The sequence below is a fragment of the Erythranthe guttata genome, chromosome 10 (genome assembly GCF_056151865.1).
Source record: "Erythranthe guttata isolate IM_541 chromosome 10, IM_541, whole genome shotgun sequence".
NCBI classification, from domain to species: Eukaryota; Viridiplantae; Streptophyta; class Magnoliopsida; order Lamiales; family Phrymaceae; genus Erythranthe; species Erythranthe guttata.
The window spans coordinates 17,452,964-17,523,388 of NC_142542.1; the positions used below are offsets into that span (position 1 = coordinate 17,452,964).

Sequence of the window (70,425 nt, forward strand, 5' to 3'; positions counted from 1 at the left end):
AAGTCAAAATTTGATTTTTGTGGTCAAAATTGGATTTTTGTGGACAAAATTGATTAAATTAGGGTTACAATTAAGAATTGGGTATAAAGGGTTGGGGGTAATATTGGCATATACATGAATATTTCCTTTATTTATAATAAATATTAAAGAGATGAGTTTATTGGTGAAAGAGATATAGCCCCTAAACCTAGAATAATAAAAATACTTGGTTGGGGACTTATACACAAAAACCCCGAAAAAATACCCATAAACAGTATGATAAAGCATACAATATAATATTTTTGAATCCACCCAAAAAATTAGGGATTTGCTTTTTACCGTTTGAAAAAGGCTATTTACCGTTCAAAAAAACTCTCTCTCTCTCTCTCTAAAAAAAATTGCTCTCAAGACAATTTCTTCACAAATCATTCTTATTGGTGTGATATACGAACATAAATGAATTTATCGAATGAAGATCGGGATAGCGAACACAGCGAGGTAAAAATTCCGTCTTTTCGATCGAAAAAACTGGGCTAAACATTCAAAAGCCCAACTTGGGCGCCCGACAGTGCAGTGCACGCCCATGTTGGGCGTGCAGTTGGCTGTTACACGCCCATTTTGGGCGTTTGTAGGCCAACTGCACGCCCAACATGGGCGTGCACTGCACTGCCGGGCGCCCGACTTGGGCTTTTGAATTTTAAACCTTTTTTTTTTTTTTTTTTTTTTAAATCAATTTTTTTATGTTTTTTTCAGGACGATACGACTACATTTGAAGTTGATCATACCGATTATTTTACCACTACTCAGTTGTTTGACTCAAAGGATGAGGTAGTGGTTTGGGTGAGGTTCGTTGCAAGAGGTCTTTTTGTGAAAATAGTAAAAAGAAGCAGTCCTAAAAAAAAGATTTTTTTGACTTGTGACCTATTCGGGGAAAAACGAGAATGTCCATCAACTAATCCAGAAGCGCGCCCGAGAAGGACCGGTAGCAAAAAGATAGGCTGTGGTTTTTATATTGTCGGAGAGCTACGATGGGATGATAAATGGGAGGTCAGAGTAATATACGGGAAGCATAATCATGTTCCGATATACAAGTCCGGGCATGGGATGAGTGCATTGTCTCAGGAGGAGGCGAAGATCATTAGTGATCTGTCACAAAGTCATGTGCCGCCCAAGAAGATTTTGGCTAACTTGAGACAAAATGGTTTGGGCCTCGATGCTTATTCAAAACAAATATACAATCAGAAGGCGAAATTGAAAAGACTATCTAGGGGTGACCGTACAGTGATGCAACATTTGATTGGGTTGCTTGAGGAGCATAACTATTACAAGTGGTTCCGCACTGATGAAACTACACATGCAGTTACTGATTTGATGTGGGCTCACCCTCAATCTGTGGAATTGTTAAGTAAGTTTCCGTACGTATTACTACTTGACAGTACTTACAAAACAAATCAGTACAAATTGCCTTTGTTGGAGATTGTTGGTGTTACTCCTGTCGGGAAAAATTTTACTGTTGCAGTCGCATTTTTGCGCCATGAAAATGAAGACCATTACACATGGGTGTTGCAAAAGCTGAAGAGACTTTTCCCCCCTCAGACTCTACCTAGTGCCATCGTGACGGATCGAGAGTTAGGGCTCATAAAGGCGCTAGAGAATGTATTTCCGACCGTACCTCATCTCTTATGTCTTTGGCACATTAACATGAATGTGGGGCGTCGTGCTTCAAGATGTCTCGGCAATAGTAGGCGTCGCGGCACGGCTTTTGTAGTTGGCGTGTGGCAAACTTTGGTAAAATCAGTGTCTGAAGAAGATTTCGCCAGGAATTACACAGCTTTGACGGACGAGTACGCGAATTATCCAGATTTGATTGAGTATCTCCAATACACTTGGCTCGTATACAAAGAGAAATTTGTAAAAGCATGGACGGATCTAATTTTCCATTTGGGTAATACATCGACAAGCAGGTATTTATTTATAAGTGGTTAAATACATATACTTAACTTACTGTCATGTAGTTTATTGAAACATAGCATATTCTCAATCTGCGCCGCCTCAGCTCGCGTAGCCATGCCCAACTGTCGGTACAGATAGGCCAATGTAGCCGAACCCCAAGAATACTCGCGAATCAGATTGATTTCCTCTAACAGTGGGAAAAAATCTGCTCTGACCCTCGATCCACTCTTATCCACGAACAACAACTTTCCGAGCAAGTATGCAATATATGCTCGTACTCGATACGCGGAAGGAAAGGTAGAATTGTCGCCATATTTCACCTCCAAATCATCTAACCGGGGTCCGCCACCATACCACCAATGCTCCATAAGTGCGGGGTCGACTCCGAAAGCTCTCGCACCAAGCTGGATCGCGTCGGCCTTATCCATCCAGACGTTAGGGCGAGTTCCACTAACTCGCAAACCCATGATGAAATGCACGTCGTGCAGGGTAATTGTCATCTCACCGAATGGCATGTGAAAACTGTTGGTGTCCGGCTGCCACCTCTCAATAAAAGCCTCTATTAATGGGTTATTGTGCTGAGGCAGCGAACAATCACGCAAGTGATACAAGCCGGTACTCTCAAGTAGTGAGACACAATCATCGTCGTCGGGGCCCGGCCAAGTACACTTCGCGTGCGACCGTAATTTAACCATATGTCGTCCCTGTTCAAGATATATTCATATATAAGTATACCACAAACAAGTGTAAATATTATAAACAAAATTTATTAATATTAATAAGTATTACCTTTCCCTCCCAAATGTCGTAGGCAATATGTGCTCCAAAACTTGGAATCAAGTGAGCGTATTTAGGTCCACCGGGTGTCTCACCGGTCAACATCCAAGGTCGAGAAGGAAGTTTTTTTCTCGGAGCGGTGCGGGACCTCGAGGCAGGATTAGAACCACCGAAAGTACCACCCATCGGGACAGGAGGCGGAGTCGGAGTCGGAACATCCTCGTAATCGTCATCGGATGGAAAATCCGGCACCGGAAACTGATACTTCTGCTGAAAGCGTAGTTGTGGATCGTACTCGTACTCCTGCGGCTGCATATATGCATCCATGGGTGCATCCATCTCCTGCTCGGCCTCTGTCTCTGTCTCCTCCTGAATCATCGTACGTGGGGGTACAAAAGCACCAGTGCGTTCCCCACGACGTTTAGAACTAGTCACATTTCTATTATGTGTCCTTCCCTCCCGTTCCGCAGTAGTCTCCACCACCGGATCTGCAGGTGGACGAATCAGGGGTCCTTTCCCTTTTCCGAGTCCGAATTTTTTCGCCCAATTAGACATCCTGTAAACATAAAATTATATTAAATTTACTAACTTATTTTAATTCAGAAAAAAAATATTTCTTTTAAATCAAAAAAAAAAAAAAAAAAAAAAAAAAAAAAAAAAATTTAAATCGAACGCCCGGTTTGGGCGTTTCCCGGCCGAACCGACGCCTGGACCGGGCGCCGGTTCGCCCGGGAAACGCCCAAACCGGGCGTTGAAACACTCATTTCACGCCCAAACCGGGCGCTGGCAGCATGAACGGACGCCCACTTTGGGCGTCGGTTCATGCAGCCAGCGCCCGGTTTGGGCGTTTGGCTCTAACATCCGAAAAATTCAAAAGCCCTACAAATCGATTTGTAGGGCTTTTAAACATGAAATTGGTTGCAAAATCGAGTTACCCATTGCATATAACACATGTAGGTGTTGAAATTACCTGAAAAAATCGAAGCCCAAGCTCGATTTTGGTTGATTTCGAAATTTTTCGAAAAAAATAAAATTTTCTGAAATTTTTGGAATGGGGGGTAATTGGAGAGAATTTCGAATTTTAGGGGTTTTAGAGAGATAAACTGTTTTTTACTTTGAACGGTAAATAGCACTTATTAGCCCGTAAAGAGCATTTTCTAAAAATTATTATGTTTACCTAATATCAAACAAAATTAAATTACTCAATTAATCAAGGTTAATCTTTCCAATCAGTCTACATAGATGAGATATCTGACTGAATCAAGGTTAATCTTCCCAATCAGTCTACATAGATTAGATGTCTAACTGAGTTTCATGGAGCACGAAACAAACTACTATAGAAATAACTGCACTCATTAACCAAATTTATAATGTTAAGTAATCACTTTTCAATTTAATTAAATCAACTTTTGTACTTGAGTCAACTCACTACTTTTCAATCCGCTTGCAGAATTAGTCGACACTTAACAAAATATATTGAAACTGACATTTCATTAGTTTAATTTATCACATTTTCGTGAGCTGTCTCCTCTTTTGTTTTTAGTGAAATTGTTTTTTTTTTCTTCTTACTTTTGAAGTTAAAAAAAGTCTAAACTTTTGTTTGATTAATTTAAATTAAATTGGGAATATTTCGGTACACGGCCGCATATGATTGGAACACGCATCTCCCCTAATATTTATTAAATACTTTCTTTGATCCTATTTAATTAATTTTAAGATAAACTTTTTTTTTTTTCATACACTTGGCAAACAGTGAATCAACCGGATGTATTTTTAATGAATTATTATAATATTTTTAATCAATTTAATTTTGCCATTAGTGGAAAGTGCTTTCTGATCTCATCTTAAGATATTACTCTTTGGGTTTCAGAGCCAACGACTAATTTAAAATTAAAATATTACTTACTACAAATCTCCAAATATATTAACTATATGGTTATTAATTTTTCTATCATTCTGAAACTAGGTGTTATAAGCTAGGTGAATAGGGTTTTGTAAATCATACAGCCGTGACGTACACTGAGAAATCTGGACCATTGATCTAGACATAATAACACGTATAGTCATGTGTATTTATGCTTAGTAGATAGTTATTCGTATAAATTTATGGTGCAAAATCACCTGGTGCTTTTGATCACCAGTTATTGCATCGTATTGAAGATATTAATAATAAATGATACATTTCATTCACCCCTTCAAATTTATGCCATTCAACATGTATAAGATTCGACAAAATGAAAGGGGTCATGAGTTTGATCCCACCGCCACCTACTAAAATAGTTCAAATACAAGGCTTCAAATGTAATTCGTCTACATTTAAGAGTATGTATTGAAGATATTGATATTAATATTAAATGATACATTTCAACAACATAAACTTTTGGTTGAAGTAATCATTTAACAGATAAAAGGAAGTTTTGAAACCTCATAAATTTTACATGATGATGTTTTCTTCAAAAGAAATCATTCATTTTTTTCAGTTTGTTTTTTTTTTCTTTGCAATATAAAGTTACGAGTTCGATGGGTGAAAAAAAAAAATCAGAATCTCTGAAATTGGTACGTGTTTTAATTTTCCAAAATCTACGATAACAATTTTTGCAAAAGAAATAAGTTTTATGAAATAACACTTTTCAATACGATCCGTCCGATTTCCAATGAGTTGCCAATTTATTTGTTATTATACTTTAAAAAATGAAATTAATCAAATCAATCTCAATTCTTGAGCATTTACCAAAATAGAATCATCTTGAGGGAAGTAGTATGCAGGGTGTATACGTCATGCCATGCGTGAGCAAGAGCGTAGTGAATGACGATTATACCCTTGACTCGGGAATGTGATGAAAGTCAGAAATCAGGGCATGTTAGTTACAGGTGTGGGCGCGTGGGGGCGGGCGCACTAATTCCCGCGTTGACAGATCCATTTCCAAACAAGAGACTAGAGTCTTCTGTCTGGTGGGAAGGATATTTTGGGTAATGTGGAGGAAATTATGGGTCCCACACTGCATCATGATATACGGCAAACGGATTATTATATCACGTGCTTCGATAGATATATATCCATTTCCTTTTCTCTTTTATTTTTTTTTTCTTTTTCTAATAATTATTTAGGGCTATTTGAGGAGATCCCCTCGTTACTTTTTTTTATGGATAGAGGTCCAAAAAATTTCAGTCTATTTGAGAAAAGCCCATACCCATTTTGAGCCATTATGTTTTCCATTTTTTTCCCCGCCCGCCACATCATCACAGCTGGCTCACGCGTTCAGCGAATTTTTTTTTTTTTTTTTTTCGTTTTTTCCCCTTATTTTTTGTATCAGTTTCCTTAATCGACTATGAAGCATAGTCAATTAGCCTCATAGTCGATTAAGGAAAATCTTTAATTTTTAAATTTTTTTTTTGTTTTTAAATTTTTTTTTCTATATCAGGTATATTAACCGACTATGATGAAGCATAGTCGATTAAGAATCTGCTACTAAACATAACAAATCACAATTGAGAAAAAATACAAAATCAACTATATTTTACAAAAAAACAAAAAAAAATACAAACATTATAATTGATTTATACACTTGGAATCAATAAACAAAAAATCCAAAAAAAAATAAAAAAAAATGGAGTCGATCAACCTTAATCGACTGCCATAACATAGTCGATTAGCTTAATCGACTATTGAACATGTACATAGTCGATTAAGGTTTCAACATGCGCGAAATTCTCTACACGCGCCGTCCTCCGTCCGATCCACAAAAAAACTCAAAATCAGCCTCCCCCATCGTCACCACACCGGCCACCGCCGGACTTGGTGGGAGTTTTCTTTTCCCCTTGGCTGAAAATTTAAATGCGATAATTACAGTAAGGAAGAGAGAAGGGAGAGCATATATCCAGATTTGTTTATGAATTACTTGTTCTTAGTGAAGAACTCCTTGGCGGCGGCGGCGGAGCAGACCACCACCCGCAGGCCACCACCGACGACTTCAAGCACACCAGCTGCGAGAACGTCTCCAGTCCCCGTATAGTTCCCCATGGGATTTCTACGGTCAGAACGGCGGCGACGACGGTGGAGGGAATGTCGAGCGTGTACGACTTGTTGGCGTCATGTGCAGGCGCGGCGGTGTTGTCCGCGACTGTGATTGTGACAGTTTTGAGCGGCGAAGACGAAGTGAGGTTGAGTGGTTGAACGACGAGGGGACGATGGTGGTCGGTGAGGATTTGGCGGCGATAGCGGTGGACGGCGGGGGAGAGGCAGTGGCGGTGGTGAAAGGCAGAGATGGTGAATTTGGGAAAGAGAAATTAGGGTTTCAAAATAGTATATTGAAAATTAAGGGTAGATTTGGAATTATAAAAATAATATTTGGTGGAATACTAACCAATGGGGTTTTCTCTAATTATTTTTGGAATGGGGGTTTTGCTTAACTACATTTCCTAGATGAGGGGGGTCTTGCTAATAATCCCAATTATTTAATTAATTGATATTTACTCTTGAACACATGTGGCAAGTATCAGTAGTTTTGTTCGATAGATAATTTTTATTTGGATAAATTACGACCAATCTCTGCACGTGAATTTAATTTACGAAAAAAAAATTCATGTTTCCATAATTACAGTTACTATTCAATTATGAATTTTTTCATCGTTCATTTTTTATAGTATCAAATTCAATAAAATCTTCTGGAATGTAAAATGTTCTCTAGTTTGTACTTGTTTTCTGCAAAAATGTTGTTTCTGATGCACCATAATATGATATATTTGCAAGTATATTCAATTTACTTCGAGTAACAAGTATAAACCAAATGCCGACAAGCTGTTTATAGATTATTATAAAAATGTATTGTGAATCATTATAATTTTATTTAAACCCCGTACAAATTATTTATTTTGAATTTTACTTTTTGCACGACGTTACAACCGTCATAACAGAACTCAGAAATCGACATTCTTTCTCTTCGAATAATTTTTTTAAATAATTTTTATTACAAATTAATCAAGCTTAGAGTATCCTTTCCTTCACTCACCAATGACAAAACAGTAGCTGCAATATGGTTAGGGCTAAGACCAGCTTCTTCAATCTGCCCATTTTGATCTCCATGCTCAATATACCTATCTGGTAGCACCATTGCCCTCCACTACAACATATATAAAAAAAATTAAAAAATTAAAAAAAAAATTAAAGTTAGAAAATTAGGTGGTGTTTGAATTTAAAATAAAAATAAAAATTAAGGTTGTCTAAGAAAAAAAACACAAGTACAAATGTTTTTGTTTACCTTAAGATTTCCGTCGAGCAATCCATTCAAGCACAAGAAATGTGAAACATGTGCGCTAAATCCACCAATGGAACCTTCTTCGACGGTTATAAGAACCTCATGCTCATTCACCAACTGCTTAATCAAGTCACCATCAAGAGGCTTGCAGAATCTCGCATCGGCCACACTTACGAATATTCCGCATACCTCTTGTAGAATATCCGCTGCTGCCAAACAGTTCTGCACTATCGTTCCGAACCCTAAAATCGCCACTCGATTTCCCTTCCTTAAGATCCTTCCTTTACCAATCTATGCGCAAAATATGTTTTTAGCAAGGATGAAAACATAAATTTTCGATATGAAAAAATCAACTAAGGAGTTTATTGCATTCAGCACCCCTGTGTTCACTCTTTATTATGAAGAACGTCCTTTTGTTATAAATATTAGCAAATTAAGATCCATGCAACGCATTTATTCAAAGCAAACCACCCCTTAAAATATCATAATTTAGGAGGATGTGTGCTAAAAAAATGCATTCTAGAGAGATGTTTGCTAATATGAATAATACAAGGTTTTTTTTTTTTTGCAATTCGATATAATACAGGGCAGGGTACTAAATGTAATAAATTGGGAGAAGTGGCATTTTTGTAATTTTAGAGCTTAGATCAAGCAGCGTTAAAGTCAAATGTCTGACAACTAGCATGGAGGGTCACATTGAGACAATTTTTCAAGTAGGAGGGGGCAACTCGATACAATCGAGAGTAGAAGGGGTAAAGTGATACCGAGTTAAAGTCCAAGGGGGCAAAGTGAAATTTACCCTAAACTTTATTTATATGTGTACCTCCAAAGGAGTTCCTTTGTTGTTTAATGGAAGAGTGACACCCGCGCCGTTCCCTCTAGGGTAACGGAGGCAACTGGGGCGGTCGTCGATGGCTACAGAAGTGGCGATCATGTGCATAAGCTCCGCCTCATCGGATGGAGCCATGACAATCATATTCGGCAAACAAGCCATGAATGTTGTGTCGAAGGCCCCACAATGGGTCGGCCCGTCTGCACCCACGAGCCCGGCCCGGTCCATCATGAACCTCACCGGTAGTTTTTGGAGATCCACATCATGAACCACCTGCGTAATTTTGTACCATCACCAATTAGATTTTCACAAAAAATTCCAGTCAGTACTATACAATCAGGCCTTGTTTGGTTGGTAAGATTATACAGATTAATTAACTAATTAAATTGGACCTTAAGGCTATGTTTGGATAAAGGTAAATACTAAGTAAAAATATATAAAATGACTATAAAAAAATTAGGCTGTGGGAAAAATAAGTTATAATCTTGATTTATTGGAGGAATGTCTATTTTACCCTCCCATACGACCATGTTTATCTTATCATGGCAACTAAACGAGACCTTAATTAATCCAAAATACTTTCAAAATAATTAAAATTAAATACCTGATCATAACCTCTCTGCAGAAAAGAAGAGTAAATAGCACAAAATGGCTTGAGCCCCTCAGTTGCCAAACCAGCAGCAAAGGTAACCGCATGTTGCTCCGCTATCCCAACATCGAAACATCTATTCGGAAAATGTTTCTGAAATACGTTAAGCCCCGTGCCTCCACCCATAGCCGCATGTATAGCCACAATCTTCTCGTCTTTTTCCGCTTCAGCTATTAAAGAATCCGCAAAGTATTGAGTGTACGAAAGCGTCTTCGGTTTCGACTTGCTCTGCTTTCCAGTTTTCGGGTCAAACTTCACCACCCCTTTTAATAAACCGAAAAAAGCCCGTCGTAAAAAACGGTTGTCAAATTGTATAGAAATAATTATAAAATATATATATATATATATATATATATATATATACCGTGCATTTTATCTGTAGCGGCTTCGGCTGGAGGGTATCCTTTGCCCTTTTCGGTAATAATGTGGATCAAAACAGGGCCCGGTGCTGGCATTTCCTTGACTTTCTTGAAAATGTGGACAAGATCTTCTATGTTGTGGCCGTCGACCGGGCCAATGTAATAGATTCCGAGTTCCTCGAAGAGAGAAGAACCGGGTTTTCCGGACATCCCTCTTACGTAAGTGTCTACTTTAGCTGCTATTTCATGGGTTTTGTTTCCCATTTGCTTTGTTATGCCCTGTTTTATGGAAATGAAAAAGACCATTTTTTCGTTACATCATACCCGTTTTCGATTAGAGAGTTGTAAAGTCTGCAGTAAGAGTGGAAATCGGAGGGATCGTATCAGAATTAGTACTTTCGGAAAAATTCTGATTTTTTTCGGAAGTGTTTAAACTCATTCCAATTTTGTTCCAAAAACATCGGGAAAAACGGAAATTGGAATTTTGAAGATAGTAATAAAATAAAAACTTGTTCCAGAATCGAAAATTTTCGGATGGGAATCGGCGGAATTTGAAATTTTCCAAATTTTAGGTCTTCTAAAATATAAATTACATAATAATATTGATACTATAAGTGTAATTTCCGGGATAAAAATCTTGACATTCGAAAATTAAAATCAGAATATCTTATATACTCCAATTTCGATTATTTAAAAAAACAAATCGGAATCTGAATCTAAATTCAGAATGAAAAGCATTGTTTCAAAATCGAAAAGTTCGGATTAGAACAGACGAAAATCGGAAATTCCATTCAAATTTCCACCCCTAGTCAGCAGTAAATTACACGCATTCTTGATTCAAAAAAAGGTTTATGTCTTCGTTCACAAGAGGGTTTATGCTAAAATAAGTTATACAGATGCGTATATTGTCGAAAAATTGGAATTATAAATTGGGACGACAAATGCAAATATAGTCCTACGAAAATGTAAAATAAAAATGATGAGAATAAATAAATAAAAATGGTTTAATTTAATTTACCTTAGCTGCTTCACGGAGTATGCGAAATTTGGTGCTGGCTTGTAACCTAGTAAGGGTTTTGCTTAAAGCTCCGACGGGTGGTGCCGGGCCGTCGACGGTGGCAGTGGGCAAAGATACTTGTTTATTATCGTTCAAAACAATTATGAGATTCGAATCAAGAAAGCCCGCATTGTTCATTGCTTCGTATGCTTGTCCAGCTGTCATCGCTCCGTCTCCTATCACCGATATCACGTGGTTTTTCTTCCCTAACAAGTCTCTCGCTACAGCCATTCCTAATATTCATTGAATAAAAAAAAAGAGGGTCAATATTTTACAAGTAGAATTACAAGATCGAATATCGTAAAATTGCTCGTGTTATTAATATTAGTATAAATATTCATATCGATGCTAGTAAAAATATTACGATTTTATTTTCACAATTAAAGTAAACACAACGGTTATCGGACGATACGATAAACTCGGAGTATACCTAGAGCGGCTGAAATACTTGTAGAACTGTGACCAACTCCGAAAGCATCGTGGGCACTTTCTTCCCTTTTGGGGAAACCGGCTAGCCCGAAAGTCTTTCGTATAGTATGCATTCTTGACCGTCTCCCTGTCAGAATCTTGTGCGGATATGCCTGCAGTTTCGTGTTAGTTTTTTCAGTTATGCCATTTAAGTTTAATTACAAATTAACCCCAGGAATTTGACCTATTTATACAATTTAGTCATCCGTTAACACATCTTGATAGCTTATAAGCTCTTAAACATCTTATAAGATGTTTTTAAGAACTTATAAATTAACCAAACATGCCTTTATTTGTTCTTTGTTCAGATTGGAAAATAAAATTAATAGAGAAAAATAAATTAATTAAGGGAAGTGTAGAAAAAAAAAAAAGGAATTGGTTAAATTTAATATAAATTAATTACCTGGTGACCGACATCCCAAATAATCTTATCATGGGGTGTGCTGAACACGTGATGAAGTGCAACAGTTAGCTCCGACACACCCAAACTTGAACTCAAATGCCCTCCCGTTTGAGACACTGTATACACTATTTCTTCCCTTATTTCATCACTCAATTTTTCTAGTTCCTGCATTAAATTAAACCATTTTTTAATGTTAATTTTTGGAGAATTCAAAAGTAGTTCTTTACAATTAAAATCCATTCTTCAATAGTTTATTTTTTGAATGTTGATTATTTTTTATTTTTTTTTTTAAATTGCCGAACACTTTTGAAATGCTTATAGTAAACATCTTATAATTTTTTTAACTTATAGTGTAGAATACTATTGTGTTTTATTTTACTGAAATGTTAAATACCATCTTAGTTTTACTAATACGGTTTTGATTTCGAACATAGTTCAACAAATATCTAGTCTGATTTTGATAAAATTCAAAACACAAAAATTGTATTCTTTTGAATTAGTTTTCTATTCCAACTTGAATCAGATTGACTATATGTTGTACGATAAAATTATGCATGAAAGAATTAAGGAGCTTTTAGCACCAACCACCCATGTTAATCTCTAATTGCCAAAAAAAAAAAAAAAAAAAAAACGTTATGTTAAAAAAAATTAGCAATAACTCTCCTACGTTGTGTTTTGCAAGTCACACCACCCCTTACTTCAAAATTGTCTTTTGACTTTCGTGAAATGACAAAACTATATATCCTAATAAATATAAACAATATTTCAATCCTAAATAAAAAAATGAAGAAAGAAAAAAATTAATTATTAAAGGAAAGAAAAGAAAAAAATATCATCTCCAGCCCCATGCACTCTCCCCGACCACCAAACATCCAAATCAAATTCTTACCCACCCTCAGCCGCACCACCACCACCACCACCACCACCACCACCACATCTGTCTTCAACCTGCTCTCAATTTGGTGTGATGAAAAAGCTCGAATATGTAGGTGGAAAAGGGTGCGGGGAAGCTCTAAACCGAACTGAATTTCGTCGGAGAAAATGTTGGAGCGGTGGGCGGAAGGGGGATATGGTTGAACTGGAGGCTGAGGGTATGGAGGGAGATGATGCCGGAGAGGTTGTTCGCCGGAAGGAGAGCGGGGACTCAGCTATGGTCAATATTTCTTGAAAATTTCAAATCAGTCCCCGACTTAAGGAAGAAGTGGACATTTCTGAAAATAAAAGGGACTGAATTGAAAATACTGAAAACTTCATTTTGGGGCTTATTTATAAAAAAATTAACTTAAAGGGTTTCCAGTATTTTCAAATCAAAAAACCAACCCCAGTCTCATTTGTGGCGTGTATCGCACGACCAACTAACATGGACCTTGTTGGCTTTGACTATTTTTATAGGGGGGGTCATCGCTAATTTTTTTTAATAAGGGACTTTTGTGAATTAGAGATTACACGGGTGGTTAGTGCTAAAAGCTCAAGAATTAAGTACTGGATTTTAGATATCTCAAAACATTAAAGTTGTGACCATTGGTCATTTGTTCATTTATATATTTCTCATCCAACATTAATCAATTTTGATTATTCAAGTTGCATAAGAAAGCTAACTTAAAGAACTACAGATCCGTGTGTTTTAAATTTTGTCAAATTCAGCCTTCAAAATGGTAAAAACTCATGTTTGAAGTCGAAACAGTTATTCCTCAAACAGAAACGACATTTATCACATCCTTTCTTATTTTTTTTTTATGTTACATAAAATTCCCTATTTAGATAAATTTTTAGCACCATTTTTTTGGTAACACTACGAGTTTTAGTGCATGTTTTCTACATATAAGGCGGTTTATGCAAAAATGATTTATTTCTAAATTTAGCTTATTATATAAAAAAATTCCTTATAAAGTGAATTAGAAAGAATTTTAATACCACAAATGACAATTTGATAACCATGTTGACTTGACTGCGTCAAAGGGCTGACTAGCTATGTGTACATCAGAGAAATTATATGCTACACCCGATTATTGACATCAGGTGACCGTAAATTTACACATAATTACACACGCCTATGTGTATGTGGTTTAGTGGATGGTTATTTAATCCCATCTACAGTTAACAAATATCGGGTGTAAATAACCCGATGTAGCATATAACTTTCATGTACACAATATACATTCATGAAAAAAAGAAAAAAAGAAAAAAGAATTTACCTTGAGAGAGAGATTTTTCATGTGAATGGGATAGTTAATAGTATCCAATATTGGGGTGGACGGCTTTTCTCCAGTAAATTGAAGAGTACGTGGCGGCGTCTTCACAACGGCGTCGTTTGTCTCTTTCGTGTGACTTTCCCCTTGAGCAGCTGATATCCCACAATACTGGAAACAGAGGAAAATTGGCAAAACAAATTATTAAAAAAAGGAAGGATTTATTATTGCATTTGGCTCCCTGTATTTTCTCTATTTCTTAAAAAACTCCCCATCCTATTTTATTAGCAGAGACGATCTAAGGTTTGTTTGATGCTATGTGATTCAATTTTTTTGACCAAACTACCCCCTCAAAACTTACTTTTTAGGGGGTCGTGTGCTAAAACAAATGCATTATAAGGGGGTTTTTTGCAATTATGTATAACACGGGGAGTTTTATAGAAATTCGATGCAATACAGGGGTACTAAATGCAATGAATTCCAAAAAAAAAAATGAATCAATCTGTCTCTGCTGTTCATAAGAATACATGACGAAGATCATTTAATAGAAATTCCACCACCACCACCACCACCACCACATCTGTCTTCAACCTGCTCTCAATTTGGTGTGATGAAAAAGCTCGAATATGTAGGTGGAAAAGGGTGCGGGGAAGCTCTAAACCGAACTGAATTTCGTCGGAGAAAATGTTGGAGCGGTGGGCGGAAGGGGGATATGGTTGAACTGGAGGCTGAGGGTATGGAGGGAGATGATGCCGGAGAGGTTGTTCGCCGGAAGGAGAGCGGGGACTCAGCTATGGTCAATATTTCTTGAAAATTTCAAATCAGTCCCCGACTTAAGGAAGAAGTGGACATTTCTGAAAATAAAAGGGACTGAATTGAAAATACTGAAAACTTCATTTTGGGGCTTATTTATAAAAAAATTAACTTAAAGGGTTTCCAGTATTTTCAAATCAAAAAACCAACCCCAGTCTCATTTGTGGCGTGTATCGCACGACCAACTAACATGGACCTTGTTGGCTTTGACTATTTTTATAGGGGGGGTCATCGCTAATTTTTTTTAATAAGGGACTTTTGTGAATTAGAGATTACACGGGTGGTTAGTGCTAAAAGCTCAAGAATTAAGTACTGGATTTTAGATATCTCAAAACATTAAAGTTGTGACCATTGGTCATTTGTTCATTTATATATTTCTCATCCAACATTAATCAATTTTGATTATTCAAGTTGCATAAGAAAGCTAACTTAAAGAACTACAGATCCGTGTGTTTTAAATTTTGTCAAATTCAGCCTTCAAAATGGTAAAAACTCATGTTTGAAGTCGAAACAGTTATTCCTCAAACAGAAACGACATTTATCACATCCTTTCTTATTTTTTTTTTATGTTACATAAAATTCCCTATTTAGATAAATTTTTAGCACCATTTTTTTGGTAACACTACGAGTTTTAGTGCATGTTTTCTACATATAAGGCGGTTTATGCAAAAATGATTTATTTCTAAATTTAGCTTATTATATAAAAAAATTCCTTATAAAGTGAATTAGAAAGAATTTTAATACCACAAATGACAATTTGATAACCATGTTGACTTGACTGCGTCAAAGGGCTGACTAGCTATGTGTACATCAGAGAAATTATATGCTACACCCGATTATTGACATCAGGTGACCGTAAATTTACACATAATTACACACGCCTATGTGTATGTGGTTTAGTGGATGGTTATTTAATCCCATCTACAGTTAACAAATATCGGGTGTAAATAACCCGATGTAGCATATAACTTTCATGTACACAATATACATTCATGAAAAAAAGAAAAAAAGAAAAAAGAATTTACCTTGAGAGAGAGATTTTTCATGTGAATGGGATAGTTAATAGTATCCAATATTGGGGTGGACGGCTTTTCTCCAGTAAATTGAAGAGTACGTGGCGGCGTCTTCACAACGGCGTCGTTTGTCTCTTTCGTGTGACTTTCCCCTTGAGCAGCTGATATCCCACAATACTGGAAACAGAGGAAAATTGGCAAAACAAATTATTAAAAAAAGGAAGGATTTATTATTGCATTTGGCTCCCTGTATTTTCTCTATTTCTTAAAAAACTCCCCATCCTATTTTATTAGCAGAGACGATCTAAGGTTTGTTTGATGCTATGTGATTCAATTTTTTTGACCAAACTACCCCCTCAAAACTTACTTTTTAGGGGGTCGTGTGCTAAAACAAATGCATTATAAGGGGGTTTTTTGCAATTATGTATAACACGGGGAGTTTTATAGAAATTCGATGCAATACAGGGGTACTAAATGCAATGAATTCCAAAAAAAAAAATGAATCAATCTGTCTCTGCTGTTCATAAGAATACATGACGAAGATCATTTAATAGAAATTCCACCACCACCACCACCACCACCACATCTGTCTTCAACCTGCTCTCAATTTGGTGTGATGAAAAAGCTCGAATATGTAGGTGGAAAAGGGTGCGGGGAAGCTCTAAACCGAACTGAATTTCGTCGGAGAAAATGTTGGAGCGGTGGGCGGAAGGGGGATATGGTTGAACTGGAGGCTGAGGGTATGGAGGGAGATGATGCCGGAGAGGTTGTTCGCCGGAAGGAGAGCGGGGACTCAGCTATGGTCAATATTTCTTGAAAATTTCAAATCAGTCCCCGACTTAAGGAAGAAGTGGACATTTCTGAAAATAAAAGGGACTGAATTGAAAATACTGAAAACTTCATTTTGGGGCTTATTTATAAAAAAATTAACTTAAAGGGTTTCCAGTATTTTCAAATCAAAAAACCAACCCCAGTCTCATTTGTGGCGTGTATCGCACGACCAACTAACATGGACCTTGTTGGCTTTGACTATTTTTATAGGGGGGGTCATCGCTAATTTTTTTTAATAAGGGACTTTTGTGAATTAGAGATTACACGGGTGGTTAGTGCTAAAAGCTCAAGAATTAAGTACTGGATTTTAGATATCTCAAAACATTAAAGTTGTGACCATTGGTCATTTGTTCATTTATATATTTCTCATCCAACATTAATCAATTTTGATTATTCAAGTTGCATAAGAAAGCTAACTTAAAGAACTACAGATCCGTGTGTTTTAAATTTTGTCAAATTCAGCCTTCAAAATGGTAAAAACTCATGTTTGAAGTCGAAACAGTTATTCCTCAAACAGAAACGACATTTATCACATCCTTTCTTATTTTTTTTTTATGTTACATAAAATTCCCTATTTAGATAAATTTTTAGCACCATTTTTTTGGTAACACTACGAGTTTTAGTGCATGTTTTCTACATATAAGGCGGTTTATGCAAAAATGATTTATTTCTAAATTTAGCTTATTATATAAAAAAATTCCTTATAAAGTGAATTAGAAAGAATTTTAATACCACAAATGACAATTTGATAACCATGTTGACTTGACTGCGTCAAAGGGCTGACTAGCTATGTGTACATCAGAGAAATTATATGCTACACCCGATTATTGACATCAGGTGACCGTAAATTTACACATAATTACACACGCCTATGTGTATGTGGTTTAGTGGATGGTTATTTAATCCCATCTACAGTTAACAAATATCGGGTGTAAATAACCCGATGTAGCATATAACTTTCATGTACACAATATACATTCATGAAAAAAAGAAAAAAAGAAAAAAGAATTTACCTTGAGAGAGAGATTTTTCATGTGAATGGGATAGTTAATAGTATCCAATATTGGGGTGGACGGCTTTTCTCCAGTAAATTGAAGAGTACGTGGCGGCGTCTTCACAACGGCGTCGTTTGTCTCTTTCGTGTGACTTTCCCCTTGAGCAGCTGATATCCCACAATACTGGAAACAGAGGAAAATTGGCAAAACAAATTATTAAAAAAAGGAAGGATTTATTATTGCATTTGGCTCCCTGTATTTTCTCTATTTCTTAAAAAACTCCCCATCCTATTTTATTAGCAGAGACGATCTAAGGTTTGTTTGATGCTATGTGATTCAATTTTTTTGACCAAACTACCCCCTCAAAACTTACTTTTTAGGGGGTCGTGTGCTAAAACAAATGCATTATAAGGGGGTTTTTTGCAATTATGTATAACACGGGGAGTTTTATAGAAATTCGATGCAATACAGGGGTACTAAATGCAATGAATTCCAAAAAAAAAAATGAATCAATCTGTCTCTGCTGTTCATAAGAATACATGACGAAGATCATTTAATAGAAATTATATTGAGAAAATAATAAATAAATAAATATATAATATAAAAAAAACACACTGTGAACGTGAACCTTTTGCCTTTTGACAGGAAGAGTGGTACCGGAAGAAGACAACAAGCTTGAGCTGTAATGGGAGTAGAGCGATGATTGGAACAAACTGTTGTTCATAACTCCACAAGATCCCATCTCTCTCTCTCTCTCTCTCTCTCTCTCTCTCTGAAGCAAGTCCTGTGATATGGGAAAGAAGGTTGGGAGAGAGAGGGATGAAGTTTTTTGAATGGAGAAAAAAAATTATTCTTGATGTTTGAAAAGTTAGCTTGTTTGTCCATTTTATAGCCAACATTCACCATAAGATATAAATGGATAGATGTGACACGTTGTATCTAACGATCGAGAGTTTGGTAAGTCGTTTCAATTTTTTATTTCTTTAATTGAGCTCGTCACACAAGAGTTTTTTTTATATATATAATAATAAAAAATAAAAATAAAAAAAAAAATAAAAATAAAAAGAATGTGGCATGTTATACAAGAAATAACAATCAACAATCTAACATTTTCTTTTTTCCTTTTTTGCCAACTAGTTAGAGAACGTAATTTATAATGGTTTCACTTGGATTAGAGGATCTAGCTTTTACTCCCTCCGTTTTTTATTAACAATCGTTTTTAGCTTTGCACAAGTATTAAAAATCTTAATAAATATGTCTTGATTTTAGGAAAAATACATTCGAAAGATTAAAATAACCTTAATTATTTAATGATATTACAAGGTTATTGAATTAGTAAGGTTAAAACTGGAAAAGATGCATTTAATGCAGTATTGGAAATCTAAAGTGACATATAATATGAAACAAAATATTTTAAAAAAGAGACAGTTATAACGGAACAAAATGAGTAATAAATATAATTAATACTCCATCCGTTTCTTTTTAAGTGTCGTTTTAGCCATAGTTTTATTTTTCAAATTAAGTGTCACTTTAGAATTTCAAGATAGGACAATATTTTTTGTTCAATTTTATCCTACGATTAATGAGGGATTAATGAACTAATAAAGATAGATTTAAAGGCACAAAAGGGTTAATTTTGTAAAATATGAATTATTTTCCCAAAAGTCAAGAGTATTTATTAACTTTCTTAATTGATGTGCATTAATCTTAAATAACACTTATTTAAAAAAAAAAAGTACTCTAATTTTTGATAATTTCCAAGGATTGAAAATCCCAAATACTCAGTAATTAATTATTTGTTTTAGATCTTTGTTATTCGGTGAGAGAATGGGATCCACATATGAGTGAGGGAAGCACGAGAAGTTTAAAACCAATGAAATGGGGGATTGGGTTGAGAGCATTGACCAAAATGGAGTAGTGCCGGTCAAATCTAGGATTCCGGTAATTGTGCTTTGTGTTGGATTGTTGGTGTCATTGCCAGTAGATTTAGACGAGAAAAAAGTGACATTGAAAATTTGAAACTGAGCCGTGGATGAAAAAAAAACTTAAGTTTTGCCATATGTAGCTTTTCTTTTTAAGTTATTTCCTTTCTTTTTCTTAGTTAATCTGTAATCCCGAAACTCCTTCCCACAGGTGTTCTATGCAATATCATAGAATATTGTATTATGTATTGTTTGTTTCGAGTTCAAATGGGTGCCTAACACATAGTTTTATCTACATATATATAAATGTGTGTGTAATGAGTATAGGCACTCGGTGAATTTCACCGTATGTAAAACCGACTTCTTCCCATTCGTTTAGTCACGATAAATAATGGAATTAAATTCAAAACGGATGCTCCATCAAGAAGCAAAAACCGGATGCCATTTATTAGAAGACACGTCGATAAGTTAGATATTAGATTGCTATGCTTATTTCCTCTCCACTCTAATTGACACGGTTGAAGAATTGTTTTATTCATCTCTTTCACTTTTTTGTTTCCCTTACAACATATCATCTTACATTAGTGTTACATAAATTAACCAAATAATAGTTAGAATGCATGAATACAATATTGTTGTTCTATATTCGATTTTTCTTTTTTTTTCCTTTTTTTTTTTTTTTTTTTTTTTTTTACTTTTGTATTTTTTCGATAATATTTGTTTACATACTAGGGCGAATGGCAAATATGCCCATGACATGAGACTTAAACGCACATTGGTCCACAAAAAAAATAGTTTTTCAAATAAACTCATCCCCATGTTTTTAGTCTAAAATACCCTCCATGATATAATTCTTATCAATTCCATCCATTATGCTCTAACTTTCTTAATATTATACATTGACCCCGAATTTAAACAAATATATCACATTAACCCTCATTTTAATAATTTTTTGAAAAAATATTTTTTTTTCAGAAAATAATTTTTTTTTCCGGCCAGATTCCGGCGTTGATTTTTTTTTTCTGAATTTTTTTTTCGGCCGGTCTCCGGCATTGACTTCTTTTTTCGAATTTTTTTTTTCTTAGAAAAAAATATTTTAATTAATATTAATGTCTTGGGTGCTAAATTACTGTCTCAGACAGTAATATTATTGTTTGGGACAGTAATATTATGAATATTATTTTTCCGAACAGTAATATTACTAATATTACTGTCCCAAACAGTAATATTATTGCATAAGACAGTAATATTACGATCGGAGACTGTAATATTACGGTCGGAGACAGTAATATTACAGTCGAAAATAGCAAAAATGCAGGTCAAAACGATAAAACTAATTAATACAATAATATTACTGTTTCAAGCAATTAAATTACTGTTGAAGACAGTTTTTTAGCAGCCAAGACAGTAATATTAATTAAAATATTTTTTTAATAAAAAACAAAATTTATTGAAAAAAAAAATTCAATTAACAGTTAAATAACTGCTGGAGACAGTAATTTAGCAACGAAGACAGTAATATTAATTAAAAGGTCAATTAACAGTTAAATTACTGTATCCGACAGTTAAATAACTACTTGAGACAGTAATTTATCAGCCAAGACAGTAAGTAATATTAGTTAAAATATTTTTTTTAACAAAACAAAAAATAAAAAAAAAATTCAAAAAAAGAAAAGTCATCGTCGGAGTCTGGCGGCTGACCGGCGGTCTCCGGTGGTGGCAGGTCAAAATTGGGGTCAAAATTAAAATTAGTGTCAAAATTGGTTAATTGGTGAAATTTGGCTAAATTGTGGTGTAAATCATAAAATTAGAGTTGAATTGGTTTCAATCAATTGGGGGTAATTTTGGTATATATAAAAAGATTTTTTTTATTTGCAAATAAGTTTGAATGAGCTCGAAATATTTACATGACAAAAAAAGTTGAATATCCTTTTTTGAATTAAATGCTGCCCCTATATATTATGTCTCAGGAATTGGTAATTATTTCCGACCCTAGTAATAAGTAATAACCATCCACTTGGCAACACCAGGTCACTAAATTAATATTCGTTTGCATTAATTGTCAATATTTGACTCCAATAAAATTGGACTTAGAGACCGTAATAGTAGGAATTATTGACCTATCAATAATCTTTTTCAGAAAAAAAAAAAAAAAAAAACTATTCAATAATCAAGACTGCATATTTTATTTTCATTTGTTCCTCTAACTATATATACAGCACTCTGGCGTATTGATTAATGATTTTTAATTCATTGTTATCACTGATCAAGTATATTGAATTTGTCTAATTTTATAATAAATTATTAAATTTAAAATCTTATTTTGAACTATTTTTTTTTTCTAAATTTTATTAGCAAATTTAGAATCTAATTTAATTATAATTTTTCTCTCAATTTATTTTTTAAATACAATTTTTTTTTAAAAATTGGGTCCAATATTTACCAATTTAGATATATTTGTTACCCAAAAAAGAAAAACAAATTCTAGTCAAATCTCAGTATGAGTTGATCATAAATTTGTTTGGTAGGAAGATATAAATAATATATTATCACCTAAAACCAATGGTTCGTTAAAAGTAGGTGGTGTTTGGAAAAGCTTCTTAATTTATCTAAATTAAAATAAGTATGACATATTTTCTTAATTTTATAAAATATCAGATGTTATATTAAAAATTATTTTGAAGATAAGGGCAGGGAATTTAACACTGGTTATGACAATTTTACATTGACTATTAGTCTATTACGTTTATATATATATATATATATATATATATATATATATATATATATATATTCTTATGATGTTACCTGCCTCTGAAAATTCTTCTTTCTACAAGTGTGCATTGAAAAATATTTATTATTCATTTACATACGAATATATGTGTATTTGATTTTGTGTTTCAATAATTGATGATTATATATATATATATATATATATATATATATATATATATATATATATATATATATATATATATATATATATATATATATATATATATTCGATAAAATTTTTGGCGTTTTTGGCATAAAATTTGATATCAACCATTCAAACTAACCTAAAAGGTATCTCTACTAATTAGGGTCGTGCGTTGGTTGGTTTGGTTAAAAACCAGCCATAAAACCAACTCAATCCATCCAACCAACTTTGGTAAATATTGGAAACCGTTATCTACCCAACTTACATGGGTTGGGTGATGGTTGAAAACCAATTTAATGGGTTGGTTGGTGGTTTGGTTGATGGGTCATCCATCTAAATATTTTTTAATTTTTTATTAATATTTTATTACTTGTTTCAACGTTATAACTTTTATAAATTAAATGCGACTAGTTCAATAATATTCAAATAAAAAATTCAAAACATTACGGGCATATATATTGCAATTAAACATAAATAGTTCAACAAATAATAATCGTCCAAATATTTAGACTATATATCTTAAAATTAAAATAGTTCAAATTAGGTAATTATGTTAGATTTATTGATTTTAGGATTTTGGTAAATATTAAACAATTTAATAGATGTGATATAAAATAGAAATTTAAAATTAAAAATATTAAATATTTTAATTAAAATCTATAAATAATAAATTAATGAATAAAGTTGGTTGGCGGATATTAACTGACTAACCAACTTTTTAGCATATTAGAAACCATTATCGACCCAACTATACATGGGTTGGTTGACATTATCGACCCAACTTAAATGGGTCGGTTGATGGTTGATTAACCATCACAAATTGTGGGTCGAGAATGGGTTGGTTGGTGGTTAAAACCGATCCATGCACAGCCCTAATCTACAAGGACCATGCACTAATTATCTACATTTTCATCAATTAATTAACTATTAATTAAGAACCTAAAAAGAGGGATAATAAGTCGTTAATTTGATTCAAAACGGAGGGGGTAATTAATTACTTTAGAAGAATTGAATATTTCAGCCTACAAATCTATGCAAAAAAATCAAAGAGATGTGGTCCTTTGTGTTTCAGAGTTGGCAATGGGTTGATTATAGATATAATGGGTTTGCCTATACTCGAGAATCTGATCGCTGAAAAATATATAAAACCGAAACCCCTCCCCAACATGTATAAATATAAATTACCGATCTCAAAATGGTTTAACTTACTCGTCCCCAATGAGTTAGTTTCAGGTCAAAAAAACCACCCGAAAACCCGAAACCCGAAACCCGAAACTCGAAACCCGAAACCCGAAAACCCGAAACCCGAAAACCAAAACCCGAAATCCCTACCCGATAACTTTTCCATATTGTAATTATTCTATCAGTCAAATCCTTCGTTTTCATTTATGTCAATGAATACTTTGACTGGACGATTCATGCATTATCTAAATTGTTTATTATGGAATTTTTTTGTCCTTTAGTTTCGCACCGTTCTTAGACTTCTACTTCTCCTAATCGAAATAGTAGAATTTAATTTTCTTTTTTTTTTTGTTTACAGTTTTTCTCTTCTTCTTTTTTTCTAAATAATATTTTCGATAATCCATTTATTTTTTTCTTTTGAAACTTTTCAAAGTAATTTTGTTGGGTAAATTACAACACCCCTGAGGTATGGTCAAATTACGAAAGAATCCCTCATGTTTGGGTTAATTACAACTACCCTCAGGCCTCAATTATAAATCTTCTTACACGTCCAACATTGAGGTGTCTAATTTAGTGGAATCTTCTAGATTATATGGAATATTCTTAATTTTGTACTTGTTTTATCCCATTCGAGCTCCACATTTTGAAGCAAGATGATCTTAAGATGTGCGTTTTGGCTTGTAAAATATCAGACTATGGTGCATCAGAAACTGCATTTTTGCACAAAAAAATATAAACTAGAGAACATTCCACGTAATCTAGAAGATTATGTTGAATTTGACAGAATAAGGGTGGACGTGTAAGAAGATTCATAGTTAAAGGGGTAATCATAATTATCCAAACATAAGGATTTTTTTTCGTAATTTGACCATACCTCAGGGGTGGTTGTAATTTACTCTAATTTGACCATATAAATTGTCCTTATAAACTATATTTATTAAGAAAATAAGGCAAAAATGGCCAACACAACTTTAAGCTCCAAGAATTTGCTGCAGCAGATATACTTTTAAAACTATAACTTGAAATAGCTTATTTTTCGAGCAAATTACGGCCACCCCTGATGTAAGCCCAAATTATAAAAATGCCCCTCTTGTGACGATAATTATTTATCGTCTTACAAAAAATCCCCTCATTCAGAAGGTAAATTTGACACCGTAAAGGTTGAACGTGTAAGACAATACATAGTTGAAAGGGTGTCTGTAATTACCCAAATATGAGGGGTTTTTTCATAATTTGAGCATATCTCAGGTGGTGGCCGTTATTTGCCACTTATTTTAGGATAAGCAAAACCAAAGCTGCATTCGCAAACACTCGGGAAAATAAATTGTTGACAATAAAAATAAAGAGAAAAATGTACGAAAAAGTAATCTACAAATGAAACGGAAACGAAACAACGTTGTAAAGTAATAGAATAATGACGCGACAAAAGAAGGAGCTAGGCTATATTAGTTGTGCCTGTAAAACTTCGAAATATGATTCTATATCAACTATTTGAAAAATGCAAGCTAGACAATCTACTAATGAAATCTCAGTACAAAACAATACCGGTAATTGTCAAACTTCCCTTGGTTCAGTATCGACACAAATCACGAAAATTGCCTGTGAAATTTCTTGTCCGAAAAATTTAGCCACCGCCTGATTTAAGTGTATTACTCAACCTATCCAAATAGAAAATACAGACAAAGCGCGTAAGGCAATAGAACAACAATGAGACGATTAAGTTCAATAATGGGATCAAAAAACAATGTTCACATTCCTTATTAATATATAGCAACACTTGCTACGAAATTCGACGTAAAAAAAATAAAAAATAAATAAAAAAGATAATGATAAAATCTGATAACAAATTGATGATCTAAATATAACTACTTGCAATTATATTTTACAAGAAATCGAGATACCAGGGTATTAGGGGTATAAGGTTTAATTCAGCAAAGACAAATGACAAGTTCTTTCACTCTTGTAGTGTCAAATTCGACAGAATCTTCTAGATTCGATGGAATGTTCTCTAGTTTGTACTCGTTGTGCAAAAATAAACGAACAAAAATGCAATTTCTGATGCACAACTATCTGATATATACAAGCCAAGAGACACGTCTTATGATCGTTTTGTTTCAAAATGTGGAGCTGGAATGGGATAAAACGGGTACAAACTGGAGAATATTCCACATAATCTAGAAGATTCTACTAAATTTGACACCGCAAGAGTGGAGATGTAAGAAGATTCATAGTTGAGGGGTTGTTGTAATTACCCAAACATGAGGGGGTTTTTCGTAATTTAATGGGATGAATAAAATTTAAGGACATATGGAGAGGGATTAATGTAAGAAACGGATTACGCAAACACCATTAGGCAAAATAGTTCGTAGTGCTTACCAGTCTAAGCCCTCGAAAAGGCCTTCTCCTTTAATAGCAGAAGTTTTAAAGATAGACCATTGTCGGTTCTTTATCTTGTGTAACTCTAATGCCTCCGTTACTGCAGCATCATCAAGTGCACCCGGAAGATCCTGTTTTAACCAGTCACCATCTCAGAAAACAGGGTTCGTCTACGTAGACGAATAATACCCTCGCACTACTTTTGAAGAAAATTAAATCAAAAAATCAAGAAAATAATAATATCCCGTTATTGTACAAACCTGTTTGTTCGCAAATAAGAGAACCACAGCACCTTTTAGCTCTTCCTCCTGAAGAAAAAAAAGGCCATTATGTCTTAAGCAGCTTTCTGTTCGATAAGGTCAAAAAGGTAAATAAACATGTACTGAATAAACAAGTTCCAAGCTTTTGTACATGTACGAATAATCATAGCTAGAGGGCATATGCGCAATTTTAGTTAATTATTAAAGTTGACTAGTTCTCCTACAGTGACCATGCACAAAAAACAGTTTCAACGGATTCATGTCTGTATCTTGCAAAAAACTATCTACGAAAATGAAGAAAGTCTAACGAGCTCCACTAGTCAAAAAATTTAGCATATTTTATTTATCGATAATCTTTTATTGACAATGCATTGCATTGTGGGTGAGTAAAAGCAGTTTGAGAACTACATAGCATTGAGGGTCGGTAAAAAGAGTTAACTTCGTGAAAATGCATCAGATCGGAGAATGTATACATATACTCATTCTTTACGATAAAGTCAAAAGGAATTCCGTTTTCTTACTTTCATCCTAGCTTAACCAGTACCTCAAAATGGAAGTTTTTATTTCTTCTCTAGTAATGGATATGTTTTTTGGCAGGAAATCGTAAAATTAAATTACTTAATACTTTTACTACATTATATGGGGAGTCGTTTTATATGGATGGGTGTTTTTTGAAGATGAAGGAAAAGGAAACTTATATACCCGGAAAGATGAGATAAAGTGAACAAAAGAAAGAGTACCTCCAATATTGCATGAAATTCTTCTTTAGCAACAACCAGCCTATCAGTATCACTCGAATCAACAACATATATTATAGCTTGCGTGTTTGGAAAATAGCACCTCCAGTATGGCCTAAATACATATATAAAAAGATAAACCAAGCATACAGTGAGTGATAGCTACAGAAAACAAAATGACAACTACTACGAACAAAATTTAATTTTCTCCGTTTGAATTGGATTAACAAATTCATCTTCTATATGCCATAGTACCGCATTAATATTCTCAACCAATCCTTACTGCAGTATGACAAGTTAACATTATGCGTTACAAGACAGAAAAACGAGAATCATCAAAAAAATATATGTCCATCATTATCTTATATATGAAACGCAACAAAAAACTGTTACATCGGACAAATAAGCACTAAACTCTGAAGAACAGAGAATAGAAAATAAGTTACCTGATACTCGTCTGTCCACCTGCCATGAGCAAATGAAATGTCTATGTTAAACGAAAACATTGGCAATAATAAACGAAAAAATGAAAAGAAAAAAAAAAATCACGCAGATAAGCAGACGCGCACAAGCGAGGCTGACAAATAATTTTGCGCCACAATTTGCTCGGCTAGCAACTATTTCACATTCATCCCCACTTAATAAAAAATGATTGGGTCAATATACCGAGTCGTAACCAAAACAAACTTACCCCGAAAGCCCACATGAGACATTTCACATAATAAAACAAGAGCAGTGTAAAACCTATTTCAATACTTCTTGGATTAGAAATAACGATGCAATCTTTACGGACATTAATAAGGCCTCGTTTGGTTGGGGATATTAGCTATGATTAACTAAATAGCTGTACTTTGTCTGATGTTTGGTATACCCAATAACTTCCTGGGTCGACCCGGCAATATTATGTTATCATGACTTATCTTACCTTTTAGGGAGCTTTTTTATTGGATCTTTCATGGTCCAATAAAACAATTGGGTTTTATTAGATTATTTAGGTGATGTTTGTAACAGCTTATTTAAAAGCAGAAGTTAGTGATTATGAGTTAAGTTGAAATTAAGTGCTTATTTCTAAAAGTTGGGGGTGTTTGCAAATTAGGCGGAAAATCAACTAATATAGAAAAAGCAGGTACATGGGTGCTTTTAAAATTATACCTTAAACCAGCTTATTTTAAGAGAAGCAAAAGCAAAAGCTTGTTTTGCAAACACATAAAAAGAGATTACGTGCAGAAAAAAACTCATAATCTATTTCTAAAAGCTTTTGCAAACTCATGGACTCCCATGTCAGAGAAAAAAACGAGAAGCTTCAGCTAATATTTTATTCGAAAGAGATGCTTTAAAATTCAAGTTAACGAACACAATATTCACATCAAAACAAGTTAGACGTGAAAGAATGTACCTAGATCCCAAACTTGAAACTTTATATTGTTATATTGCACAGTTTCCACATTGAACCCGATTGCTGCAAAGAAAAAAAAAACGTTGACATGTTAACTAATACACAATTTTACGCATCATGAATTCCACTCTACATAGATCAACCATCTTCGAAGTCGATAAAGCATAAAGTATCGGGTCAAGACACACATTAACCATCATTAACATAAAATTAAGAGCATAGAATCATGATAGATACATAATTCGGAAAGAGAATATTTACTTGGAATTGTGGAGACTACTTCACCCATCTGAAGTCGATCTGCAATAACAAAAAATCACAAATTATATACATACATCTATATATATATATAGAGACGTGAATCAGGCACAAATGGAAAGGAGTTGAAAGGAATAATTCATACAGAGAATGGTGGTTTTTCCGGCATTGTCAAGCCCCAGAACGAGGATCCGAGCTTCCTTGTTACCGAACAAGGACGAAAACAGCCGCGTAAAAACTATTCCCATTTTATCCCTCTCTTTTCCTAGTTCAGTACGATGAATCCAACACTAAACCGGGAATCAAACGATAATTGAAAACCCAGATCCGATCCAGCCACAAAAAAAAAAAAAAGTACCCCTTTTTTTTTCCTCCTGCAGAGAATTGAAAGCAAATTATCGTAATTATAGTTGCACAAAAAAAAAAAAAAAAAAAAAAGGAGGAGGAGGATTGTAGTTGAGTACCGGAGGAGAATGGGAGGATCTACCTGAGAGGGTGGGTACAATTCTTGGGGTGATTTGATAATAAGCGAGAATTGGTGGCGAATTTTCTGCCGCTCGACGGATTTTTTGATAATCGGGAATGAATATTTAATATCAATTGATATGGAATATGGGAAAAAGTTTATAAGGAATTTATACAGGCTGTAGAACAACGATGAGGAAAGGTGAAGGAAAGAGAGAACGAAACATGTGTTTTACCCGACCCGGAAATAAACGGCCTTCTCTTTTTATATATTTTTTTTTTTTTATATTTATACTTTTATATATTTTGTTTCTTATTGAAAAACTATTTTTTTTAAAAACAAAATACTAATTAAAGGGTGTTTTAGGAATTGACTCAAATGAAAGATTAACAAATAGGGGTGTTCATCACTTCGGTGAACCAATCGAACCATGTTGAAACCGAAATATTTTTGTTTGCACCTAATTCGTTCGTTGAACACGATTAACGTTGTGGGATCCCTTTGAGAGGTCTGCAAAGGAGTTTCAGAGAGCTCATGCCGATCTGTAAAACGAGAGAAGGACTGATGCTGGAGTTAACACTCTGACGGTCAGGTTAGTAGGTGTCGAAAAGTGTTTGTCGGAGGATGTATGCTATTTTAGGAAGAAAGTAAAATTGTGAATTGATGATTAAATAAACTCTCCTTCCATAGTAGGGGGTAGACTCCTACTTATATTTACCTTCATCGGGCTCCAAGAGTTCCTAAAAAACTGGCCTAGAAGCATATCGTCTTGCCGTTTATGTCAACTCGCCGCACGCCCCATGATAATCCGGCCCACAATCATCATTACCTTACCTAGTCGCCCCTTAGCCATGCTCTTAGGTGAGGCTTGTTAGTACGACATTAGGGTTGTTTCCAGTTTTCAGGCTTACGCTGAACATCTCGACATTTAATACTAGTGTCAGATGCATTATATATCATTGATCAGTCATTAATTGTGTTCGTCAGGACGAGTGGACGAGTATCCGAGCGCAACACGCTCGACAACTAATGATGACATATTTCTTGTCGAGGCCCGCTAGGCTGAAGCGCTCGCCTCGTTGGGCACTCATAACCTTGTTGAGCTATCACGGCTTGAGCCTTTCGTCTTATTGACCTATTTAATAGGAGGTACTTTAGTTCAATATGGTATACCGAACATTTGGTGTTCGATTTTTCGTTTCCAAAATTTCATTTTTTGGAGAATGTGGAGAACATATTTCAATAACCCATCTGTCCCAAATTGACTGTCACTTTGGGATTTTTTTTATTCCATATTATCTGTCACTTTATAATTCCAATGATGCATTAACTATTCTTTTCTCAATTATGCCCTTAGCAGTTATTACTCTTAATTAGTTGAGATATAATTAATAACATGGATATTTTACTCATATTATATGTTTTTTTTTTCCTAAAATCCACACATTTATTAATTTTCTTAAAGTGTGCACAACAACCTAAAAGGTCAATTATTTTGTAATGGATGGAGTAATTCGATATATATATATTTTTGTTTCAAAAATCTCAGTAATTCGGTACGAAATCCAATTTGTTCGGTAAATCCATCTCGAAGTTTGGATAAAAGATTCTCCACGTTCTTCATCGATATATCGAATTGGATTTTTTCTCCCTTAGTTTTCTTCATATTTAAATTCTTCTTTTTTAAGTACTTTTTATAGTAGTAGTTTATTATTCGATCTTAAATTTCATTGGAACCCTATGCAAGTTGTGATTCCACTTATTTCTTCGACTCGGTTTATGCTGCACTACACTTGATCAAAATAAAATCATAAAATCGATTCCCTACAAAAGTTTTAGCAGGGCGCGAGCACGCGCGCACACACACACACGTAATTTTCATATAAATAGTCTCGGGTAAAAACAATATATTGCATAATCTCCAATAAATTTACATCACATTAAGTAATTCTAACTTTTAAGAGGTGAAAAAAAGGGGCTTGGAATTAAATCCCCCACCATCTATAGTGCAGATTGGAATATCATTTCAGCCAACTCCTGCAACAATGAAAATTAAACGAAATTAGATTTTACTTAGTGTTCGGTTAAGGTCGCAATAATCTTATCTTGATTAATCTCAATATCTTGACAACCAAACGAAGGTTCTTATAATTAATTACCTGCTTAGCAGAGGCAACTTTGGGTTCACCCCATTCGATAGCCTTCTTCTCGAGCACGTCGAAATCCGTCTTGCCAGCCTGTAAACATGTAATATTACGTCATCCACTAAAAATCAAACGAAACGGTTTCTTCTTTTTTATAAAGAAAATTAATAAAAACTAACCTCTATTTGGGCCCCTAATTCCGTGTCGAAACTCTGATACCTCTTGCGTACAAGCTCATCCAACGAACCATCCTGCTTCAAAACAGCGTTAATTTTACCTTATATATATATATATATATATATATATATATATTTACTTATTATTATATTAATTTTTATAAATTTATGAAACGGAGAAAAAGTATTGACCTCGATAAGCTTAGCAGCATTTCGGAGACCACGTGCTAGAGTATCCATACCAGCAATGTGAGCAATAAATAAGTCTTCAACATCTGTGCTTTCTCTTCGCCTATTAATTAAATACCGACATAAGTCATGCATATAAATATAGAGCTAAATTATTGAGTCGTTTCAGAATAATTTGAAATATACAAATAACGTTTCGTAAAATTAAATTAAGACACCAAAAATGAAAAGAAAAACCTACAGTTTTGCGTCAAAATTGAATCCACCTGGAGCCAATCCTCCCTGTAATGCATAAGACACGTACCTCGGTTTATGAATTTAATTTTAAATTTTTTTTTTCTGAAATTTAAAGAAACGTACATTTTTAATAACGGAGAGCATAACTAATGTCGCCTCTCCTACATCCATCATAAACTGGTCCGTATCCCAACCTGCAACAGGGCCGAAAATAAATTGTGAAAAATGTTCGACTTTAGTAGGAAATTTTGAAAAAATAAATAATTTATGGTTGAAAATACCAATTTGAGGGTCGCCGGTATTTGCGTCAATGTTCCCCAATAGACCATTAATTCTTGCAGTCTCGATTTCGTGATGGCAGCTACAGGGTGGAATTAATTCGTTAAAGCCTAATTAATATAACGGTATAAAGTATAATATTTTATTGAATTAATTAATAATTTGAATGAGGAAAAATGACAAACCTGTGACCGGATAGAGTTGCGTGGTTGCACTCGATATTCAATTTGAATTCATCTGTACGAAAGACGATGAAAAAAATGATTAAAATCAAAATTGCCTCTTACAATTAATTGGAAATTAAAAATAAAAATAAAAACATGTGAAATTAAAGAATCGTGCGACAATTACCTATTAATCCATATTTACGGAGGAAGTTAGCAGATGTTGCAGCATCCCAGTCGTACCTGGCATGATGGAGATAATATGTCACATAGTGAGAATTAAATTAATTAATTGATTGATTAATAATTGACGGAATCGTACTGGTGCTTTGTTGGCTCCTGGGGCTTAGGTTCGATTAGCAATGTTCCTGAAAAATTAAATGTCGATTATCAATAGAACAAAAATAAAAACGAAACGGATTAAAAATACGAAGAAAAAATAATTACATATACAAAATAGCATTATTGAATTAACAAATAAAAAATACAAAGAAAAGAAAATACCGTTGAACCCAATTTTCTTCTTATGAGCAACTGCAGCTTCGAAAAACCTTGCCTACGAGAATACGACAGCCACACAATAAGTGCTTCAAATTTCACGAATACAAAATGCCAAATACTTGAACATATTATAAGAAGCTCCGTAACGAAATATTTATCATTAACTTTTATATTCATATAATAGGGAAAATGAATATTAAAAACCGACAACCCGTCTCACCATGTGATTGAGCTCTCGTTCCATATCGGTGTTCAAAAGCGACTGATAACCCTCTCGACCACCCCAAAAAACATAGTTTTCTCCACCTAGATAATGTGTAACCTACAATAAGTCGAACATTAAACACACATACACATATATATATGTGTGTGTATATATATATATATATATATATATATATATATATATATATATATATATATATATATATATGTATATATATATATATATATATATATGTATATATATATATATATATATATATATAAATATATATATATATATAGGGTAACGGCCACCCCTGAAATAAGATCAAATTACGAAAACCCCCCTTCTGTTTGTGTAATTACAACAACCCCTCAATTATGAATCTTTCTAAACGTCCACACTCTTATGGTGTCAAATCCAACAGAATCTTCTAGATTATGTGGAATGTTAACTCATTTTGTGCAAGAATGCAGTTTATGGTGCACCACAATCTGATATTTACATGCCAAGAGACACATCTTAGGATCATCTTGTTTCAAAAAGTGGAGCTCAAATAAGGTAAAACGGGTACAAACTGGAGAATATTCCACATAATCTAGAAGATTCCACTAAATTTGACACCGCAAGGGTGAACGTGTAAGAAGATTTGTAGTTGAAGGATTGTTGTAATTACCCAAACTGGAGGGACTTTTTCGTAATTTGACCTTATCTCAGGAGGTGAGGTGGCCGTAATTTACCCTTTGTTTTTTCTTGTATAAATGGAAAATGACCACTAACCTCCATAGCTTTCTTGACCTGTGCTGCAGAATATACATATACTCCTAGTTCAGGGCTGTATTGGAAAAAAAAGAGGTAAGAATATCGGTTATGAAGTAACGAAATAAACGGGACGTAAAATTTAACCAAATATATGAAATCGTTTTACCTAGTTGCAGCTCCATGCATATATCTAGGATGGTAGAACAACTGAGCTGTGCCCCACAAAGGACGAATCTTCGTCCCCTAATTTTCACACGTAGAAATAGAGTACGAAAAGAATCACATGAGTGTCTATTGTTTCTAGGGCAAAATTACCTCAACTCTTGAGGTAAGATCAAATTACAAAAATACCCCTCTTGTTTGCATAATTACAACCATCCCCTCAACTATGTATTGTGTAATTATGTAAACAAGAGGGGTGTTTTCGTAATTCGACCTTACCTCAGGGGTGGCCGTAATTTGCCCTTGTTTTTATATAGTAACTTCTCAAAATTAAATTAAAAAATTGAAAACGCACAAATTGCAATGATATTCGCAAAAGTAAAAACGGAAAGCGTTCGATTTTCAATACGCGTAAAAGTTACCTGAAGGTTTTTGGCAAGAGCCACCACTTCATCCAAGTTAGCATTTGATTCCTACAAAACATTACAAACAAATATCAGCCAAGTTTCGTATATTTAACTTCTTAACATATTTAAAGATTTTTGTTTTTTTACTAACCTCGATCGTTTCACCATCGGGAGCAATATCCCGATCATGGAAGCACCATTTATCAACTCCGAGCTTCTCTATGAACTCGAAATTCGCCCTCACTAAATCACAAAAAAAATCGATAAGCAAACTTTAGTTTCCCGGATAATAAAAATCAAGAACTGAAAAAATTACGGAGCTAGCAAATATGTATGTATATATATATATATACACATACTTCTTCGTTTTGCCATTGCCAAGGAATTAGTGCCGTCTTCCCATGGCCAATTCTTTGTCGGCGAACCAAATGGATCGGCCCCTGTTCCTCGAAACGTATGCCAAAATGCAATACTGAACCTCATCCAATCCTACAGCAAATCGGGATTTTTACAATACGTACACACATCCACATAATAATATTTCTAAATTGCTGAAAAAAAGAAAAAAAATCCCACCTTCATTTTTTTACCAAGAATCTCCTCTTCGGCATTATACCACTTAAACGATAGATGATTCTTACTCGAAGGTCCCTGCATTAATTAGGGAACGAATGCGACTTCAAATCATAAACTATTTGACATTTTTTGTAGCCAAATAAAAAAATAAATGAAAAAAGCGATACGAAATATTTTACCTCATATTTAATATTTGGAATGCCCGGAAAAAATTCCCCTTCCCATTCACTACCACCACCACAATTACTTTCGATATCGGCAGGACATGTCGGCGGCCCCACAGAAGTCTGCATTTCATTTTAGGATTAAATTAAAAAATTTCCTTAAAATCAAACATCAATATTATTGTTTGTAATCAAACCCTTCAATTTTTTTTTATTGAATTGAATTTGACAATTAAACATCAAATCAACAGAAAGATAGCATCTTTACCACTAAATTAGAGACGGTATTTAGAGAAAGAAGAAACAACAAGAACTTGGCGATCTTCATTTCAGTCTTCTCTTGCAAAACTGAAGCTCTGCAAATAAGTACGAGGATGAATCATCAATTTCTCTGATAAATGATAATTGTCGGGAAAAAAACAGCAAAAATTCGAAACACAAATATATATGCAATTTTTTTTCAAAGATCCCAAATTAACCTAAAGTATATCGATACAATCAAGTCCTAATTACCATATTACTATCAAAAATTCAAGAACAGAAAAAACTACTCTTCGATCGTAATTCGTAAACCCAGCAGCACAAACAAGAAAACACAAAAAACCCATATTTGTGTGTGAAGATTTATGCCTATATATATATATATGTATATATATATATATATATATATATATATATATATATATATATTTGAAGAGTGAGAAACTACTTACAGAGAGATGGGATTTTGATTCGTCAGACGAGACGAAAACAGCTGAGCGTATAATTATATATAGCAGGAAAAAAGAAAACTCTTCGGGCTTCTGGATTAATAATTTGGATCACGGAATTATTTTTTCACAGAAGATATATTGATTTGAGGATAATTTTATTTGATAACGATTATTTATGAAAATGTTTTAGTATTTATGTTTAGCTAAAATAATAGTAATCCATACCTCGCGTGTTTTCCCTATTTTGCCCCTCAGTTGGACAGAAATTGCGGTTAGTATGCTGACCAGTGCGAGGGTAGAATTGTCATCCGTGACCATGAGTGCGGTTAGTGTTGTGCACGCAATGCTGATCTAGCTTATGATTGCCCTTATCCACATAGTTTATTGTCAAATAATTAAGTTCTGAGTCAGGATGACGTGGCAGCCTAGTCATCAAGTTTATCCGTACTCTCTTGTTGACCTTTTAGAACTAAATAAATAGAGGCAGTTGATTATCGACCAATCAGTTGACTCGACTCGACCCGACCATTCGACCCTATAAATTAAAAAAATATTACTTGACTCGAATCTTGTAGATCGAATAATAGGTGACAACCTACTTCATTGGTCAGCACAACGTGTCACGTGGTGGTTATATAGTTACAAGTTATAACACCATGTCGCAATTTGCTTATAACACCATATCGCAATTTGCAACGCCTCATCAATTTTACTAAATGAATTAAAAATTTCATAGATTGATAGTCTAGTTCAATAATTTGATGACACAAACTAAGAATCGAACATATTACAAGCCATGTTCTTGAAATATTTGGTTGAATGGATCAGTTTTTGGGGTAAATCAACCCGTTCACACTTGTAATTAGGGTTATGGCAAAAGAACACGACAATTGAAATGTGTGTGATTTATGGCTATGGTTCGATAATGGATTTCGAAATGAAGAAATGAAAAGTGTAAATAGAAATGGAATCAAATAATTTTTGAAATCACAAAGTATATGATACGCGTAAAACCTACGTATAAATAACCGCAAGTGTACAGTATCGCGTTTTGCAGAATAGTGAATTCCGGATATCGATCCACAGGGAATTAAGTTCCTAAATCTACCAAGTACCGTAATTATACTATCCTAAACTTTATCTAGACGATCGTAAGGGATGGGAAAAATGAAACCAAAAAGAAACAATAAATAAAAACAACGGTCCGCCAGTATAAGCGAGGAATTCCGACGTGTGATGGCTTCTAGGGTAAAATCCACCAATGTACTATCGATAAAGATCTACAAATCCGAATCTATTGTCAATTCTATGTTCGCTAACCCAGACACTAAAATACCCTAACCCCCGTCTCCAGTGTAGTTAGAGTCTACCCACAGGTCCGACATCTCCGTTCAGAACCTGATATTAAGAGAGCATTTAGGTCAAGTCCTTAAGGGCTACCCGAGGTGCATCACGTCTCCGTTTCCACAACCCGAGCTATGTTTTCCTAAAATCAAACGAGAAATCCTCTCTCGAGTTCATCCCCATTTATAATCAATTCAACTGTTGGCCAAACAATCGAAAGCATTTAATACAGGAAAACATAAACATAATCAAAGAACGACAAATAGATCACAGATCTGGAAATCAAAATCAATATATACAAGGTTTCATTTCCCTAAAAGAAAATGCTTAGTTCATTACAAACATAACATCAAAATGAAGAACACGAGAAATTATAAACTAAACGTAAAGAAAAGCTTATGAAAAACCCGAGTCGAAACCCTCGTCGAAGCTTCCCGCGAAGAACTGGCGAGAACCGAAGAGAAAACCGAAGCAAAAGTTGAAGCCGGAAGTGTTAGGCGTCTAAATGGAGAGGAAGCTTGTTCTATTTATAGGGGGCTTGCAAAAACACAAATATCTTGCCTCGAAAATTGTGCACCGCCATGCCAGATCGCGATCCATGAATGTGGATCGCGATCTGGATCTTGACCCATTTCAGCTCTGTCGGACCCCCCAGATCGCGATCCGGATTTCTGGATCGCGATCTGGATTTGACCCCTATTTCTTCTCTGTCAGCACCCCCAGATCGCGATCCGGAATGCTGGATCGCGATCTGGGCTTCTGCGCCATCTTCAAACACTGTTTTGACCCTTTTTTAGCCCGAATTTGACAATTTTGCATTTCACAAAAGTTGTAGATATTGAAGTTAGCTTTCTAAGGCCACTTGAATCAGCTCAATCGGAGGTCGTATGAAAGAGTTATGCTCGAAATACGAAACAGTGCCACAACCCGCGATAGGGCACTTTTGCACGTGTTTGGTTTGATTTTCGGCTTCGCTTCCAAAATCGTTTCGAATCGGCAAAAATAGCTTCTCTTTACCTAAAATACAAATAAAACAAAAACAACAAAATATATACAAATAAAGCCGAAAACTCGAACGAACGAAGACCAAAACTCGAAGAATTGATAGGTGAAAATCATGCAAAATGAACACTTATCAGTATACCTGGTTTCGAAGGAAAATCGAAATGAAAATCTTGATTTAATAACGTCCGACTGTGAGGAAGATGTCCGAATAGCGGAACCAACATAGGAGGGAGGGGGCTATGGTCGCCCTAACATTTAACAAATCTCTATTATTTTATATAGAAATACAAAATAATATATATATAAATACAAAAGTTTAATGCTTTTGGTCTTCACGGACTTAAAATTTTGGTTCCGCCTGTGGATCTGACCACCACGATGTTCGACGCCTATTTTGTTTGCCAATTGGCATTATCTATTACTAATGGGCCTTTATTGGCGTATATAAGAATTGATTACCCAGAAAAAACTGTTAAGATAGAAAATGAGCTTATACATATTAAAAAAATTATAAACATATGTACAAAATATATTGGGCAACTAAAAGTTTTCTCAAAGAAATAGGGAGGGCAATAATCGAAATTGCTGGAAAATTTGTGGTTAAATAGCAATATTAACAAAACAAAATCATTAAAAGAAACTGCAAACTTATATAACTTAATAAATTGCGGAAAGGAGCAAAAAATATTTAGTTGTCTGTCAGACAGCTGCACAACCACCCCAACCAACCGAAGCTAGCTGAGAACGATCCTCTACCGAGTCAACTGGGCAGAGCCAGTGAGTCAGTTAATCACGTTCTAGTCGAGCAGCCATGGTTCATCCACCAGACATGATTTCCTGTCTCCTTAGAAATCAAGGAAACAGAGGTACGAGCCTATAGAACAGATCCTGTTCAAGTAAGGTCGTGCCCTCTATTCCTCAACAACGGTAATATAAACTGTTTCACTGCATCTTAATTCTCCGATGTGGGAGAAGTTTTATTAATTGCATTCGATTACTCCTTAATTGTGTATTTAATTGTTATTAATAATTTATTAAGGCCCATGTAAATTCGGTGGCTCACTGGACCAGCCTTTCTTCTGTGTTTAAGTTAATTGGACAAAAGCGTGTTTCTTGTTTTTGCAACAATGATTCATTGTGTGGCATTTTGAGTCTTACGTTTACTTCTGCAATTTGAAATGCTTTGAAGCTGTTCGAGGAAATGTCTAGTAGGGAGATTTTGTTTCTTACACACCAATTTGTTTCATGGCTTGTATTATATTTTCTGAAGAGAGCAAGTCATATTTTGACACAGAATCAAGAATAAAATTGTTTCAATTGCATTAAAGAATTTTATTTTTTGTAATATAAATATATAACTTAGCCATAAACAATCTCTAAATTAAGCTTGTTGTGTTGGTACAAGTACAACCACACTGCAAGAAAGAATTAAACATCTTATAATGATAAAAATTAGTATAATCACCTAAGATATATGATACAATTTGGAGGGTTTCAAATCCCGGGTGACATTGAAATAATTCAGCGTCCGAATCCATTTCTCCTGCGTCTTCAAAAGATGAACGGCTATAGTATCCGGCCAAAGCTCATGCGTGCATCTCGTGGGCGGCTCCGGATAGTTGTACATCGCCCATTTCGCGTTGTACCTATTCTTTCCGCGACGCCCCTCTCTAAGCCAATCGCCGAAAATCTTATCCTCCGGACCTTCTAGATGCTTCTTCGGAATATCCGATTCCATAAGCCACTCGACAATATCCCAAGAAACCAAATAACCCATACCCGACATGTAATGCACGAACGGGTCCATACTAGGGCACGGGATAACGTACCCGTAGTACAAGTCTTGCCTAGGCAAAGGTACAAGCGAGTCCACTAGATTTTGCAACCTAAAGTACACGTCATCGTCGCCTTTCACCACATAATGGTAAGGTGGATATTGCGAATTCGATTCGTTACTTAGGAACATTTCGGGGAGGCTAGAGAAGTAGGTGTAGGTCTTACCATTGTTCATGTTCTCGCGGCAATCGAGGATGATGATGTCATCGTAACGCATGATCTCGAGCGCCACTAGGACTTTTTGGTCCTCCTTTGTGAGGTTGCAGAATACGAATTTTACGTCCACGCGGGCCCCGGTTGGGGATTGGGTGCCGTAGATCATGCGGAGGAAGTGCCTCTTGTGGTAGTGATCGGGGAGCGTTAGAATCCCGATTAGTATTCTAATTTCGCTCGAAGACGGTGGTGGTGAAATTGTGTTCGGCTCAATTAAATGTGTTGCGGATGAATTGTAGGGTCCGGGAGAAAAGGCGCATTGGCTGAATTTAAGGAGACTGTCGAATCGAACTTCGTTGATTGATGCTAAAATGCAGAGGAAGATAATGAAGAAGAAACACGATAGGATGAACCGTTGGCCGTCGAGTACTCTATTATTAGGCTTCATTATATTATTGTTCTAGCAACATGGATTTTTTTGGAGAAGATGAGGAAGTAATGAAAATGGAAAATATGTAATGAAAATGGAAAATATGAACATTTTGTAGTAATAAAAGTGGTAATTGTGTTACTTGAAATTGAAGGATTTTTGGTTGGCAATAATATCGTGTTATGGGAGTCCGAGGAAATTGACTTTTGAACCTTAAAGAAAGTGAAAAAGAGCACGAAAATTGAGTGGAGTTGAGTCTAACGTTGGCCATTTTGCTTGGCGGAATTCATGGGCATTTTAGTCAAACCATGTTCAATTTGAACTTGCTGTGTATTCTTTTCTTCTTCTTCATAGGCTTTTTTTTTTTTTTTTTTTTAAATTTAATTTATTTAATTTGTATTTTCTTAAATTTGAAGCCATTGACTGTCAGAAATTAAAATGGGTCTCTTGGCGATCCAATAAGCAAAGGTGATAGCTAGTGATAATAATGAATAAATCTATTATTAAGGTGTTGATTGGAAAAGCTTATTTAAAAATAGAAGTTAATGGGCGTGAGATAAGTTTAGATTCAGTGTTTATTTTATGGGTTGGACTTTGGAGGTGTTTGTAAATTAGCTGAAAAATCAATTAAATTAGAAAAAAACAGAACTCTCATGTTTGGCCGTATACCATTTTTGTTCCCGTTGTTCCAAAATGAACAAAGTAACGGACATATAAATTTCTTTATTTTCCAACCCCGAAAAAAATTTAAAATTTCAATTTTCACCGCAAAATGGTGTTTTCCGTTACTTGCTAACGGACATGTAACGGTGGGGACCAAAAGTGCTGAAAATAGAATATTGGAGGTGAACTTTGTTCACTTTGGAACAACGGGGACCAAAAGTGGAATCGGGCCAAACATAAAGGACAAAAAATGTAATTCTCCCGAAAAAACAGGTACATCATCGGAGCTTTTACAATTAGAGCTTAATGGAACTTACCTTAAGTAAAGCAAAAGTAAAAAAATGTTTTACAAACACCTAAAGCCAAATTATTTACCGAAAAAAACTAATGATCTATTTATAATAGCTTTTGCAAACACAACCTAATTAGAAGTCTATTGTCTAACTTCTCTCATTTATATTTGTGTGTTTAAATTTTATCTGACTTCATCTCTTTCCGTTCGACTTCCTATTCCAAGTATTTTGTCGAGGTTCGATTGGATTAAGATATTAAGTCCATCTATAAAAAAATGGACTTATAAGTTATAACGTGGATTTACATCGTACTCACAATGTCGACTAAAACAATGTCGAAGATTCAATCAAATTTTCTGAGTAGTCTTAAAATAATTTGAGAGTGCTGCCCCTAACCGGCCAAACTTTTAGTTATCATGGTAGCAAATGTTAACTTAGCTATGAGTGTGAATACAAGATTTATATATACATATATACACATATATATATAGTTTGATATGAGATTTATATATATTTCATCCTTCCAAAAGAACAAAAAGTCCACCTAGACTCTAAGTGGATTAGTTTAGAAGTTTTGTCTTTTGTTATTTGGTTTAGTGAAGAATCTCGAACTTGCAAAATAAAAAAAAAAAAAAAAAAAAAAAACTTTACCGATAACAAATTCGTAGGGGGATCTTAATCAAATGAAATCAAATTCGGTGTGCTTATCGACACCAACAAGGCCAGGATCTTAAGATCGGGGAGTCAAATGCATTAAACAACTTTTAAGGACAAGCCAGTAATGCGATTGTACACGACCTCTTTTTATATTTTTATATAAATTAATAGAGATTTGAGAAATGTTGGGAGGGGTCATGGCCCCTCCTGACCATGAATACATTTTTGAGATATATTGTTAAAATCCACGCTCTAAAACATTTTTTCTCTTATCTACTATGTATTATAAATAGTAACAATGAAACAACCATTTTCTAATAAACTATTGTCATAAGTCATAAGTTATTCATTAATAAATCGTGGTCACATTGAATCTTTTAAATTTGTTGCCTTAGACTTAGTCACCAAGTTAATAAGATTACAATACAAGTTTTCTTCACGTGGAGGATTATTGCGTTCACGAAGAAATTATAAGAGATAAAATTATTGATCATTTCTAAAAATTTAAATCATCAAATATTTAACGTGTAATATTTGTAGCGGTGTGTGATAAACGTCGTCTTAATTTTAGTAATATCGTTTCGACTTCACACGTAATTTGGTCATTTAGAGTCTAAATATAGTTCTTTCAGTTAATTTTTTAATCCAACTTGAATCACCAAGACTATATGTACGGTGAGAAAGTTATGCATGAATCAATGAATGTTATTCATAATTAAAATGTAACTCATTCATGCATAAATTTGACACCCGACATCCAATCTAGCTGATTCAAGTTGGATTAAGCTAACTTAAAAAGCGACAATTTTTTTATTGAATTTTGCCATAATCAAATTAGAAAAGGGTCAAACTCACTTTCGAAGCCAAACCAGTATTAATTATAAAATTGAAACGACGTTCAACATTTCAGATTTTCTAACACATTTAAACAACGAAGGAATGGAAATTAACTTTTAAGATCTCTTGGATTAATTCAAATTCATTGCCCTACCTGTATTAGGCTGTGAAAATCCCATTGCCATATTTTTGTGAGGTTATTTTGGATGTTCTAGTAAGTACTCTAGGGAACTTTTGTTAACAGAACATAGGTTAAAATAATCAAACAATGTTTCGATTTAGAATCATACAATTTAAATTAGATGTCCTGTGAAAAAACTATGCATAAATTAATAAACACGGTCCATAATTTTGATACTTTGACTTATTTAAAATTTAGGGTAAATTATACACACACCCCTGAGGTATGCTTAAATAACTGTAAGGTCCCTGTGGTATTAATAATTACACTCACCCCTCTGAAAGTAGTTAAAAACTCTAACAGGATAATGCATTGGATACATTAATCCGATAGGGTTCTAATGGACTATTACTTTTAGCTAGTTGTGGAGACAACAAAGAGTTATGGGTGATTTAAAAAATATTGGGGGAGCCATGTCACCCCATAACTCCCCATAACTCTATGTTATCTCCACAACTAGCTAAAAGTAATAGTCCATTAGAACCCTATCGGAATAATGTATCCAATGCATTATCCCGTTAGAGTTTTTAACTACCTTTCAGTGGGGTGAGTGTAATTATTAATACCACAGGAACCTTACAGTTATTTAAGCATACCTCAGGGGTGTGGGTGTAATTTACCATATTAAAAATATAATGCCATAATAATAAATAAGAATAAACATACCAATTTATGGTCTTTCCTCTTGAACTTCCAATTGCATATGGTCCAAACTATATTATATTGTGCAAAATAAAGATATAAAATTATGAGCACGTGGGCAGCTAATCAATTAAATAAAAATAAAGGAGTAGTTGTTCTTGACTTGGTCTAATATGTGGATATAGTCTTGGTCTTGCTGTCGAAACCCTCGTTGATTTTCTTTTTCTTTCTAGAGCTTAGTGACGTTTTATACTTTTTTCTAATTTTTTTTTTCAATTAAATTATTATTAAATGAAATTATGAAGTATGAACCGAGGAATTATAAAAAAAAATATATGGTCTAAACTAAAACTTAGAAATGGTTACTACATTGTATGTCAGTCGGAATTTTTTCCAAAATTATTAAATATAATTAATTTTCCAAGAACAACTCTAATTTAATAATATATCCTATATAATTTGTATCTATAGTTTTCTTTACTAAGAACACATGAGTTAGGTTAATTTTATCAAATAATTGTATTTGATTGTTGACTTCAGTTGGTACTCCGTGTTTTCGTTGGCGACTAATTTTACTAACAATGCTTTCTATAAGGAAGTTTTTCAGCGAATAATGAAAGTGCATTGGATGAGATAGTTGCAATATTGGATCAGATGATGCATCTTATTTTTTATATCACAATTTTCGTAATTTATATTTTATTTTATCATTTATTTTATTTAATTTGGTACTCAAATCAAATGAAATGGATATTATTCTTTTAAGTTTTTTGAATTATACTGCATTATATATCAACTATTCAAAGCTACAACTTGAATTTACAATAAATAAAGGAAAATAAATCATTAACACCATGACATGATCATGAATCATTTCTTAAAAAAATATATACATTTAACTACTATAAAATACAAGTTAGATAATTTTGCACTATACATGTACAAATACATGTGAATGTGTTTAAATCTGTTGCATAGACACTTCTAAAAGATGAAGAGTCCATGTATCCGATATCTGGACACTTAGATATACTCGGACACAGCTCGGACACCCATGTCGAATCGTATTGTAATTGCACTAAAAGTAGGACATCCATGTCGGGCAGTGTCCGCAATTTTTAGAAAGTTGGGACACAGTTCTTATGTTTTACGAGAAAGCCCTAATAAAAAATATGTATTTTCTTTTCTCTGTAATACACATTTCTTCTGTCTTTTTTGAGATGCCATCCAAAAGTCCAAAACTCTAGCGGCAACGGCGACCAAGAACACGAGCAGCAAAGGCGAGCGGTTCTCTTATGCGATTTGGCGACTTATAATAATTTTTTTATAATTTATAAATGTACCCCTATAATTTAGTAATATATAAATACACCCCTATATTTTTTTATATTTATACGTATCTCCGCGTGTCCGTATTCTAATTTTTTAAAAATATTGTATCACCGTGTCCGTATCGGCGTATCGCCGTATCCGCGTGTCCGTATCCTAATTAGATCTTGAGTTCACAAATGTATTATTATCTAACAAAACCGTCAACGCGGTTACCAATTTCTTAAACCAAAAACCACCATCCTATATTTTCTCTCTCTAACTTACATACAAAAAACCAAAAGAAAAAAAAAAAAATACACGGTAACTAACAACCATCATTTGATCTATATAATTTCCAAATACCTACTCAATCATACAATTCAACTTCTCTCTCTCTCTCTCTCTCTCTCTCTCTCACACACACACACACACACACACACAAACACACACAAAGAGACGCACAACCTTGCACATGGCGGCGAACCGGTGGGTACTGATCGGGCGGCTGAAAAGGGCGGTGAAAAAGATAAAATTCCTGCTCGATTACAACGTGAACAGATTGAAGCTGGCATCAATGATCGGGGGCTCACCCAGTAAGAGAAGATTAAGCTTCAACGAGAAACCCGGATTAATAGGGTGTGTGGAAGATCCGGACCCGTACGAGGAACCCGGATCCGCGAGGAGTCTTCACCGGACCGTTAGCTATCCGTCGGAAGATGACGTGGACAACAGAGCCGATGCTTTTATTACCAACTTCTACAAGCAGCTTCAGTTTGAGAGGCAAATCTCTTTGGAGCTCAGATATTACAATAGGGATAACAGCTTTGGCTCTGCAATATCTCCATGATTATTTTTATTAGTTTTTGAATTTTATTATTCAATTTTTTTTTTCGGGATTAATGATTTTTTGAGTGTGTTTTTTTTTTTTCTTGGAAGAAATTAAAGATAGATGGACGGATTGTTTTATTTTTTTTTTTATTTTGTAATATAGCAGCCATTGGAGACTTGGTGGTGGAGACTTGAGTTTTTATGAAAAGGGTCTTCATCGTCACAAAAAGAAGTATACAAATTTTTATGTGTATGCAATTTTTGTTTTGCTTAGTTGTTTTATTCTTTTTAAATTATTGATCTGTATGTAGTTGTTCTTGTTGTTGATGATGATGATGTTGATGATTGATGAATATATATTGTGAGGATTTTGATGGTCTTTTTAATTTTTTTTTTTTTTATGTTCATTGTATTTTGAATATATATCCCTATCATTAATTCATTCAATTGTTTATTCTCGGGGAAAATTGTAGTTTTGGTCCTCTGTTGGCCTATGTAGGAATTTAATCCTCTAACTTGTTATGTTTTAGTTTTGTATGCAATAACTTTGCAAATATAGTATTTTTAGTCTTATTTTAGTATTTTCCGCACTTGAAATTAGCTTAGAGGTAGAAGAAAACAACTATTTAATTTATTATTTTGCATCGCAGAAATATAAAAACCAAGAAAAAAAAATGAGATTTGTCTTATTAAGTTTTAAATATTCAATTCAGCGTGCATTGTAAATGATCTATTGTGTTTCGAGGGTGTAAAGTGCTATTAATATTTTTCAATGGTGTAAAATTCCTACAAGTTAAATTTCGAGGGTGCAAAATGAAATTAAATCTAGGGGAAAGTACAGTTTGCACCCCTGAACTACAAGGGTTGTCGCAAACACCCCCGTGAACTACAAAACGTAACAAAATGATCCCTCCGTCTCCATTCCGTTTGTGGTATGCTGATGTGGCATGTTGACTTTCTCCAGTTAAAGTGTTTCGACAATTTTGCCCCTCAGTTTGCTATATAAATATAAGGGGATATATATATATATATATATATATATATATATATATATATATATATATATATATATATATTCCAAATTTATTTTATACTTAACCTAAAATATTATTTATAAGTTATTCCATTTTTAACAACTCTTTAATTTCATTGTAATAATATTATTTTTTTGGTTTACCTATTAACGTAGTAACAAATTTAATTTTAATTGAAGTTATCTCAAAAAGAAAAAGGGAAAAAAGACTGATCATCATCTCCAGCACTTTCCTTGAACTCCCCCAGTATCCGTCCCTGCCCATCGACAATTAAAATCAACGATTTCTCTAAAGTTTTACAAACCCACTGCTCTATCTAGATCCAGGAGGAAAAACTAAGTCGAGAATGGAGGCGGACAAAACTCCGGCGAGCAGTGACGAGACGCGAAGGGTAGCAAGCACACGTAACAGAGGTCGTCGGAGGTAACGAAGCAACAGAGGTTCATAATTCTATTTGAAATTAAAATATTCTGTTTTGGATGAAGAAAGATATCCGATTATATTGAAATTCTAAAATACCAATTTTTTTATTTATTTTTTATTTGAAATGTTACTTTGGGGTGTAGATATTCAATGGGTTGAATTAGACGATGATGATGGCAATAGATAAACATAAGAATTGAATTCTTTAACATCTCTTATTATTAACGAGTCGCTTGAAAAGGAATACCCAGAAGAAAAAAAAATCGGATGAAGAAGAAAGAACAAGAGAGAGTGGTGATTTGGCTGATTTTTAAGGGTAAATTAGTATATGCACATGAAAGTTGACGGTGTCAGTTTTCTTAACGTTGACCAGAAATGACATGGGTCATTTTGGTACGTTTTGTAGTTCAGGGAGGTGTTTGAGACACACCCTATAGTTCAGGGGTGCAAACTGTACTTTCCCCTTAAATCTATTGTTATCAGAAAAAAAAGGTATATAAATTTATAACTTGATTGGGCCGGTATCTACATTTTAATGGGCTTACATGGATTTGGGATTTCATATGTTTAAAATACCACAAAATATGATCGGATTATTTTTAAATTATGAACATATATGATCGGATTAAGGCTCACAAGTGCTCATTCCTTTGTAATTCTGAATCTAGAGAGAGAGAGATATACAATTGGAGAGATTGAGATAAAACACTACATGAGAATTGAGAGATCATCTTTAATTCTGATACGGGCCACTTTGACCGAGACGAATAAATATGAACTAAGAAGAACCAATCCACTATTGTAAGAAGAGATACCAAGCTACGATCTCCGAATAACGACTCAAGATTTCGGAACACCATAGCTCGCAGCCCAGTGTAAAGACGACCTAAAGCAGACCCAAATAATAAAGACCCAAAACACGTGACTTGAAGGAAAAGCAAACCCTAAAAAAGGAAACATTGGCCTCCAAGGTTTCATCACCTATAAATAGAGGAAACATCATCCATTCACACACACAATTTTTATACTTTTACTGCAATAATATTTTAAATCAATAACTGACTTGATCGTCGGAGCTTTCCCGCCGGCATCTCTCCCCGGCATTGCAGGTATCTTCATCGGAGGGCAAACTAAGTATCTTGGAGAAGAAGGAAGCCCCACGGACCAAATCAAATTCTTAGTTCTTAGCGCACTTAGAGTTTTCTGATTTTCATCAATCATATTGTACGTAATCGAAATCTCTGTTGTTCTTCGATCAATATTAAAAATTGTTCTAAGTTGCTTGGTGGATGTAGGTTCAAACAGAATCGAACCACGTTAATTCTTGAGTCCATTGTTCGATCTCTGTGAAGATCAATTGCACACACAAATACTTTTTCACAAGACACCTGTTATATTATCATTGTCGAAACTGAAATGCTAATTGTAGCGGAACTTTTACTGAAATTGGCTTATTTGCAGCGGTAGTCTCATTTGTCAATTTTCTAACTTTCTAAAAAAACCGAAACGCTCTCAACTAAAAAAAATCGAAAACTTAGAATTTGAAGCTCGTTCGACAAATTCAAAAACGAACAACGATTTCTTCAATGGCTGGTCCGAATAACTTTTATATGGTAAAAAGAAAGAAAAAAAAAAAATTAAAAGTTGGTTTAATCGTGCTATACAGCACGAGAAGTATCAAAAAAGGGGAAAAGATTGAGTTACCCGTGCTGTACAGCACGGGAACTTGGGTTTCAATTTTCTTTTTTTTTTTTTTTTTTTTTGTATTATTAATTTTTATATTCCTTTATATTATTAATTTTTATAATTTGGTAGGGTGATGATGGTGATTTTGACGAAAAATTTGATGATGAATGTACAAACGAGTACAATAATCCGAATATGTGTTATCATGGTCCTCAAATAATTAGAAAATTCGATATTTAGAAAAAAATATTAAAAAAAAATAAAAAAAATAAAAAAAATATTAAAACTTTAAGTTCCCGTTCTGTAGAACACGGGAACTTGAATAATCTTCAAGTTCCCGTGTTCTGCAGAACGGGAACCTCATGTTTTTTGAGTCCTCCGTCCTGTAGAACACGGGAACATGAAGATTATTCAAGTTCCCGTGTTCTACAACATGGGAGATTCATATCTAAATTTTTTTTATTTTTTTTCCGAAAATAAAAATTCAAAAAACAGTTTGAAGGTCCCGTTTTCTGGAGCACGAAAATTTGAATCTCCCGTTTTCTGGAGCACGGAAACTCGAAGAAAATTCAAGTTCTCGTGCTCTGCAGAACGGAGGATTCAAGCCGTTTGAATCTCCCGTTCTGCAGAGCACGAAAACTTGAATTTTCTTCGAGTTTCCGTGCTCCAGAAAACGGGAGATTCAATTTTTTTTACGAAATTCGAATTTCTAGAGAGTGTTTGGAATAGGAGAGAGAAATTGAAAAAAAAAATTAAATGAAAAAGGTACCGCTGCAAATAAGCCAATTTCAGTAAAAGTCCCGCTGCAAATAGCAAAACCCTTGTCGAAATTCATTATGATAAAATTCATTATGATAAAATTCATCAGCACTACTTTAATACCAAAATCGGATACTGTACAGTATAGTGATAGCCATAGGTATAAGTTATAACTAATTTATGTTGGAATACTGTTTTGGTAATAATTGAATATTACTTTTTAAAAAGCAGTTCAAAACGTAAATATATGTTTCTTAAAAAAAGACGTTAAGTTTATAAAATCAGCGGCGGAGCCAGTATCGGGGCATGGTAACCCAGAAAATTTCTCAAGTTTCTATTATTTTATATATAAACCATTAAAAATTTGTGTCTAAAAAAAAATTATAGGCTCCCTCGCATAATTCTTTTTAATGCATTTGGTTTCCTCGAACTTAAAATTCTGGCTCCGTTACATTGACAATCACCCCATACGATTAGGGCTCGTGTTCGTACATAGCTGCAGATATTTAGACCACTAACTAACAATAAGGTCGAGTTGATCATATAATTACAAAAACAACACCTAACAAACAATTAGATCACTAATTATTAATTAGGAAAATACCACTATCTAAAAATAAATTCCTAACAAAACAGAGTGTGCATTTTATCAACTCTTTACTTCATTTACTCACTTGTTTGAAACCAGAACTGCACAAATCATATAATCTTCTGCAAAACGAATCAACCTGAAAATCACCAATTAGCCTGAAATGGAGCCAAAATCAGAGAAGGAGCATATCTTCCGTTCTAAACTTCCAGATATTTACATACCAAATCATCTCCCAACGCACATTTATTGCTTCCAGAACCTGCCGAACCACCGCTCGCGGCCAGCTTTAATCGACGGCGCCACCGGTAATGTCTTCACCCACGCCGAAGTTGAGCTCACCGCCCGCAGAGCCGCCGTCGGATTTCGCAAACTAGGTATCCGGAAAAACGACGTCGTTATGCTCCTGCTCCACAACTCGCCGGACTTCGCCTTCGCGTTCCTCGCCGCCTTCTTCGCTGGCGCAGTCGCCACCACCGCGAATCCGCTCTACACGGCGGCGGAAATCACGGCGCAGGCGAGGGTATCGAAGCCGAAACTCATCGTCACCCACGCCTGCTACGTCGAGAAGGTGAAGCGCTTCGCCGTGGAGGAGGAGGAACGCGGCGGCGGCGCGGTGGTAATAATAGCCACGATCGACCCCCCGCCGTCGCCGGAGATCGTCCGCTTCGCGGATCTGAAAAATTCCGACGAGAGACTGCTGCCGGAGGTCGAAATCGACGCGGACGACACGGCGGCGCTGCCGTTCTCCTCCGGCACAACCGGTCTCCCCAAGGGGGTGATGCTGAGCCACAAAAACATAGTCACGTGCATCTCACAGAAAGTCGACGGCGAAAACCCCGCCTACCACATCGATTCTCGAGATCTGATGCTGTGCTTGTTGCCGTTGTTCCACGTTTACTGTTTGGTGTCGGTGCTGCTCACCAGCCTGCGTGTAGGTGCGGCAATTCTGATTGTGCCGAAATTCGAAATCAATCAATTAATGGAGCTGATACAGAAACACAGGGTCACAATCGCCCCCCTTGTGCCGCCGATACTGCTCGCCATCTCGAAGAGTCCGGCGGCGGCGGTTAGGTTTGACCTCTCGTCGGTGAGGAGAGTAACTTGTGGTGCGGCGCCGATGGATAGTCAACTTGAATGTTCGGTCAAAGCCAAGCTCCCTAATGCAACGATTGGCCAGGTAATTTTTTAATTAGTTACATAATCACTAATCACTAATCACTAACACAATAATTAGTTTATAATCTTCAATTATTGGGGAATTTTACTTAAAGTATACTTGTACTAGATATTGATAAATTCTTTTGTTTTTTTTGGGGTGTGGTTTGAAAAGACACGTTTTTAAAAAAAAGTTGTTGCTTTGTTGTGATTTAATTACGAAAATATCCATGTCAGTGATTTCACTGTTAGCACTCATTGGCGGTAGGTGCGATTGGGACCCAGCACCTGATTTAAAAATGCTTTTCAATTGAATAAAAAAACTAGTGGATGAAAAAAGTAAACAAAAGGTTTTGGCGGGAAAGAAAGAAAGCGGGTTCCCCCAAATCTCGATTCGGTGTAACGCTTTTAAAACTGGTATTTTCTGAGGTCACTCATCCCCACCTCAAGGGCCCACCCGTCTTGTTCTTGTCGTACTATCAGTAAAATAAAAAAAAAGTTTAAATTACGGTCACCCTTTGAGTAAAGTCAAATGATAAATTTTTTTCCTCATATTTAGGTAATTACAACTATTACACTTTCATTCGTATGATGCTAGATTCCGTGAAATATTCTCTAATTTGTACTCGTATTGTGCAAAAATGCATTTTCTGATACACCATAATCTGATATTTACAAGTAAGAAACACATCTTATGATCATCTTGTTTCAAAATTTGGAGCTCAAATGAGATAAAACGAGTACAAATTGGAGAATATTTCACATATTCTAAAAGATTTCACTAAGTTTGACACTACAAGGGTCGATATGTAAGAAGATTCATAGTTGAAGGATGGTTGTAATTACTCAAACATGAGGAGTTTTTTCGTAATTTGACCGTACCTCAGGGAATGGCCGTAATTTACGCTAAAAATTAAGTACATTATTATTGGTGCTTTAATCTATGTATATATTCTCATCTCTCCGGTGCTATTTTCGTAGCTAGTGAATGAACTAATTTTAATTTGGACTTAATATGAATGTATTGATATTTGAGTGAGAATTATTGGTCACATTTCTAATTTCTAGTTTTTAATGTGAAATACTAAAAATAACTGTGTTTTTTCACAGGGTTATGGTATGACAGAAGCTGGAGTACTATCAATGTGTTTAGGATTTGCCAAAAAACCATTCAAATTCAAACCAGGTTCATGCGGAAACGTCATTCGAAACTCCGAGATGAAAATTGTCAACCCTTTGACCGGCGCATCTCTTCCGCGGAATCAGACTGGAGAGATTTGCATCAGAGGAGACTCTGTTATGAAAGGTAATCACTTTCCTTGAGTTTATTGCAAATAGTACCCCTATGTTATATTGAATTGCTAAAAGACCACCCTATGTTATTTTATTGACAAAAGCCCACCTCTGCTTTAACTTTTTTAACAATTAGTACCCTGTTTAGGGGGTTGTGTGCTAAAACAAATTGAATCATAAGACGTTTTCGCAAATAAAATAACATATGGTAGTTTTTTTGCAATTCGATATAACACAAGAGTTATTAATTGCAATAAACTACCCCACTTCCTTTGGATATTAAAATTTGAAATAAAATAGAAGTTTGTGTAAATGTTTAATTTATGAATATTTAAAAAGGTTATTATAATGATCCGGAGGCGACCAAGAGGACAATAGACAAGGACGGGTGGCTGCACACGGGCGATATCGGTTACGTGGACAGTGATGATGAGGTGTTCATTTTGGATAGGTTGAAGGAATTGATTAAGTACAAAGGTCTCCAAATCGCTCCTGCTGAACTTGAAGCTTTGCTAATAGCCCATCCATCTGTTTCCGAGGCTGCTGTTGTGCCGTAAGTCGAAATTTTCAACTTTTATGGGGTCTCTTTCGTAATTAATCAAAAAGCTCGATATGTGGAAGATTATACATGCTTCCTTCTTCTATAATGTCTATTGGCTTGCAGTTTGGTGTTAGTGTCGCGTCACGGAATATTAGATGCTACACCTGGTTATTTACTTTGGGTGGATTTGAACCGTAAATCTACACATAATCACTTACATACTCATGTGTATGTAGGGGATTTGATGCTACACCTGGTGATATGCACCGGGTGCTTTTTAACCCTTGATTTGCACATAAATCACACACACGCCAATCTGTTATGTGCTTAGTGGGCAGTTATTTAACCTCATCAACGGTTAAAAAACACCGCGTGTATATGATCACCCGGTGTGGCATCTAAACCACCATGTATGTGTGCTTAGTGGGTAGTTATTTAATCAAATTTATTGTTCAAATCCACCCGAAGTAAATAATCATGTAACATCTAACTCCCCATCAAATCACTATCGATTAAATTGAATGTGATTGTACTATTTATAATAGTGTGATCTTAGATTATATCTCTGTTTTAGTTTTATGATTATAAAATGTAGTATTATGTAATATATATGTTTAGCAAAGTGTGAATATACAGTATTTCTCTATGCTTAGTTTCACTAATTGAAGATGTGGCTATGTCACACGTACAGTATGAAAGATGAAGTAGCAGGAGAAGTTCCAGTTGCATTTGTAGTGCGAGTAAACGGTTCAAATATCTCCGAGCAAGAAATCAAGCAATATATCTCCGAGCAGGTACCGCTTTTTTTTAATTATAGTTTTCCTGCTATAAATGAGTTCAAATCAAGATCTTCTCATCTTGAAAGTGAAATTATTAAGTCCGCTTAAATAATTTTTTATGTCGAGAAACTATTCATGAAGATATGAATCTACATTACAAAAAAATTGCCACATTTTTTAAGATGGAACGCTCGTAGTTTATTTTAATCAGGCTGAAATTTAGTTACAAATTTATTCAAATTGTATTTGTACGTTTCAAAGTCTGCACTTGCTTTAAAATAATATTTGAACTTTGTAAAATAAAAAAAACTTTAAAATTTCCAAACAAAACATAAAGAAAAAATTAAAATTGGTAAAAATCAGATCTCAATGCATATATATCTTGCTTTGATTATGAAAGTATAGTAGTTTCTGAAAGAAATTTTAGTTGATGGTTCATATGTTTGTTATACAGGTGGTGTCGTACAAGCGGATTAATCGAGTGTTTTTCACGAATGAAATTCCCAAAGCTCCATCTGGTAAAATTTTGAGGAAAATTCTGCGAGCAAAGATATAATAATCTCCAGTATATTTCAATCTAATCATGCACAAAAGTACGTAATAGTACGATAGTTGCAACACCAACATATTATAGGTCCGACGCCCTAAGTTGGCTAATGCAAATGCATCTTCTACGATATTGCCCTCCCGATGAATGTGAGTGATTGGTAACTCAAACGTGTAAACCATATATTTCATATAGACGTGAAATAACTCCGAATACTTCATTGGCCAAATCTCGAAGCCATGAATTTGTACATTCGGAAAAAGATTCATGATTATGTTTATTTATTGTTTACACATCGATAAGATTGGATTTTGCGTTGGGCACTTACCTAAGCCGAATGTGATGAGTACTTTCAGATGGACTGTGGCAACCCGTTTACTTCGGACCTTTGAGATCTCGACCCAGACGGAAGAAAATCTAAGTAATCATATATAGAAGAAAAACCCAGATCTTAGGTGCCGAATCGGGAAATTAGATTCTACAACGGATTATATACAACGGGTGCTTGTTATCCAACTAAAATCTAAGTAATACAACTAAAATTGATAATACATGTTTAAAATAACAAATATTGATAAAGCTTATTTAATATTTTTTAATGGTAATAACAAGTATTCAATAATGGCTTAATTCCACTTTGCACCCTTGAAATATATCATTTTGATATTTTGCATTATCGAAACAAATTAATAGCACTTTGCACCCTCGAAAGTCGAAACACAATATATGATGTGTAATGCACCCCACATGACTTTTTAAAGCTAATAAATGTAATTTAATATTTTTACTGGTATTTAAAAATTATATTTTTTATCACAAAAATATTTTACGAAAAAAAAAAATCCTTCAGCTATTCCCGTTATCAAGTTATTTGAAAAATCATATTTTCTTCCAAATATTTCTACCTAATATTTCCACCAATTACAATAAAAGATCTATCAATTGAATAATTTAGTGATAAAAGTTTATTTGATTTTTTTTAAGAATACATATATATATATATATATATATATATATATATATATATTCAATTATTCGGTGTGATTTCTATGTTTTCGCACTTTGTGTGCTCGAAATTAGGTCAGAGACAATTTAATTTATTATTTTGCGTCCTTGAAAATAAAAATCAATAAAACATGAAATTGTATTTATTATTTAGTTAAGGGTGGATGGTGAATAATTTAATGTGTTTTAATGGTACAAGGTACTATTATTATTTTTAAGAGTACAAAGTGGGATTAAGCCCTCAATAATTATCCAGGTGTTGGCAAGAAAGAGAAGCAAGAGAAAGTGGTCTCGCCCTGGGGCACTTTCATAATATGACCCATAAATTAAATTAAAATATTTGTAATTGATAATTATAATATTATACCCGACAAAAATAAAACATCATGTTACACTGCAAGAAATTAAATCCCATAATAATGCAAAAAACCATAGGCTTCATTACTCATGCACTGCCTGATTACTGCTCCTACCTAAACCCTCACATTTTCCCAAGTCAAGATTTCTACATTCTCATTACATTATTTTCTTTCGTATTCACGAATACATCAAATATAAATTACGTTCAGTAAGGGATGATTTAACGGTTCAAGCAAGTGAGTTTGTGTTAATTGACTCAGGTTCGAATTCTATTGTCAACGGTCGCTAGGTCGATCTTGTCAGTGTGGTATACATGTCCCGTTTGATTTACAAGTTATTATACGAGAGTGTAGGTTTACACAATGCACCTATACGGTTGGCTGCGGGTTCCTTCATTACCAAAAAGAAATATTAAGAAATAAATTACATATTTCAACTTTATATTAAAACTAAATTTCGAAAAACAAACAATCCAAAATCTCCCGCAGAAGGACTTCGGGTTTAGGTCAAGTTTATGTTATTTATTTGTATCTCTACGGCCTCCACTCTCATCTCCTAGTACAAATAGGATTCAAGTCAGTAGTAACTGGTGAACGTACCGTCAAAAGGGTCAACGTCAGATGTGTATGACGACATTTGAAACACATTTGCCAGTGAGTCACAGAGCAGTACAAAAGAAGGAGACATAAAAAATATGGAGAAAGAGAATATTTAGAGATGAAAATAGTATCTATACGAGTGGACATGATTACACAACCTTGATCTAACGGACGAGATCGGTTACAAATCATTTCACTAACTTGGAGTAAATAAGCTTCACTGGTCTATCAATTCATTTAGACCACAAAAACATAACACATTATTTATTTTGTGATCCTTAATTAAATCATGCTAGTAATTGATGTTAGAGTATGATTAAAATCTAATCTGATTCTTTCATTATATATAATTAATTAAACATAATTTTCCTATCAAAAGAGACATTCATAAACATATATATTGTCCCAACTCCCCAAGCACAAGACATGCTAAAGAACCATTGAACTATGATGCAATTTTCAAAGGGAATTCAAATCCTAATTTGTTTGGAATCTTATAAGGAATATTACTAATAAGTAATAAGTTATACATTCCAACAAATTATAATATTTCTGCACAAGATTGTGTGTCTGTAAATCACATGACAGTAATCACCGCAATTATAGCAGACAATCATGATTTTTGTTGATTCTTCATAATTTTTTAGGTAATTTACAACTAATCCTATGAGGTTTGCTATAATAACTTTAAGGTCCTTGTAATATCGAAATTACAATTACCCCTGAAACTAATGGAATGTTAGAAATCCTAACGTCAGTGGTGGTTGTAATTACGAAAACTGAAAGGACCTTAAAGTTATTAGGGAAAAATACAGTTTTCATTCCTCAAATTTGCACCAATTTCACATTTGGTCCCTCATGCTCACATAAAACACATTTGATCCATCATGTTTAAAAAAATCAACATTTTTAGTCCCTTTTGTCAATTTTCTGTTAAAACTAACAGAATCAAGCGTGGACCCATCACCTACTTAGCTGACAGACTAATGGTAAATTGAGGGAAATGATAAAAAATGTTAGATTATTGAAACATGAAGGACCAAATGTGTATTTTGTGAACATGCGGGACCAAATGTGAAATCAGTGTAAACTTGAGTGGTGAAAAATATAATTATCCCAAAGTTGTTATATCATACCTCAAGATATAATATAATAATTTTAACTGAAATGCTAATTGTAGCGGGACTTTTACTGAAATTGACTTATTTGCAGCGATAGTCTCATTTGTCAATTTTCTAACTTTCTAAAAAAATCGAAACTCTCTCAACTAAAAAAAATCGAAAACTTAGAATTTGAAGCTCGTTCGACAAATTCGAAAACGAACAACAACTTCTTCGATGACCGATCCTGTAAACTTTTATGAGATAAAAAGAAAGAAAAAAAATTAAGGGTTAATCGTGCTGTACAACACGAGAAGTATAAAAAAAAAAGTAAAAATTTAAGTTACACGTGCTGTGCAGCACGGGAATCTGATACTAGTTTTCTTTTTTTTTTTCTGTTTTTTTTTTTTTTTGTTTTACTGTATTTTTTAGTATTATTAATATATTAATTATTAATTTTATAATTTGATACGGTGATGATAGGGAATCGGATGAAGAATTTAACAAAGATAATGTTCCTTAAATAATCTAAAAATTCGATATTAAAGGAAAAAAAATAAAAAAATAAAAAAATAATCTTTTGAAGCTCCCGTTCTCTGCAGAATGGGAGTTTAAAAAAAATTTGAACTCCCCATTCTGTAGAGGACGAAACCCAAAAAAAAGAAAAAAAAAATATTTTTTTTGAAGCCACCGTTCTGCAGAGAACGAAAACTTGAAGATCTTCAAGTTTTCGTTCTCTGTAGAACGGGAGCTTCAAAAAAATTTGAATCCCGTTGTAGCAGACTAAATTTCAAAAAAATTCAAAAAAAATAAAATAAAAAATTTGAATGTCCCGTCCTCTAGGGCACGAAAACTTGAAGATTCTTCAAGCAATCGTGCTCCAGAGCACGATTGCTTGAAAAATCTTCAAGTTTTCGTGCCCTAGAGAATGGGAAGTTCAAAAGAAAAAATTTTTCGAAATTTACCTAGATCTAATCCTAAACATGCGTTTGAATCGGAATCGAGGCTCGTTTGCTACGGATTCAAAGTCGAAATTTTTTCCAAAATTCGAATATCTTGAGAGAGTTTGGGAGTAAGAGAGAGAATTTCAAAAAAAAAAATTAAATGAAAAAGGTTCCACTGCAAATAAGCTCATTTCAATAAAAGACCCGCTGCAAATAGTAACACCCTAATTTTAAAGTACATGTGGTATTCGTTGTAATAACTACAACCCTCTAGCATTAGCGTTTCTAACTTTCTGTTAGTTTTAGGGGAGTTTTAGGGGCGGTTGTTACATTAATACTATAGGGACCTAAAAGTTATTATAACAAGTATCAAGGGTTGATTGTAATTTATCATAATTTTAGTTACATCTCAAAATATGTAGGAGTTTTTATGCACAAGTCCCCAATCAAGCATCTTTATTATTCTAGGTTTAGGGCTATATTTCTTTCACCAATAAGTGCATCCCTTTAATATTTATTATAAATAAAGGAAACATTCATGTATATCACAATATTATTCTCAACCATTTATACTCAATTCTTAATTGTAACCCCAATTTAATCAATTTTGTCCACAAAATCCAATTTTGACCACAAAAATTCAATTTTGACTTTTTTTGGAGCATACTTTAGTATGCTCCAATTTCATCCTTAACTTAATTTAATCTCAATTTAACTCCAAATTTCACAAATTATTCAATTTTGACCCAAATTTCACAAATTATTCAATTTTGACCCAAAACTTTTTTTTTCAAAAAAAAAAAAAAAAGTGCCACCGGATTCCGGTGTTGACTTTTCATTTTTCTTTTCTTTTCTTTTCTTTTCTTCCGGATTTTTTAGCCGGTTTCCGGCTTTGACTTTTTTAGTGTTTTTTTAAGTTTTTTTTTTTTTTTTTTTTTTACGTCCGCCGCTAAACGTTGACCGTAATTGTGCTGTCACTGACAGTAAATTAAGGTAATTATACTGTCAATGACAGTTAATTAACGTAATTGTATTGCCGTTGACAATACATTTATGTAATTGTTCTGCCGTTGACAGTAAATTAACGTAATATTATTATTTTTTATTTTTTGTTATTTTTTTAATTTTTTTTTTGATTTGTTGACAAGTCAACGTAATTATATTACTGTCTATTATTGTAATATTACTGTAGTTGACGGTAATATTACTGTTGTTATAGCAATATTACTTTATTACACAATAATAATGAGTTTTGTTGTGTTAATATTACTGTGCTAGAGATTAATATAGCAATATTACTGTGTTAAACTATAGTTTAGTTAATTCTACTGTGTTTAACAGTAATATAGTTAATATTACTGTCAATCACAACAATTTTGTTTTTTAAACGGAAAAAAAAAGTTACTGAAAGAAAGAAAAGAAGAAAAAAAATTAAAAAAAGTCAATGCCGGAGACCGGTGTTGACAGCCGCCAGAATCCGGCGAAAAAATCCGGAAGAAAAAAAATCCGCCGGTCGACACCGGAATCCGGCGGGGAATTTGTTTTTTGAAAAAAAAAAGTTTGGGTCAAAATTGAATAATTTGTGAAATTTGGGGTCAAATTGAAGTTAAATTAAGTTAATGATGAAATTGGAGCATATTAAAATATGAGGGGTTATTTTAATTCTTTACAAAAATTTGGATCACGTGTGAACTTATTGGTAAAAGAGTTTTTTGTCTGGATCTATTTATGAATAAATATCCATTGATGGGGCTTATTTGTAAAGACCCCAAATATGTATAGTGAAAAATGCCAAGTTATGCTGCTGATTCAGTGAAGCCCATTTCTTGTGAATATATTAAGTGCCACTTCTTCTGTAACATGTAATGGGCTTTTAGTACTCTGTTTTTCCATGTGCTCTTGTTTTTATTTCTTTTTTGCCCTTTTAATAAATTCAAGAGAGCTATTTAAGAAATAATAAACTGTGCCACTTGAAATTATATATATTTTCTCTAAATATTTTCAAGGACAAATTCGTGGATGTGACGTCATTAACTTGGGGGGCTTAGGCTCGTAATCGTTTTGTAGAACCGACACTTGCATAATAATACAATGTATGTATGCTTAGTTGGTAGTTATTTATGTAAATTTACGATTTAAAGGCGCATGTTGTATTTCATCAGGTGTAGAATTTCATAAGCCGTTGGTAATTGGCATGTTCTATCAATTTGGGATTGAGCCCAATGTAACAATAATTCATATTTAAACATTAAAAATAAAATAAAATAAATAAAACAGAAATGTCTCTTGGAGATAATACAAGAGATCAAATTGTCAGAAAATGTCTGTTGGGCAAAGCTGAATCTTCGAATCAATGCCTAGGAATTCTTGGATCCAGGAGCATCCTAGTATACTATTACAACACACCATGCTCTTTTGTTGCCTCAAATTTACATAGTTGATATTATAACTATTGAAATATATATAAATATCAAAGTATTCACCTTACTAATAACTTCATCTTTTAGATAAAGTGATCATTCAATGTCGTATCAGAGCGGACCAAATGAGAAGTTTGGTGTTTAAATTCCATCGCCACACGATAGGTACTGTGGAAATCAAACTAATCGGAGTTAACACTTCCGGAAAAATTCGGATATTCTTTTTTCTGAAGTAAAAACCAACTCTGAATATGTTCCACAAAGAATCGGAAATCGGAAATCAGAATTTTAAAATTGGAATGTAAAATAAAAAAAAAATATATTACAAAATTGGAAATTTTCTGATTGGAATCAGCGGGATTTGAATTGTTTTAAATTTTAATCACCTCAAATATAAAACACCTAATAATATTGATATTATAAGTGTAGTATTCGAAAAAAATGAATTGTTGGAAATTAAATTCAGGCGGGAAATCGGAATCTCATCTATATTCCAATTTCAATAAAAAACCAAAAGAATCCAAAATCGAAATTTCGGAGTGAAAAATATTGTTCCAAAATCGGAAAAATTCGAATTGAAATCGACGAAAATCGAAAATCGAAATTTTAATTCCAAATACCGTCCCTAGCCACACATCAAAAAAGAAAATCACTGCAATTATCTCACTAACATCTTAAACTATTAGATGATATATGTACATCATTCGATCATAACACATCCACTTAATTTCCTAATGAAATGCACACATTTGTATGTATATATATATATAAAATGAAGGAACTCGCTCATATAAGTGCACTGGGGGTAAATTTACAGTACTCTTGTATAATAGGTTACAAGCCATATAAGAGAAATATACTACACTGCGCTAACCAATGTGTACTGATAAACATCGATCTAGCAACCATTGGCAAGATGATTCGAACTTGAGTCAATTGACACAAGCTCACTTGCTCCAACCGATAGATCGTCCCTTACGAGACTCTATGAAATGATTTGAGTTAAAGAATTAGTGGGTAATGGATGTTTGTTTTAATTGGAGGAAAGAGTGTGTATTATTATTACATTACGTAATTTGATATAGTCAAGAAGGCTTATCTTCAATCCACATCTCATACTTTAATTGGTAAATGAGTACAATATTTCCCACTCCCATCTGTTCAACTTCATTAAACAAAGTGTAAAGCTTAAACCATTCTTAATTATGTGATTGGACTTATGATTAGATGCCCCATCCTCAATTTCTAAACTCCCATTATATTAATTAATTAATTAATTAATTAAAATCTTTAGCATTTTTATTTAATTGATATGAAATTATTAAATGTTTATAAAATGCACTGAATAATTCTTTTTTTATTTATGAACCGACAAGGTGCTCTTCTGCTGCCTTTAATGGAGGCGACACCCCTTTGATTCCTCTCTCTCTCTTACACACACACACACTCTCTCTCACACACACGAAGGATAATTATTTACACTTCACATTTTACACAACAACTTTTCTTTTAATTCTTTTTATTTACTGAAATAATAAATACTGGACGACTTTTAGTAAACGATGAATATATTTTTTTTTTACTAAACAATCAAAAAATTATATTCGATGCAAAATATTTACTATAATCGACTTTTAGAAATGTATCGAAATAATATTGCTCCATATATAGAATTAGTAATAAAATTATAAGATGTTTTAAAATAAATATAAATAAAAATGTAAAAGGAGAAATAAGAGAGGGTGGGTATTAAATTCCAATTTGTTTTTTTCGTTTTAATTAAAGTGTCCTATATATATTTACAAGCTAGAAGTCATCCCTCACTTTGATTTAACCCTCAATAATCACCTCTCCTTAGCTTGCTATATATATGGGCAAATTACGGCTAACCCTATGAGGTAATGTCAAATTATGAAAACATCTTTTATGTTTGGATAATTACAATTATTCCATCAACTATGATTTTTCTTCTTACATGTCAACTCTTGTAGTGTCAAATTTAGTGGAATCTTTTAAATTATGTAGAATATTCTCCGGTTTGTACCCATTTTACCCCTCCACATTTTGAAACAAGATGATCATAAGATGTGTTTATTGACTTGTAAATATCAGATTGTGGTATATCAGAAACTGCATTTTTGCACAAAACGAGTACAAATTAGAGAACATTTCACTTAACCTCCGTTGAATTTGACACGATAAGGATGAACGTGTAAAAAGATTCATAGTTGATAGTGTAATCGTAATTACTCAAACACAAGGGGTCTTTTCGTAATTTACCACCTCCCTTACTGTGTGTACTGCGTGTATTCCATACTATATATACAACTTACTCTCCAGCACAATAGACTCAATAATCAAGCCCACATACAGCAAACTCATTTCCCATAAGCAAAACTCCTCTTTCTTCGGTTATCGATCTTTCTTCGGTTATCGAATCTTTCTTCGAACCGATAATTAATTAATCTTCGATATGAATAATAATTACGAGGGCAACAACACTTCCCTTAACCTAAACCCAAGAAAGAGAAGCAAAGTGATAAACCTAGACCTAGTACTCGACCCCAACAATTTGTCTCCAGTTTCTTCCCCTACAATTCTTTCTCCTCCTTTGAGCCCCATGGCAGCCGCAGACCAACGTGTCTTTTCTTGCAACTTCTGCAGAAGGAAGTTTTACAGCTCACAAGCACTCGGCGGCCATCAAAACGCCCACAAACTCGAGAGAACGCTTGCCAAGAAAAGCCGGGAACTCAGCTCGCCCGTCGTTAGGCCCCACTCGGGCTCCAACCGGCCCGGATCCAGCTACGACCCGTTTTACGGGTTCAATACGGGTCGGGTTGGAAGAAACGATCCTAATTATGGATGGATTAATGGTGGCGATGAATACAATATGAGTAGTAGTACTCATCAAGAAGAACACGGCCAGCTTGATTTGTCTTTAAGGCTTTGATGCGGTTTGTTAATTTTTCTTTTTTTAATTATTATTATTAGCTGATTAAAGATTAATATTAATTAGTTAATAAGTAGATATATATTAATTAATTGTGAAGCACTTTCTTGCATGTTGGTGAAGTATTGAATTAATTTTTGCGTGATTTCAATTGATTTTGTAATGTTTGGATCAGAACCGATCCATATAAAGTACAGGCTTCTGTAGATGGTGTAATTGATCAACTTTGCTTCATATAAATATATTGAATTATATATGTCAAAGACTATATATATTCTCATTTATATATAATTGTAAATAGGTATTGCATAAATGTTGGATCTTGAATAAACAAAAATAAAAGTTGACAATTGAATATACATGTATGTTCAACCTATTTTAGAAACATGGTTTACTATTTATTTGACATAAAGTAGTTACGGAGAATGCAGAATACCTTTGTTTGACTATATTCAATATATTAAGGGTGCACAATATAAAATTCTCCACGTTAAGAAAAAAAAGGGTAAATTACGAGAAACCCCTGAGGTAAGGTATAATTATGGAAACCTCCCTCATGTTTGTGTAATTACAAAAATCCACCTGAGATATGTTGCCGTTTTACACAATCACTCTATGGTGTTACTTTTGATGGAATCATTTTGATTCCATTTAATATTAATCTGGAAATGGTCATTTTTGCCCTTAAGGTGATTGTAAGCATATTAATTACTTAGGAGGTAAATTATAATATACTTAAGTAACCATAATTATTTTTAATTTTAAAACTATGATGTATTTCTTCATTTTATAATTAAAAAAATAGAAAATATAAATAAAAAAGAATTAAACATATCTTGTAACATTCCAAAGTTTGTTTTTTATATATATATATTTATAATTTTGTGTTCAATAAACTGATTTAGATATTTTGGAAATATTTTCGTATTTCTTATTTTAGGTTACAAATATTTTTATTATTTTTTAATATTCTTTTTTATAAATTTCAATTTTAAACAAATGAAAGGAAATATTTATAAATTAAATATAAATAATAATAAATAAATCAAAATTGCAACTCAATGTGATCAAAGATGTCATCGTTTTTTTACTTCTTTCGTCTTAGGTATGTCAGGGTAATCGTCAATATATTATTTTTCTCGTGAAATATATCACCATAGGAGGCCTATGTAAGACGGTGACATACCTCGGGGGGGTTTTGTAATTAAGCAAATAGGGGTGGTGGGATTTTTGTGATTAGACATTATCTCATGGAGTTCTTGTAACATACCATTTATTTATTTTGTTCAAATAACATAAGAGTAAAACGGACTTATATTTAGTTTGCCATTCCTAGATTTTGAGTAGGCTAGGCCACCCTAGTTTAAATAAAAATATGGTAGTGGTATTGGTAATATGGAAAATGAAGGGATTTTATATAAGATTGGACATACATTCTCTACATCTAATTAATTAGTTAGATCTAAATTGAAAATATTTCCTTTCAAGTGCAATCCAAAGTTGGTGTAATGTTTAAAGTCTAGTTACAAGTTACAATTATATAGGCTATGTTTGGATGCTGTAAACTCACTTTCAACATCTAATTTGGGCATGCCGTGACGACATCTCTCTTAACAAGTGTCTCACTTCTCAACATCCAATTATAGAGTTGCGATTAATATTAACAAAGGTGATTGCACTAGTAAATTAGGTTCGATCAGGGGTGGACGTCGTATGGAACAGATCGGAATTAGTTTTTTCGAAAATTTTCAAAAAAATTCGGAAGTACAAAATCAATTCCAATTTTAAAATTTTCGAAATCTAAAAATTCATTCCTATTTCAAAAGACCCGGACATTTTGGAATTTCGGAAATCACATAAGATTTAAAATTTCAAAACATAGAGGAAATTTTCTGAAATTTATAATTTTCAAAAAATAAGAACATCCACGTCGATAAAAACTAGTACCTACTACGTTTCAGTTCAAAAAAATAACTATAAATAAACACATCAGAATGTCCAATAAAACTTCTAACAACAATTCAATATATCAAATCCTAAAACAAAACTCAATCAAATCACTGTTTCAGAAAACAAAACAAAAAACTTAAAATAAGAATTATATAATATATATATTATATATTTATAAGTGTATTTTTCGGAAAGAAAATCGGATTTTTTTCGAAATTAAATCGGATTTGAAATCGGAAATTCCATATTTCTTTTACATAATTCCAATTTCAATCCAAACAAATCGGGAAAATTCGGAAATCGGAATTTCGTAAGTCGAATCAAAAAATTTGTTTCAAAATCGAAACTTTTCAGATCGAAATTAGCGGAATTAAAATTCCCGTTCCAACTTGCACCACCGCTAGGTCAAATTGTTTAATATTAGTAGACCATTTTGAGATAAATTCAGTTATTTAATATTTTAATATATAATTATTTGATAAACGACACCTCTAACGTTCTTTGTGAGTCACATCACATTGGAGAGATCCCATCAACGGTGCTCGCACCCCTGGAACTCTCGTCGAAGGGGCTTGCATCAACGGTGCTCTCACCATAAGTGCCCGCACCCTATAATAGCTTACATCAAAGGAGCTCGAATCAACCGCGTGCACTCGCACCAACAGTGTCAAAAGGGTTTGGCTATCTCTCATAATTTCACATTTCACATTTTTTTATATTATAACACATTCAAATTTATTTTAACAATAACTTCTTACAAAATTTGATAATAATTAGATCACGGAGTTTTTGCATTAACATTGATAGAAATTAGAATTAAAGAAATATTAATAAAATTTTATTCATTCGAAACCTTTGGTCTGTTCTTTTATATAACTTATTGCTTCCTTTATTAAGATTTTAACCTCTTCTTTGGGGAGCTTATTTAGTATTTTTTTAATCATACAAAAACATTTTTGTGTGATTTAATGCTTATTTGAATATTATTTTATTGAATTACAAGATAGTTTAGCTAATTTCCGAAATTAGATGCTACCTTTTATAACTTTATTTTTTTTTCTACACACTTTTGTTGAATGTGCGACTTATAAAACGTGAAAGGCGGGGTTCACGTTTACTTTACGACATTTGCCGCTATGAATGTTTTTGTAACATCGACAATTTTCAATGATAAACTTTATAATTACCTAGATTTGTTAGACCAAACTTTGGAACACTTTCATTAGAGATAGGAAATTTTATTGTCAAAAATGTTATATGTATAGAGAGATAAACCATATAGTGTAAGTTTGAGTAGGACTAATTTGATTTTATGTTTGAAAACTTGAGAGAGTTTAGTACACTTTAACTAGTATAATTTGGCACGGAACGGCTCTCGTGGACCCAACGTTGTACTATTAAAGTAGAAGAATATGCAACAATTATTTGTTGCAAAACTTATGTGCATGCATTCACATAGGTATATAATTAAGCATGTATTATTAGGGCTGGGCATGAGTTGGTTTTATCGACCAACTGGCTCGACCCGCTTCTTTTGGTCGATAATTTTATTGTCAGACCGGTAATTAATCGACCCATAAATAAATGAGACGATCGGTGGTTTTCAGTTTGCTCAAAAGTTGGTTGGTCAGGTAATATCGGTCACTGATTCTTTTTAATAGTTTTTTTTATTATAAATACTAGCATTTTCCCCGTGCGATGCACGGGATATTATTTCAAAAGTGAAAAAAATATCAATTTAATTATCTCTTAAGATTTGAGATATATTGATGAAGAATAAGAGATTAATAATCGTTGAAAATTATTGTTAGAAAATTAGTAGAGAAAAATATTAAAAATAAATAATTACAGAAGTACCATTATGATAGGATTTTTCGCGGTTTAGTTTCAATTTTGATAATTGTTAAAAACTATATTTAAAAATTAGTAGTATTAAAAAAATTAAAAATAAATAATTAAAAAAATACCATTAGGATTTTTCTAGAGTTGCCCCGCGTTTCTTTCTTTTATATATAAGATTTAATTGTAATTCTTATTTTTCTAATGTTGAAATAACATATAAAAGAAGTTCAAACTCAAAAACCCAATATAGAAATTTATAAACCTCTTCGTATAATTTCTCTGTTATAATTCTTATTTCATATTCTTCATTATATATTTACTTATTGTAGAAGTTTAATAAAAAAATACTCTTAATTTTAAAGTTAAAATGATTAAAACATAAGTTTTCCGAAATTTTTGAATAACTTTTAAAAATATTTTATTTATTGTAAAAAAAACAAATAATAAAAAAAAGTCAATAAATAGATGGTCTATCATACCAACCAACCACTCATTGTTTATCCAAAAAAGTCGATTGTCAACTGTTGATTTTAAATGCCTATGAATATCTACTCATCTGTTGAGACAGATTACGTGTTACGACATTAGGTGTGGTAACAGTATTCTTGTGTTGTCACGGTAATTAACCTACTAAAAGCAAAATAAAAAACACAAGAATTTAATGTGGTTCGGATACAAACGTACCCTACATCCACGAGGACTTGCAAAACTAGTTCAGATTTAAGTGTACATTAATAGGACTTAATAAAAACAATAAAGACTCCCTCTTTATGTAATATGTCGTTCTTGCACACGACTCGAACTTGTTGATAATTAAAGCAATTCCTCATCCGCACTCTTGGACTTCCTCCATTGTTGAACTTCCTTCAAACGGCGGATCGACCTCTCCCGAGATCTTTTAAGCACTTCTCCCGAAACGCCGATCTTCTTTATGGCCTGGTAGAAGAAACCTGTTCTGTTGCCACACTTGATGTGCCGACAGGGCTGCAGCACGGGCTGCACCCTTGAAAGTTTTTATGCTGGGATTTTTCTTATTAAAGCTCCATAGGACTCATATGAGGTTGAAGGCCTTATATAGGCACGGAATCCACCACCCTAAACCTAACTTGAGCCCTAAGAAATCGATTAACTAGGTAACAGAATCCTAGTCGATTTCTACTTCTATTCTAGATAAATACAAAAGATACCTAACTATAATACAATACATGGAAATAAATCTAAGTCCTAATAAAAATATTACAAGAATAGGACTCTAATTAATTTTAAAATAAACATGGAAAACAAATCTTTGCCAATCTTTAATTTTCACGTATGGCGGATTTCTTCAATCTTCACTAACAGAAATCTGGTGCCAACAACAACCATTGTCCGATCCATAAGTGTCGGACCGATAATAGTTTTCAACTTTGAGCAAAAATCGGGTGGTAGGATTGAATACATAATTGACCGATAATTGGCCGACCCAACCCATCCCAGTCCTATGATAATCTAAAAAAGGCAATTCAAATAAATGGTGAAGCGAGTTAAATTGATTAGTATGACTCTATTTCATGAACCTAATATGCAAAGACAATTAGGGTCATTTCTGATATGTTAGAAACCGAAATCGAAATTCAGACCCGAAATCTAGAAATTCGAGAACCGAAACCTAAAAATCTGAAACCCAAAAATCCGAGATCCGAAACCCAAAACTAGAAATCAAAAAAATCCAGAAACCCGAAAACCAGAGATCCGAAACACGAAAACTCAAAACCCATAAACACAAAATCCAAAAACCCGGAACCCAAAACTTTAGCATGGAGACACATTGAAGTCTGCAGATATAAATATCAAATAATTCACCTCCCTAATAATAATTTAACGTTTCGGATGAAGTGGTCGTTCAACAATATTTCCAAACAAAAACTACCGTTCCCCACATAATAATCACTTACATCAATAAATTATACATATATAATTAAGGAATCGAGGAGAGATTAATATTTTTCAAACAATCTTAACTTACAACCAACTTGATAAGTAGCACAAAAAACAGGTCATAAAAAATTAAAACATTATTTTTTTTTTTTTTTTTTTTTTTTTTTTTTTTTTTTTTTTTTTTTTTTTTTTTGGTAATGCAGGAACCCGCAGCCAACCATATAGGTGCACTGGAAAATTAAAACATTATTGTACAATACTAACGTTGTCAATGACAATAATAAATAAAAAAACATTAATTATCTGCCCTTGAGCAGAAGGAACTGCTTAGGTGAATAAAGTCTGAACAGAGCATATGCAGACATGGTAGAAATAATGGCCATTAAAATAGCTGCAATATAACTACATACAAGGGCCCCACCAATTTGAAAACAAAACCTTGTGTACCTATTGCATAATTTCATCCACTGGAAACTTTCCTCGCCGGTAACCGCCAGCGCCGATGCTTGGATTGCCGCCGTGTTGGCGGCAAAAACCACGTACGCTGCTGCCTGTGTTAGTTATTGGTAGAGTTGTATTT

General features: G+C 33.8%; 9 protein-coding genes, 1 long non-coding RNA gene and 1 other non-coding gene across 16 annotated transcripts in view; 5 read left to right on the forward strand and 6 right to left on the reverse strand.

Annotated features, from left to right (window-relative positions):
- The first annotated feature begins 435 nt into the window (after positions 1–435).
- LOC105968388 (protein FAR-RED ELONGATED HYPOCOTYL 3-like) lies at positions 436–1,965 on the forward strand. The gene is made up of 2 exons (XM_088824768.1): positions 436–477; positions 733–1,965. Exons 1-2 carry the CDS (start codon positions 436–438, stop codon positions 1,963–1,965), a joined length of 1,275 nt encoding a protein of 424 aa, XP_088680894.1.
- A 5,523-nt stretch (positions 1,966–7,488) lies between these two features.
- On the reverse strand, positions 7,489–18,452 carry LOC105952319 (putative 1-deoxy-D-xylulose-5-phosphate synthase 2, chloroplastic). 3 transcript variants are annotated; one of them, XM_088824017.1, is made up of 12 exons: positions 18,202–18,427; positions 17,592–17,756; positions 15,760–15,924; positions 13,928–14,092; positions 11,733–11,897; positions 11,292–11,442; positions 10,823–11,094; positions 9,810–10,083; positions 9,401–9,708; positions 8,788–9,069; positions 7,968–8,255; positions 7,489–7,829 (listed from the first exon to the last, which is right to left on the reverse strand). In XM_088824017.1, the coding sequence occupies exons 1-12, from the start codon at positions 18,313–18,315 to the stop codon at positions 7,677–7,679; spliced, it is 2,502 nt and encodes an 833-aa protein (XP_088680143.1). In that variant the 5' UTR covers positions 18,316–18,427; the 3' UTR covers positions 7,489–7,676. The 3 variants fall into 3 exon arrangements, with proteins under 3 accessions (XP_088680143.1, XP_088680144.1, XP_088680145.1); XM_088824018.1 differs by lacking the exon at positions 13,928–14,092 and having other exon boundaries at positions 18,202–18,452; XM_088824019.1 differs by lacking the exons at positions 13,928–14,092; positions 15,760–15,924 and having other exon boundaries at positions 18,202–18,452.
- Positions 18,453–24,908: 6,456 nt separating this feature from the next.
- Positions 24,909–29,351, reverse strand: LOC105952318 (ADP-ribosylation factor 1). 2 transcript variants are annotated; one of them, XM_088824021.1, is made up of 9 exons: positions 29,089–29,351; positions 28,770–28,998; positions 28,628–28,666; positions 28,367–28,429; positions 27,417–27,435; positions 26,974–27,085; positions 26,234–26,281; positions 25,974–26,104; positions 24,909–25,255 (listed from the first exon to the last, which is right to left on the reverse strand). In XM_088824021.1, exons 2-9 carry the CDS (start codon positions 28,870–28,872, stop codon positions 25,222–25,224), a joined length of 549 nt encoding a protein of 182 aa, XP_088680147.1. In that variant the 5' UTR covers positions 28,873–28,998; positions 29,089–29,351; the 3' UTR covers positions 24,909–25,221. The 2 variants fall into 2 exon arrangements, with proteins under 2 accessions (XP_088680147.1, XP_012831314.1); XM_012975860.2 differs by having other exon boundaries at positions 29,112–29,338.
- A 1,572-nt stretch (positions 29,352–30,923) lies between these two features.
- Positions 30,924–35,946, reverse strand: LOC105952317 (xylose isomerase). Of its 3 annotated transcripts, none has more exons than XM_012975858.2 (21): positions 35,770–35,946; positions 35,325–35,412; positions 35,072–35,179; positions 34,893–34,967; positions 34,676–34,805; positions 34,468–34,559; positions 34,332–34,382; positions 33,914–33,990; positions 33,766–33,820; positions 33,001–33,102; positions 32,784–32,835; positions 32,602–32,647; positions 32,467–32,522; positions 32,301–32,352; positions 32,118–32,197; positions 31,960–32,030; positions 31,841–31,881; positions 31,603–31,702; positions 31,414–31,485; positions 31,250–31,327; positions 30,924–31,127 (listed from the first exon to the last, which is right to left on the reverse strand). In XM_012975858.2, exons 2-21 carry the CDS (start codon positions 35,382–35,384, stop codon positions 31,092–31,094), a joined length of 1,434 nt encoding a protein of 477 aa, XP_012831312.2. In that variant the 5' UTR covers positions 35,385–35,412; positions 35,770–35,946; the 3' UTR covers positions 30,924–31,091. The 3 variants fall into 3 exon arrangements, with proteins under 3 accessions (XP_012831312.2, XP_012831313.2, XP_088680152.1); XM_012975859.2 differs by lacking the exon at positions 35,770–35,946 and adding an exon at positions 35,570–35,722; XM_088824026.1 differs by lacking the exon at positions 35,770–35,946 and adding an exon at positions 35,608–35,626.
- Positions 35,947–38,811: 2,865 nt separating this feature from the next.
- LOC148767721 (small nucleolar RNA U3) lies at positions 38,812–39,024 on the reverse strand. Its single transcript, XR_016034154.1, has one exon. It is a non-coding gene; the product is annotated as a small nucleolar RNA U3 (small nucleolar RNA).
- A 390-nt stretch (positions 39,025–39,414) lies between these two features.
- LOC105952276 (Galactosyltransferase family protein) lies at positions 39,415–40,656 on the reverse strand. Its single transcript, XM_012975810.2, has one exon. The coding sequence runs from the start codon at positions 40,553–40,555 to the stop codon at positions 39,584–39,586; it is 972 nt and encodes a 323-aa protein (XP_012831264.2). The 5' UTR covers positions 40,556–40,656; the 3' UTR covers positions 39,415–39,583.
- A 4,684-nt stretch (positions 40,657–45,340) lies between these two features.
- On the forward strand, positions 45,341–46,335 carry LOC105952316 (uncharacterized). The gene has a single exon (XM_012975857.2). The coding sequence runs from the start codon at positions 45,594–45,596 to the stop codon at positions 45,966–45,968; it is 375 nt and encodes a 124-aa protein (XP_012831311.1). The 5' UTR covers positions 45,341–45,593; the 3' UTR covers positions 45,969–46,335.
- Positions 46,336–47,267: 932 nt separating this feature from the next.
- Positions 47,268–48,734, forward strand: LOC148767722 (uncharacterized). The gene is made up of 2 exons (XR_016033832.1): positions 47,268–47,406; positions 48,516–48,734. It is a non-coding gene; the product is annotated as an uncharacterized LOC148767722 (long non-coding RNA).
- A 1,227-nt stretch (positions 48,735–49,961) lies between these two features.
- Positions 49,962–55,090, forward strand: LOC105952315 (4-coumarate--CoA ligase 1). The gene is made up of 5 exons (XM_012975856.2): positions 49,962–51,620; positions 52,709–52,904; positions 53,231–53,444; positions 54,124–54,226; positions 54,666–55,090. The coding sequence occupies exons 1-5, from the start codon at positions 50,604–50,606 to the stop codon at positions 54,765–54,767; spliced, it is 1,632 nt and encodes a 543-aa protein (XP_012831310.1). The 5' UTR covers positions 49,962–50,603; the 3' UTR covers positions 54,768–55,090.
- Positions 55,091–63,659: 8,569 nt separating this feature from the next.
- LOC105952258 (zinc finger protein 2) lies at positions 63,660–64,136 on the forward strand. The gene has a single exon (XM_012975792.1). It carries the CDS (start codon positions 63,660–63,662, stop codon positions 64,134–64,136), a length of 477 nt encoding a protein of 158 aa, XP_012831246.1.
- A 5,846-nt stretch (positions 64,137–69,982) lies between these two features.
- The window catches only part of LOC105952314 (CASP-like protein 2C1), a 2,154-nt gene continuing 1,711 nt past the window's right edge, over positions 69,983–70,425 (reverse strand). Inside the window, exon 3 of the mRNA XM_012975855.2 lies at positions 69,983–70,396. Within this exon, the coding sequence (XP_012831309.1) occupies positions 70,145–70,396 (252 nt within the window). The 3' untranslated portion in view covers positions 69,983–70,144. The remainder of the gene's footprint in view (positions 70,397–70,425) is intronic.

Excerpts from the sequence above, each read along its gene's own strand:
- LOC105952316 (XM_012975857.2), top strand. The coding sequence starts at position 45,594 with ATGGCGGCGAACCGGTGGGTACTGATCGGGCGGCTGAAAAGGGCGGTG.
- LOC105952317 (XM_012975858.2), bottom strand. The coding sequence starts at position 35,384 with ATGAAGATCGCCAAGTTCTTGTTGTTTCTTCTTTCTCTAAATACCGTC. Across the intron at positions 33,821-33,913 it reads ATGCATGGAGCTGCAACTAG|CCCTGAACTAGGAGTATATG; the intron begins GTAAAACGATTT and ends TTTCCAATACAG. Across the intron at positions 32,198-32,300 it reads GCAACTCTATCCGGTCACAG|CTGCCATCACGAAATCGAGA; the intron begins GTTTGTCATTTT and ends TCCACCCTGTAG.
- LOC105952318 (XM_088824021.1), bottom strand. The coding sequence starts at position 28,872 with ATGGGAATAGTTTTTACGCGGCTGTTTTCGTCCTTGTTCGGTAACAAG. Across the intron at positions 28,430-28,627 it reads AGTAGTCTCCACAATTCCAA|CAATCGGGTTCAATGTGGAA; the intron begins GTAAATATTCTC and ends TTTTCTTTGCAG. Across the intron at positions 26,282-26,973 it reads AATTTCATGCAATATTGGAG|GAGGAAGAGCTAAAAGGTGC; the intron begins GTACTCTTTCTT and ends TTTTTTCTTCAG.
- LOC105952315 (XM_012975856.2), top strand. The coding sequence starts at position 50,604 with ATGGAGCCAAAATCAGAGAAGGAGCATATCTTCCGTTCTAAACTTCCA. Across the intron at positions 52,905-53,230 it reads AGGAGACTCTGTTATGAAAG|GTTATTATAATGATCCGGAG; the intron begins GTAATCACTTTC and ends ATATTTAAAAAG. Across the intron at positions 54,227-54,665 it reads AGCAATATATCTCCGAGCAG|GTGGTGTCGTACAAGCGGAT; the intron begins GTACCGCTTTTT and ends TTTGTTATACAG.
- LOC105952319 (XM_088824017.1), bottom strand. The coding sequence starts at position 18,315 with ATGGGATCTTGTGGAGTTATGAACAACAGTTTGTTCCAATCATCGCTC. Across the intron at positions 15,925-17,591 it reads TGAAAAATCTCTCTCTCAAG|TATTGTGGGATATCAGCTGC; the intron begins GTAAATTCTTTT and ends CTCTGTTTCCAG. Across the intron at positions 11,443-11,732 it reads TTTGGGATGTCGGTCACCAG|GCATATCCGCACAAGATTCT; the intron begins GTAATTAATTTA and ends ACGAAACTGCAG.
- LOC105952258 (XM_012975792.1), top strand. The coding sequence starts at position 63,660 with ATGAATAATAATTACGAGGGCAACAACACTTCCCTTAACCTAAACCCA.
- LOC105968388 (XM_088824768.1), top strand. The coding sequence starts at position 436 with ATGAATTTATCGAATGAAGATCGGGATAGCGAACACAGCGAG. Across the intron at positions 478-732 it reads GGGATAGCGAACACAGCGAG|GACGATACGACTACATTTGA; the intron begins GTAAAAATTCCG and ends TGTTTTTTTCAG.
- LOC105952276 (XM_012975810.2), bottom strand. The coding sequence starts at position 40,555 with ATGAAGCCTAATAATAGAGTACTCGACGGCCAACGGTTCATCCTATCG.